General features: G+C 43.7%; 1 protein-coding gene across 1 annotated transcript; it reads right to left on the reverse strand.

Annotated features, from left to right (window-relative positions):
* Nucleotides 1-2144: 2144 nt before the first annotated feature.
* LOC307217193 (phospholipid scramblase 2-like) lies at nt 2145-27830 on the reverse strand. The gene is made up of 9 exons (XM_079978364.1): nt 27684-27830; nt 20380-20412; nt 19070-19219; nt 13622-13779; nt 12216-12258; nt 7596-7816; nt 6424-6585; nt 5858-6019; nt 2145-3643 (listed from the first exon to the last, which is right to left on the reverse strand). Exons 2-9 carry the CDS (start codon nt 20390-20392, stop codon nt 3584-3586), a joined length of 969 nt encoding a protein of 322 aa, XP_079834490.1. The 5' UTR covers nt 20393-20412; nt 27684-27830; the 3' UTR covers nt 2145-3583.
* Between the last annotated feature and the right edge of the window lie 24309 nt (nt 27831-52139).

Raw genomic sequence — 52139 nt, forward strand, 5'->3', positions numbered from 1 at the left:
TATCTATCATCTATCTATCTATCATCTATATCTATCTATCTATCTATCTATATCTATCATCTATCTATCTATCATCTATCTATCTATCTATCTATCTATCTATCATCTATCTATCTATCATCTATCTATCTATCTATCTATCTATCTATCATCTATCTATATCTATCATCTATCTATCTATCTATCTATCTATCATCTATCTATCTATCTATCATCTATCTATCTATCTATATCTATCATCTATCTATCTATCATCTATCTATCTATCTATATCATCTATCTATCTATCTATCTATCTATCTATCTATCTATCATCTATCTATCTATCATCTATCTATCTATCTATCTACCATCTATCTATCTATCTATCTATCTATCATCTATCTATCTATCTATCTATCTATCATCTATCTATATCTATCATCTATCTATCTATCTATCTATCTATCATCTATCTATCTATCTATCATCTATCTATCTATCTATCTATCTATCTATATCTATCATCTATCTATCTATCATCTATCTATCTATATCATCTATCTATCTATCATCTATCTATCTATCATCTATCTATCATCTATCTATCTATCTATCTATCTATCTATCATCTATCTATCTATCATCTATCTATCTATCTATATCATCTATCTATCTATCATCTATCTATCTATCATCTATCTATCATCTATCTATCTATCTATCTATCTATCTATCTATCTATCTATATCTATCTATCTATCTATCTATCTATCTATCTATCTATCATCTATCTATCATCTATCTATCTATCTATCTATCTATCTATCATCTATCTATCTATCATCTATCTATCTATCTATATCATCTATCTATCTATCATCTATCTATCTATCATCTATCTATCATCTATCTATCTATCTATCTATCTATCTATCTATCTATCTATCTATCTATCTATCTATCAATCATCTATCTATCTATCTATCTATCTAAAATAGCATCCCACCATGCAAGGAAACGGGAGAGCTTCGTCAGTCGGCTCTCCTCGTTTTGCTTGCCAGTCTTGCAAGGGGGTGGGAAGGGGGCCGATCCGCTCTCTGTGTAATACTAAGAGGTTTCTGCTTTTCGCCCAGCGTCTCCTCCCCAACTTTCTGGGAGGAGCGAACTTGCAGCTGGCAGCCAGAAAAGATGCCCGCCAGCGAGTTAAAAGACACGAAGAGCCCCTTCGCACCGTCTTGCCCGCTTCTCTCTGTTTCCCCTTCTTGGGGGGCGGAATCCGCTGGAGTTTCGCAGGCTGGAAAGACAATCGGGGGAAGTTGTGTAGAGAGCGGCCCTTGCTCTGCACGGCATGGGAAGGGGAGGAAAGGAGCGGATCGTGAAGGACGACAGCCAGAAGGACAATAGCCGGATGGAAAACAACAGCCAGAGATAAAACACGGCCAAGCCCGGGGCAGCACGGACGAAGCAAGGAAGGGCCGCCCCTGCGCCCTCTGCTGGCTCCATTTCTCCCCTTGCCTCTCGTCCACTTTACACCATTTCCAGACGCAACTTTCAAAGCGGTCGTCAGGCATCTAAAATTAGGACACCGGGGATTTGGCCCCTTCTTCCCAGGGTGGGCTGTAGACAGTTGCTCAGTGATGAGGGAAGCGACCTCTCTTGCTTGCTCAAGGGCACGTCGATGTTGTCAGGGCTGATGGCCAAGAGGCTTTTGCCTGAGCACGTGCAGAAATTAATCCCTTCTGCACACCCACCCAAGTATTTGCTTCAACCACAGACCATGACAGTTATGGGAAGTTATTGCACATTTTTTCGGTGGTTTCCTGGAAGGATCTCAGTGGTTAACCCCTGAGAATTTAAGAAAGACCTGCTGCATCCTGCCAAAGGCTCATCTAGTCCAGCCTCTTGTTCTCACAGTGCCAGCCAAATGCCATGGGGAAGCCCACAAACAGGACACGACTCCTCAGAAACAGGGTACCAGACTTGATGGAATGTTGGTTTGATGATGCCAATTGGTGCTTCCTTAAAGGTCTGCACTTAATGTGTAAAGATGCCCAAAGTGATCAGCAGTAAAGTTCTGGTCCATCTGCTCATGCCTAGAAAAGACCTGCCGAAATGCTTGATGTGTACAGTGATTACTTAAAAAAGAAGTACAAAGAGCCAGATTCCTTTTTATGTGTCTTTATAATTTAATTTTTCACACATACATATAAAGGCATACACGTTTTTTCTCCCTTCTCTTTTCGAAATTCAGGCAAAAGTACAACAGCATCATCTACTTCTGTGTGAGGTACAATCTGCAACCAATTGTTGCAGTATTGAGTGCTCCAGCCATATAGCTTTGCCTTCTGTCAGGATAATTCTTTCACTCCCCTCCCTACCCCAATACAGGCACTTGGCATTTTCTGACTAAGGAGCATAGTGCTTAAAAAAAGAAAAGAAATCAAATTGGGGGGGGGTTGTTCTCTTAGGGTCCCCCCCCCCTCATGATTTTTTCTATATCTGCAAACCTCTAATATCTCCCTCTCTTCTCCTTTTGTAGCCCCTCTTTGGCTATATAGGCACCATAACATATCAAAAGTTTGTTTTTGGAAGGAGCTATTTGCTACCCCTAAAACATTGGACCACTTAATAGAGTTTCTTACATGCATTCTGATTGATATTCAACAACAGTCATAACATAAGGTCAATGATTTTGCTGGGTCTGTTCCAAGTGAGACTTGGTTAAATAGCACCCTCTGATTGGTAAATCCATCTTTCCTTCACAGCCCCATTTCCCTCAGCAACTCATGTTCGCAGCACTATATGTTATGATTGCTGAGGGAATGCTCTGGTTTTTTCTGCAGCAAATACACAAGTTGTGGAAGCAAGGCATGTGTTTAAGTTCCAGGCACTGGTTCGTGGGTGCTGCATCTAAATTTCCAGATACAGGTTCATGAGTCCCAACGTTGGACTGGAGATTGTAGAAGCAATACATAAAATGTTTGCATTTGCACTGGGAACACCGAACAACAGCAGGGAAAACCCCAGGCACTTGGGAGGTATGGCATCAGCTCCTTAGTTACTAGGGAAGGGATGAAAACCCTTCAGATGTTGTCGATTCACAACTCCCAACAACACCAGTCAGCATGACCAATGATCAGGGATGATGGGAGTTGCAGTCCAGTATTCTTGGCTCAAAACAAAACAAAGGTTTAGCAGTATATTAGCCCTACTTACAAAGAACAGATACGAATCCCTGCCTTAATTAATAGCCACAACTTACAGATACTGCCCCTTTCCTCACACAAAATGCAGTTTATTCTCTGAGCACTGGCACATAGACAAGGAAGGATCTTGCACCAAAAGTATACATTTTTTATATATCAAAAACTAAAAAAATAAAATCAGTATATATTTCAAGAATTGAGCAGCCTCTAATAAATGGGACTATTCCAACATAGGTGTGAAAGCTGCAATCACAATACAAAAATAAGTAGTTTTAATGTGTGTGTGGTGGGGGAATCCTTCAAAGCAGGCTTGACAAGGATAGCCAGGCAAGACTAGAAGTGACATGAGGATGAGGGCTTTGTCAGAAGTATTTATAATCCAGAAATCTGCTCTGCTACCAGACCCCAGCTCGCTGCTGCCGATTTTGTCCAGAGTGTTCGAAAAACATGAAATCCTACAAAGGAGGGGGGGGGAGGGGATAGAGACCAAACAAAACAGACAGCAGTTAGGCAACTGCAAACCAATATTTAGACACTTTTCTACTTATTCCATTTTACAGAAGTTTTTGAAAATCAATGCCATTTTAATGGAGAAAGTCATTAGAAGAAATGGTTACTAATCAAGATAGACCTTTATTAGCTCCAAGATCAAAGAGATCCCAAATACTAGCCACTGGGGAATATAAGTGAGAGACAATGCTATTGCACTCATGTGCTGCTTATGAGCTTCACATAGGTGAGAACATAAACCTGGACAAGTTAGACCTTTGGTCTGATCCAATTGGGCTCTTTTTATGTTCATCATGTTCCTGCTTCCATGTTTGTAAAAATTGGCACTGTGTCATTAAGCTGCAATTTCGGTTACTTCCAGACAACCTGTCTGTTTGGCATTCATCCTGATTTGTTCACAGGGAGAATTTTTTTTTGGGGGGGGGAGCAGGTTTGTTGTGCAATAACTCCAAATCTACTTTAATTGCACAACCCAAATCTGCCAGTATGTGACTGAATCCCACTGAAAACAGCAACAACCTGGAAGTGACCTGAGTAGATTGAACAATCTGGTAGATTCCATCACCTTAAATATTTAATTTGATTTAGCATGGCTTTCCTTCCTTCATCTACCTCCTGGATGCATGCCACTCAGTGCTGCAGCAGTGAAAGCAATGACTTGTGCCAAAGCTAAAATTGCCAATAATCATTCCAAGAAGTGCCAGCAAATCTCTGCAGCTCTTTAATTAACATAATGCAGTTGGGAAGTTTACATGACTGTCCTTATCAGCCAAAAGGAACCAGAAAGTCCTACATGGCTCAAAGTGCCCTGTAAGGAGCATACATATGTACCGTATTTTTCCCTCTATAACACGCAGATTTTTTCTCCTAAAAAGGAAGGGGAAATGTCTGTGCGTGTTATAGAGTGAATGTGTGGTCCCTGGAGCCGAAAAATCAGGCAAAAATCAAATCGCGGCACTTCACGGAGAAGGGAAAACTGAAAAGAGGAAGCGGCTGCTTTCCTGTATTCTGCCTCAGGGTCTTACTGCTCACCCTCCTCTGTTTCGTTGCTGTGTTTGCTGAAACGGAACAAAGAGCAGGGAAAGCCCCTCCCCTCCAGGCAAGCAGAGGGGAATTCCTCTCTGTGCTCGGGTGCTGCTGGGGGAGAGAGAGAGGGGGGAAGTGAGAGAGAGGGGGGAGGGGGAGGGAGAGAGGGGGGAGGGAGAGAGAGAGGGGGAGGGAGGGAGGGGGAGGGGGAGAGAGAGAGAGAGAGAGAGAGAGAGAGAGAGAGAGATGGCTGGCTTGGGTAGGGGGAAACTTTTGCCTTTCTTTCCTCCCTCCCGTTAAATCCCTCTCCTGCATTCTTAGCCAGCTACCTCTCTGCACACCCCTCTCATGTCCCTTATTTGTTTTTCCTTCGCTCCCCACTTAAAATGTGGTTACAAAGCATAGATCCACATGGATCCTCAGGATCTTTGCATTGGGTCACCCCAAATTCACCATCAGATCACATAGCATGTCCATGGCTACAGCCTGCCCCCCCCCCAAAATCACGCACCCACTGTTGCCTGGGGCTGCAATGGTGCAAAAACGTGGTTAAAAAGCATGGATCCACATGGATCCTCAGGATCTTTGCATTGGGTCACCCCAAATTCACCATCAGATCACATAGCATGACCGTGGCTACAGCCTGCACCAAAAAAATCACGCACCCACTGTTGCCTGGGGCTGCAATGGTGCAAAAATGTGGTTACAAAGCATGGATCCACAGGGATTCTCAGGATCTTTGCACTGGGTCACCCCAAATTCACCATCAGATCACATAGCATGTCCATGGCTACAGCCTGCACCAAAAAAATCACGCACCCACTGTTGCCTGGGGCTGCAATGGTGCAAAAACGTGGTTACAAAGCATGGATCCACAGGAATTCTCAGGATTTTTGCATTGGGTCACCCCAAATTCACCATCAGATCACATGTCTGTGGCCACAGCATGAAGCCCAAAAATGATACATCCACTGTTTCATTCAGAATGTTTTTTCCCTTGTTTTCCTCCTCTAAAAACGATGTGCGTGTTATGGTCAGGTGCGTGTTATAGAGCGAAAAATACGGTATATAAAGTCCATTACATTAGACTCCAAAATTCCCAATGGCACAACATTTGAGACTATCAGACTCACTATGAGGAAGCAAGCCCCAATCATGACAGCTTTCATTTTAACATCGAGGTCTTGTGGGAACTGGATTCCAAAGTTGTCTGCATCTGTAAAGGCCTCCCTCACAAAGCCAGTCCACTGCTTGGAAATTCTTCCGACGTTGTTTTTCTCATCTCTTGACTTGACCTAGTTGTTGTTTTTAAAAAAGAGATCATTATAATTGGAAATTCAATACATTTTAAATCTTCACATTTGCAAAGTATTTAAAAGGCATGAGGCTAATGTCAGCATTTTATATAACTTGTTGAAGGGAGACAGAGTGTGCAGCCTCGCAGTGTTTTTGTTTTTTTGGTCTCCCGGCCAATGGTGGAGGCCAGACCTCACTTCTCTACAGCCTTAGGGTAAAAAATACAGAAAACAAGTTAACACTACAGGTTAACTTGCTTCTCCATGAACTGGCAACACCAGATTACAGATTACTAGATTTCTCCCAATGCTAAACAACAAGTAGACAGGATGGCTTGTGCCATGATGCAGGCCCCTGGCCAATGTGATAAAATTTCACAGGACACGGTCCTATTTTAACTTGCCTCAAAGTTAATATCTTCACAGCAGCTGCATACTATGCAGGGCCCGACGACTCTCAGTATTTCTTCTTGGGCTTCATTTTGGATAGCAAATTTAGGTAGACAGGGATCCCAGAGCTGTTTAATATAACCAACTGGTGTGCCTGGTGGGGCATGAACTTCCAGCTAAAAAAAACAAGGAACAAACAGAGCTGAGTCAGAAGGAGGTGCTTCAGTTTTTTTAAGCCAAGTCGCAAAATCTATGAAAAAGACATGTTCAAGCAAAGCAACTGCACTGGCTACCAATTAATGTCTGGGCTCCGCTCAAAGAGCTGGTTTTAACGTACAAAGGCTTATGTTGCTCAGAAACCCCAGTACCTCAAGGAACCCCTCTCCCCATAAAAACCACCCCAAACCCTGCAGCCTTTATTAGAGGCCCTTCTCTCTGTATCATCCAAGGGTGACTATAGGAGCATGGCCTTTTTCATTAGTGTCTCCTCCCTCCCAACCCAAACCCTGCCATATGTGGAATTCTTTCCCCAGGACAATATGTCTGGCTCCATAGTTTCCTGGTGCCAGGCAAAGACATTTTTTATTAACCCAAGTTTTTAGTGGTTAAGTTAGCCTCAAAGGTACATGACTTTTTAAATTTTCTGGGTTTTAAGTTATTTCATCTGTTCATTTTATATTTGTTGAGTTACTTCCACACGTTGTTGTTTTTTTGTACAAAGCAACTAACAAATGCAACTAATAATAAGGGTGAGAACTTAAGAAAGCACTTCCTTCTCACAGTGCATCACTAGCTACCAACTTTGAAGACATTAAAAGAAGATTGGACAAATTCATGGAAGAGAAGGGCTATCAGCGGCTACTAGTGGCAATGGCTGCCAGACGCCCTTTGCCTCTGAATTCCTGTTGCTGGGGATTTCAAATGTTGCACTCAGGTCTTGGATTTGGGGCTTTCCATGGTCACCTGGCTGGCCACTGTGTGAGCAGGATGGGCTACTGGCCTGAACCAGCAGGGATCTTCTTCTCACCTGAGGAAACTAGAGCTGGACAGGAAGCCAGTGTAAGAATTTAAGGAGGGGCATCTCACACGGTCAGAGAAATGAGAAAGCACCCCAAGTAAATATCCACATCTTGGTGGTTTTAAAATGAGACAAGCCAAAGGACTCAAGGAGTAAGAAGCCGTTTACCTCTTGCAAACAGCAAGGACAGCAACAACTGGAGCACCTGAGAGGTCGCCTGAGCTCAATGACTTCCTGACCCACGTTGTCAAGGATTTTCATTGTAAATGGCCGGGATGTTCCACAGCAGTTCAGCGTACAGCAGTCATTTTCCTCGGCTGCAAAGTACACCCTTTGCCCCATTGCATTTTTTATTTCATATTTGTTGGCCGTTTCAAAGCCTGTGAGTACTGAAAGAGAAGGAAGAGAAGTCCAGTTCTTTTGATCCGAATGCATTCCCCACTGAGCTACGGCCCCCTTCCCAATTCCAGCCCCATGTTGTGGGGCAGGAAAAACCTGAAGAACTTCATAATGTCACAACATTAGGCAAGTTCTACGAGGATTACAAAGATACCAGTTCTACTGGATGCAAAGCAGCCCTGTGTGGTGACAGCTGCATGTCACCACTTTGGCCCTCAAGAAGATCCTGTGAATTTCCCACCCCTGAAGACACAAAAGCTCAGTTTACAAGACTTATTCAGATTCAGTGAATGCAGTACTGGGAAGAGGGAGCAGAGGTGCATCCACTGGCCCTGGCTAAACAGTATGGTCAGCCAGACCTGTGTAAACAGCTTCTCTAAGTGCAGCAGGATGCCACCCAGAGCCACAGAGGTTTCCTGGGCACTCCCCACTGCTCAGTCTCCTATGTGGTAACTTCCTCATTCTTGTAATGCCTGAGGAGATCTTAAAACAATGAAATTTTTGTCCATTTGAACAAATCAAGTGTGAAACGTGTATTGGTGTGGACTTAAGTCTTTAACAGAAAGGGACTGACATTAAAGCAATAATTATTCCCACTCCCACCCCCACCCCCACCCCCCAAAAACCATACTGTTGGCTATTTCTGTGTAGCATAAGCCAGGGATGGGGAACTTAGGGCTCTGCAGATGTTGCTGGGCTGCAAGTCTCATAACTTACTGATGTTTCTGAGCACAATTCAAAGTGTCTTTAAAGCCCTAAACTGTCTTGGTCCTGTATACTTGAAGGAGTGTCTCCACCCCCATCATCCAGCCCAGACACTGAGGTCCAGCACTGAGGGCCTTCTGGTGGTCCCCTCACTGTGAGAAGTGAGGTTACAGGGAACAAGGCAGAGGGCCTTCTCGGTAGTGGCACCTGTCCTGTGGAATGCCCTCTCAGCAGATGTCAAGGCAATAAACAACTATTTTACTTTTAAAAGACAACTGAAGGCAGCCCTCTTTAGGGAAGTTTTTAATGTCTGATGCTGTATTGTTTTTAATATTCAGTTGGAAGCCGCCCAGAGTGGCTGGGGAAACCCAGCCAGATGGGTGGGGTATAAATAAATTATTATTATTACTGGTCATGCTGGGTCTGGTGGGAATTGGAATCCAACAACATCTTGCAGGAAGGGCACAGGTTAGCCACCCCTACAGTAAACTGTTCCCTGTCAGAATTATACCTTGATACATATAACCACCATAGCAATCAGGGATTCTTTAGCAGTGATTTCGGCCTGTTCTTGCTGCTGCTTGTCCACCAGGTTTCTCTTACGCACAGCAACCCAGGCCTTGTGGGCGGGGAGGGGGGGTTGCAGTGATTTTTAGGAAGTCATTAGTTTGCACCAGGCGTCCTATTGGGAAGACCCAGTTCTCTGAGTGCATGTTCTGGAAGTTGGGCAATAGGGGCAGTACAGGATTCCTTTTGGTGTACCGACCTCCCCGCTGCACCAAGGATTCCCTGCCCGAGCTGCTTCAGGTCGTGGCGGATGTTCTCCTGGAGACACCTAGTTTGGTTGTCCTAGGGGATTTTAATATCCATGCCGACACGACCTTACAAGGGGCCGCTCGGGACTTCATGGAAAGCATGGCCTCCATGGGGCTGTCCCTGAATAAGTTTGGCCCAACCCATAGCCGTGGACATGCCTTGGACCTGGTGTTTACCTCTACGGATGTTGGTGACCTGACACTAACTAAAAGTGAAACAAAAGAAGTGCCATGGTCAGATCACTTCCTGGTGCAACTGGACTTCTCCGCGACCCTTCCCCTCTGCAGGGAGGTGGGACCGATTCGGATGGTCCGCCCCCGCCACTTAATGGATCCAAATGGTTTCCAGAGAGTGGTAGGGGATGCTTTATCCCATGTTGATGGCCTTTCAGCTGATTCCCTGGTGGCCCGCTGGAATGTGGAGTTAACCAGGGCTATTGACTGTTTGGCTCCGAAGCGCCCTCTCCGATTGCATGGAGCCCGGAGAGCCCCGTGGTTTTCCACGGATCTGAGGGCAATGAAACAATCGTTGAGACGGCTAGAGCGCCGGTGGCGGATAACTCATTCTGAAGCTGACCGGACACAGGTTAGAGCTCAATGTCGAGCCTACCAAGTGGCGGTAGCGACGGCGAAGAAGACTTTCTTCACCGCCTCTATTGCATCTGCAGAAAACAGCAGCAGGAGACTTTTTCAGGTGGTCCGCAATTTAGCGGAACCACCTGCTACATCAGGGCCCAGTACGGGCCACATGATCTCCTGCAATGATTTTGCAAAGTTTTTTGCAGATAAAGTCGCTCAGATTCGGGAAGAGGTAGACGCCACCGTGGGAGCAGGGCCGGGGCGGGAGAGTGCTAGAGTCCTGTCTAGTCAAATTGCATGGGATCAATTCCAATCTGTTACCTCCGAGGATGTGGACAGGCTGCTTGGACGAGTGAAACCAACCACCTGTCTCCTTGATCCTTGCCCATCCTGGCTTATAAAAGCTAGCCGGGAAGGACTGGGCGATGGGCTTCGTGGGGTGGTGAATGCTTCCCTCCGTGAGGGAGCCTTCCCAGACCCGCTGAAAGAGGCGGTTATCAAACCACTTCTTAAAAAACCATCTTTAGATGCGGCCACGATGGCCAGCTATCGCCCAGTCTCAAATCTTCCATTCTTGGGCAAGGTGATTGAGCGAGTGGTTGCTGAACAACTCCAGGCACGCCTGGAAGAAGCGGACCATTTGGATCCCTTCCAGTCGGGATTCAGGCCTCATCATGGGACTGAAACTGCCTTGGTCGCACTGGTTGATGATCTCCGGCGGGCTAGGGACAAAGGTGAGAGCTGTTTCCTAGTTCTGCTGGATCTCTCAGCAGCGTTTGATACCATCGACCATAACATCCTTCTGGACCGTCTTGAGGGGCTGGGAGCTGGGGGCACTGTCCTACAGTGGTTCCGCTCCTTCCTCCTGGGCCGTGTTCAGAAAGTGGTGGTGGGGGATGAGTGTTCAGACGCCTGGGCTCTCACTTGTGGGGTGCCTCAGGGTTCTGTCCTCTCCCCCATGCTTTTCAACATTTACATGCAGCCGCTGGGAGAGATCATCAGGGGGTTTGGGCTGGGTGTTCATCAGTATGCGGATGATACCCAGCTCTACCTCTCTTTCAAATCAGAACCAGTGAAGGCGGTGAAGGTCCTGTGTGAGTGTCTGGAGGCGGTTGGAGGATGGATGGCGGCTAACAGATTGAGATTGAATCCTGACAAGACAGAAGTACTGTTTCTGGGGGACAGGAGGCGGGCAGGTGTGGAGGACTCCCTGGTCCTGAATGGGGTAACTGTGCCCCTGAAGGACCAGGTGCGCAGCCTGGGAGTCATTTTGGACTCACAGCTGTCCATGGAGGCACAGGTTAAATCCGTGTCCAGGGCAGCTGTGTACCAGCTCCATCTGGTACGCAGGCTGAGACCCTATCTGCCTGTGGACTGCCTCGCCAGAGTGGTGCATGCTCTGGTTATCTCCCGCTTGGATTACTGCAATGCACTCTACGTGGGGCTACCTTTGAAGGTGACCCGGAAACTACAACTAATCCAGAACGCAGCAGCCAGACTGGTGACAGGGAGCGGCCACCGAGACCATATAACACCGGTCTTGAAAGACCTACATTGGCTCCCAGTACGTTTCCGAGCACAATTCAAAGTGTTGGTGCTGACCTTTAAAGCCCTAAACGGCCTCGGTCCAGTATACCTGAAGGAGCGTCTCCACCCCCATCATTCTACCCGGACACTGAGGTCCAGCACCAAGGGCCTTCTGGCGGTTCCCTCACTGCGAGAAGCCAAGTTACAGGGAACCAGGCAGAGGGCCTTTTCGGTAGTGGCGCCCTCCTTGTGGAATGCCCTCCCACCAGATGTCAAAGAGAACAACAACTACCAGACTTTTAGAAGACATCTGAAGGCAGCCCTGTTCAGGGATGCTTTTAATGTTTGATGTATCATAGTATTTTAATATTCTTTTGGAAGCCGCCCAGAGTGGCTGGGGAGGCCCAGCCAGATGGGCGGGGTATAAATAATAAATTATTATTATTATTATTATTATTATTATTATTATTATTATTATTAGATGACCCTTGGGATCCCTTTTAACTCTACAATTCTATGACTCCTAATTGGCTATAAATTGCATTCTCTTTTATATACATGTATGTTTGGTTAATTACAAATTGAATTTCAGAAGTCACATGCTTTTAAAAACAGGTGTTTCTCCAGCAACACTGTAAAATAAAGTCCAACCATCCAATCCTCACCCTGTAGTAAACACACTAAACATCAACTTCAGTTGAGGCGTAATTATCTGAAATATCTTTCAATGCACGAACAATATTAAGTAGCATAAGATACGTACCTTCCAGGAGCTCAATCTGCTGATGAACTAATATCTGATCAATCTATGACAGGGATTAAAAAAAAACCAACATGTTAAAACTGTCAAATAATAATAAAATTACACAAGTAATTAATCTTGCAACCTGTTTACATTATTCACAAAACCCAAGGGACTGCTCTTTTAGATATTCCTTGCATTTCGAAACACATAAATTTAGAAGCCTCTTTAATGAAGAAAAGCAAAAACCAATCAATATAATTTGCTTCCTGGTAAATGTGTCAAAAGGGACGCAGGTGGCGCTGTGGGTTAAAGCCTCAGCGCCTAGGACTTGCCCATCGAAAGGTCGGCGGTTCGAATCCCTGCGGCGGGGTGCGCTCCCGCTGCTCGGTCCCAGCGCCTGCCAACCTAGCAGTTCGAAAGCACCTCCGGGTGCAAGTAGATAAATAGGGACCGCTTACCAGCGGGAAGGTAAACGGCGTTTCCGTGTGCGGCTCTGGCTCGCCAGAGCAGTGATGTCACGCTGGCCACGTGACCCGGAAGTGTCTCCGGACAGCGCTGGCCCCTGGCCTCTTAAGTGAGATGGGCGCACAACCCCAGAGTCTGTCAAGACTGGCCCGTATGGGCAGGGGTACCTTTACCTTTACCTTAAATGTGTCAAAATTTGTATCTGGAAAGTAACTATAGTTGCTTATAGATATAGAGCAAATATAATGCTGCTAAGAAATTTCACAAATCAGCAAATGGAATTCATAAGCACCTTCATGTAGTCAGATATGGTGAAAAGTCTCTAAATCAGGGCTGGTGGCCCTTTTATTTTGGGGAACTTAATTTCTGAACAACTGATTTTTGTGGGGTTTTGCTGTTGTTTGTTTGGAAAGGGCTTCCTTCACCCGTGGAGGGGCTTTTCTGAATCTGTGGGAGCTGCTTGAGCATGCTCCATGCGTGTGCAATGGAGAAAAAAGAATATGGGCAAGGAGGGAGGGACAGAGGGAGAGATACACTTGGGAAGAGAAGAAGGGGGTACATGTGCAAGCGAGAGTGTGGGGAGTTTTGCATGTGTGTGTGTGGTCTGTGTGAGAGAGAAATGTGGTGTGTACGTGAGGGGGAGAGATGTACACATGGCTGCATACATGTGAAGTACGTGTGCCTTTTGAGTCTCAAGTTTCATTTTTGCAAACTGCTGATTCTTCGGGTGACGAGCGATGGCAGTGGCAAATACCACCCCCAGTTAGGAAAAAATGCCCCTTTGTACCTCTTTGAATATATATTTCAACATTTAGGAGCAATTTCAATGGTTATTAAATGGATCCTGAATGCTTTTGCATCTCCCTATACGTGATAGGATCTATGGGGGAGAAAAAACCGTGTAGCATCACTGAAGCGTCGTATGCCTTCCTGAAGAAGCTGAACATAAAGAGAAGTACCTGGCTTAAATATTCCAATCCAGGAGGGCAATTGGGAATTGAAGGTGGTGCTGGCATCCACATAGCACCAGGAGGTCCATTGGGCTGGCCTGGAACTGGGGGAGCTCCATAAGCTTGCTGAACAGGCTGGAATCCGTAGGGTGGCTGTCCAGGAGCACCTTGGAAGGGGAATGCAAAACGACAAATTTTACCTTTTGTATTATAAAAAACTTTTTAAAAAAACAAACCCCTACACTAACAGATTTGGTGCAATAATTTACATAATTTGTGTAATGGGATATGGGGTTGCTTGTGCGTAAGCGCCGAACCGCTCCAAGCTGAGTAGTTGGCTTAAAACTTTCCCTGACCGGACAGCCCTGACTTTGTGGCTGTCTTAATCACTGGCAGAATCCGTCAGTGGGTGTTTCCTGAATTTCTTCCAACATAAAAGCTCCTTGACACCGAGTCTCCGCCTAGATTCCCTGCGCGAAAGCTTTCTGCGCAGAGTGGGCGTCCCAAGGGGAGGTCCTGAGCTCTCTGCACTGGTCTCGCTGGAAGCGTCCCTGAGCCTTCCCTCCGACGCCCCCCGACGCCTCTCCTTCCTCAGCGGAATGCATTTTTTTCCCCTGGCAAGAGCCACGTGTTGGGGCACACTGGACTCTCACAGTTCTGTGAGTAGGTGTCTACTCAGAAGCAAGACTCAGAAGCAGTCTGGGAGCAGGTAGTCCTGCAATGCTCTGGTCCCGCCATTTGTTGTTGAAGGCACATTTGTGGTATCTTATATTTTTACAACAGCTCTTTTGTGCAGAACCGCATTCACACAAGCCAGCTGTGCTTTATTATTTAAAAATTTAAATACAATTGGCCCTTGCTGGTACTGGAGGTGGGACAGAAAACAAAAGAGAGGAAAGGAAGCAGCAGCCTTTCATGAAAGTTACTCCAAATCAGGGGTCAGCAAACTTTTTCAGCAGGGGGCTGGTCCACTGTCCCTCAGACCTTGTGGGGACTATATATATTTTTTTGGGGGGGGGGAACGAATTCCTATGCCCCAAAAATAACACAGAGATGCATTTTAAATAAAAGGACACATTCTACTCATGTAAAAACACGCTGATTCCCAGACTGTCCACAGGCCGGATTGAGAAGGCGAATGGGCCGGATCTGGCCCCCAGGCCTTAGTTTGCCTGTCCATGCTCCAAATCCTTGCTGGGCTTGGAGTGATACAGCTTTTTAAGAAACAACCAAGCCCTGCACTTTTCTGCAAATCTGGTCTATAAAAAGAAACTTGTATTTCATACACACACAGAGGGAGGGAGGGAGGGTAAACAGATGCCTTCTTGCATGCCCCAAATGGATCTCAGGTTTCAGGAACATATGCTGGGAAGGAAGGTGTTAATGGAAGGGAGGGGACAGCAACACAGCCTGCAAATACATCCCATACATCCCTACTAGTGTGGATGGGAAACACCAAGGCATATTTATTATTACAATATTAATGTACCACTATTACATCAACATGGTTTACAACATTTAAAAGATAAGCCCCATAAAATAAAAGTGCAAAACAGGGTGGATAAAAATAAATGATTTTTTTTTAAAAAAAATCGGATTTCTTTTATTTAAATCAGATTTTTTTTATTTAAATCAGATTGTTTTGATTTAAATTGCATTTTTTTAAAACACACACACACACACACACACACACACACACATCCTTTTGGGGGAAAAATCTTTCTAAAGATAGTTTTCTATTTAGGTTACATTACAGTCCAAAGGCTATTCATCAGGAAATAAGGATTTGTTTTAAGTTTTTCATGTGTGCTAAAACTCAGTCTGTTGTTGTTTTTTAAAGATTTAACCACATCAGTTAACAAACATGGATACATATGCTATAATGTTATTGCTTTAGTTAAATAAATTGTTTAAATTGTTATTAAGGAAATGACTATTTTTCTTCTTCCAATAAAGTACAGCAGAAAAGTTGCCCAAATATAAACTTATTAAACCTCACAATAATTTAATAATTATCTGTCTATGTATTTCTAATAGTATAACCAAATCAGTAATTTTTGATATAACTGTAAAAACTGCTTTGAAAATTTATTATTCCAAAAACGAAATCTTCATCTGGTTGTAAATATTATGATTATACCAGCAAGAATGGGTCTTTCTGTAAAAAAATAATAATGATCTAAATCAAGTCTTACTGACTAGAGATTTAAATCGATTTGATTTAAATCAAATCCACCCTGGCACAAAACCTTTCTTAAAGTTTATAATGAAAATCAATCTAAAAGCAAAAAGTGCCTCGACTATGGACTTTGTGCAAGCAAAACATGCTATTGATGGCTGAACTATGGCCCTTACAACCCTGCCTGATCAGCAGTCTTTGCCCCATCCCACGCCCAACACACCGTACAACACCAGCATCATCCTTCGGTTTGCAAAAGGTGACCTTTCTGCAACTGCAATCATGGAAGCAATTGTGTACTGCCTTCCCAGCATGGCTTCTCAAGTTCAAATGATCTAACGGATGCGTAAGCTGGATGCACACATGTTCCAAGGGATAAACACATCCCTTTCATTGTTTTAATTTAAAGGCCTGCATCAGAAGGGACCATCATTCACATTAGCGTCATCTTGCATTACGCACTGTGCCAGCGGCAGTAATGGGATTCGGAAAAGCTATGTTAGAGGCAAAAGAGTACCTCTCCCACTGCTATTATTGCTGTTCTTACTTAAATAGCACTGCTGCACAGAGCCTGAACTTTGCAACTTAGCCATGTGAACCCACCTGAAATATTCTGATGGAGGGTAGTATGTAAATCAAATCACACAAACAAACAAATAAGAAATATGTTCAGACAGCATTGAATGGATTAAAGCAGCTTTAGATTTATTAAATTAGGTTAGCAAACATAAAGTCCATGTAGTTGAGGGGAAGAAGAAGAAGAAGAAGAAGAAGAAGAAGAAGAAGAAGAAGAAGAAGAAGAAGAAGAAGAAATTAGTCTGAAGATAAATTAAAAAATAGCCAGCCATGGTGTATGGACAGACTGAAAGACTTCAGGTGATAACATTACAACTCTATATGCCCAAGAACTGATTTTCTTATATGCTTCTGATTTTCCACTCTCTCTGTACAGTATTGGCAGAATATCTTAGAAGCCATGAGGTTCTACCATTCATTTGCATTCTCCTTTGTGGGCATTTTTATAAGCAAGAAATGGACAAAGGCGACAGCACTGAAAGAGATGTCCTTTAATTCAATCATAGTTTCAAAATTAAAAACAAAAGTCTCTTCTCTGACAATATAGAACATCTAGAACAATCAGCTTTGCTTTGATGAGACTGATGTTAAAGAACTACAGAACCATACAGATTGTGTCCTATATTAATAAGTGCAATTTGTATTTTCAGCTTCAACCACCAAAATGTCTTGTGGTTACCCCAGAGAGGTAAATTCAATGGGAATAGTTATCAAGTGTGTCTACAGATTTTAGGATTAGCTTGAACACAAGGAAGCTAATGATCTACTACTAGAGCCTGCACAGAGCATTTGCAGGGCACATGCAAACTGGAAAAATAGATGAACAATCTCTTTCCTTTTTTAAAAAAAGCACCTGCTGTTGCTTTGTATGCATGGCAAACACAAACCAACATACCCCTCACCAGTTTCCATTCAAAAGCGTAATGAGCCCATAATTTAGATTCATTTCAATACAGGAACATTTTGCTTCTGAGAGGAGGCTTCTTACAAATACAGGACTTTGGGCAGGATATATTTTCTGCTGGTGGAGAAATGCTTTTTGTTTCATTTTATGCATATGTAGTAACACTGTATGGAGACCCAGAACAGGTCCACCAAAAAAAATCCTGAACTGAGACCAAAACATGAAGCTGAACAGAATATGGATCTTTCTTCAAATGGTCTACATTTCTATGGTCAAGCTTTGCTTCTCCGTTACATCTGCAGATGAGGCAGTGGATCTGCTGGATCGTTGTTCTGCCTCAGTAATGACTTGCTGAGAGGTAAAGGTAAAAAGGTAAAGGTCCCCTGGATGGTTAAGTCCAGTCAAAGGCGACTATGGGGTTGTGGCGCTCATCTTGCTTTCAGGCCGAGGGAGCCGGCGTTTGTCCACAGACAGCTTTCCACATCATGTTAGCATGACTAAACTGCTTCTGGAGCAACGGGACAAAAGCCAGAATGCATGGAAATGCTGTTTACCTTCCCGCCGCAGTGGTACCTATTTATCTACTTGCACTTTGATGTGCTTTCGAACTGCTAGGTTGGCAGGAGCTAGGACAGAGCAACGGGAGCTCACACTGTCATGGGGATTCAAACTGCCAACCTTCTGATCTGCAAGGCTCGTGAGGCACTGTTCCCTTAACCAAATGGATGGAAGGTAGCCTGCTCTTGATAGGGTTATACTCCCTCTGAAAGAGCAGGTCCATAGTTTGCAGGTACTTCTGGGTCCATTGCTGTCGCCTGACACTCAGGTGACCTTGATGTTGCAGAGTGCTTCCCATCAGCTTTGGCCCTTATCTGGACAGGGATAGCCTAACACCTGCTGTCTATATTGTGGTCACCTCTAGGTTCGATTTCTGCAATACATTATACAAGGGGCTGCCTCTGAAGATGGTTCAGAAACTTCAGCTGGTGCAGCATTCAATAGCCAATTGCTCTCTGGGGCAATATGGTTTGAGCGCATAACACTAACCCTGGCCTGACTGCCAAACAGTTTCTGGGACCAATTCAAGGTGCTAGGTTTGACCTATAAAGCCAGCTCAGGACTGCAGTATTTCAAAGATCGCCTCTTCCCTTATCTTCTTCTTCTTTGGCAATCACTTGTAGCCGAGTAAGATTGTCTTCCATAAACAAGGTTTTAACAATGAGTCCGTAAGTGACTGTGGAGGCCAATTCTGGATCCACACGTCCTTCCACAGTGGGGACACTGGTTTCCGGGTGGGAGTTGATCACGGTGTGGATTTGCCAAGCGTGCCTTCCTCTTAGCATGTTTCTCCCTTGCATCCTGACCTGGACCCTATGATCAACATCTGAGGTGCCCCCCTCCACAAGAGGTCTTCAGAGTAGAAACACATGAATGGGCCTTTTGTGTGGTGCCTTTCCATTTGTGGAGTGCTCGCCTGGGAGGCTTGCCTCGCACCTTTGTGATATATCTTTAGGAGCACAGCAAAAACATTCCTCTTCTCCCAGGCCTTTGGCTTATGAAACAAATCTATGGCCTTTTAAACTGGAGGGTATTGTTTTGCCTGTTATGTCATGTACTTTTGATTGTGAACTGCCCTGTGGTCCTCATATGAAGGGTGGTATAGAAATTTATTCATTAGAATAAATATATAGATGCTTTTTTAATGTATAGAATTTACATACAGCGCATCAGTGCAAGTGATGTCGGGAAGTGTCGCAACAATGTAAAATACAAGTTTACGGGCATAATAACTGCTTACCTGGAAAACCAGGGGGATATTGGCCAGGCCCTGGGGCATACTGACCAGGCCCAGGGGGGTACTGAGGGTATCCATAAGGTGGCTGTGCTCCAGGGTACCCAGGAGCAGAACCAGGGTACCCAGGAGCTGGTGGGACAGGTGCAGATTTATCTGTTGGAAGAATGGAAAGACATTTCAAAGCCTGACTTCTTGAACACTCGCAAATATATATATCATTTAAATTTATGCAGAGAGCAGAAAACATAAAGGCAAAACATGACATTATACTGCTTGAGTTTCACTCCTTATTTAGGGATCAATCCTGTTTGCAAGATCTTCCAGGATTTAGTGGGGTTAGGATTCAGAGGAACTCTGGCTGAGATGGGAGGTTCCTGCCACCGTCAGGCTAAGATGGCTTAACTGCTTTATCTGCAGTTCAGCCAGATATGCCAATGTATCTCCCCCATCCTGGATCTTACACCCATGAAAAAAGGGTGTTCTGGGAGTGTGGTGGAGAGCAAGATCAGAGCAGGAGTGGGGGAGAGATTTAGGCCAGATCCCAAGTCCATTCAGCTTGACCACATGACCTGGAAGCCTGGCAAGAGCTTTTTCAAAGGCTTGTTTCCCCCTTGCCAGGCTTAGACCAACTAACATAATTTCAACACAATCCTAAAATGTATTTGGAATTAACATTTTCTTTTGTGGGTCTATAGGGCTATCCTGAATGTTTGTTTAATGGGCTGCTACTCTCGTTCCCCACTTTCCACGTATATTTTATGTTGCAAGATTCACTTTGTACATGATTTGGGGAAGGCAACCCAGTTTAGGAAAAATACTAAAGCAAAACAACAATATCTGAATAAAACAAATATTTGAACAATAAAGCAAAAAGAAAATAAATGAATATTCAATTGATTTTTGCGGCATTTTTCTAGAACATTTGATGAAAACCTTGGTAATGTTCATTCCAAATTATTTAAACTCCCAATGGAATAGTTAACCCATGTTTGAAGAGCTGAGCATACAATGTCTGAGTGGACTTCATTTTCTGCTTCCTGCAGCCACCAGGACACACCCACAATCTGCAACCCTTTGCAGCAAATGTTGAGGGCTCGTGGAGATGAAAGTGAAGTCTAGTTGTACTTCTACCTCACAAGAACATACCAGCCACAAAATTCCTGTTTCTGCAGGTGCCCTATTTTACTACCTCTGGTGTTCAACAAGAGCAGCCAAAATAGGTACACAGTAGGCAAATAGGCAAACAACGCTTTATTGATGGTCTGTGTCAAAAATGAACATTCGCAGAATTAAAGCAGAAAGATATTACTCACCCTGGGGTTCCATGAATCTTTGTATACTCGTTTCTGAGAAAACAAAATAGGATGGTTGCTGTTGTTTTCAAATAAAAAGCAACATTGCCATATCCTCCTCTCTCCCTCCTAATTTTGTATTATTCACTTTGGCATTACCAAAGTTATAAATCCCAGCTCCTCCCCATTCATGATTGGAGCCTGGCTCCTTAGCAAATATATTATTATAAATGTACTGAGTTTGCCTCAATGTGTCCACTTGTAAGAACAGTCACAGTAACCACTTCGTTTTTTGCCTGAACTAAAAGGCTCAAAATGATTTCACCAGTCCTGGTAGGAAGATGGTCTGACCTCACTGATTAAGAATATCAGAATAGGCCTGCTGGATCAGACCAGTGGCCCATCTAGTCCAGTATCCTGTTCTCACAGTGGCCCATAAGATGTCTGAGGAAGCTCAAATGCAGGGCTTGAGAGCAATTTGGTTGCTCTTTTCTGCATTACAAAATGCTTTTTGAGCAGCAAAGACAGGACTACCTATCATGTTCAAAATGTAGCTGTGCCATAGATTTATATGAAGGCAATACCATATTTATTACATTCAAAAAGCATTACACTTTTTGAAAACGAAATGGTTCTTTCCTAACAATTCCTAGCATGGAATTTGCCTTTTACATCATTACCGCACATCAAGTCGACATGTCCATTCAGCTATTTATCATGGCCTCTTTTCTGGCTACTCACAACCTAGCAAAAATAGGCTTCCCCTTAGGACTTTTGTCTTGGAGGTGGGGAGGATGGAGGCACCAGGGATTGCCCCCCTCCCCAGAACTGGAGGAGGAAAGAAAAGTGGTACTTCTTCCTCTACACATTCTTTGAACATATGAAGGGGCTCCTGTCAAAAACCTTTCTGGAAACAGTTAAATAATGGGTTGGATCCAAAGTTTCTGTGGGTAGAGCTCTACTCATTGGGAACTGCTACCAGAGAGCAGGGAAGATATTCCAGTCCTTTTTTTGAATGGCAGGAGTTCTTCTGCAAATGGAAGGGCAAGTTGGGATCCAATCAAATATTTACTAAGCCTTTGGACCGCAATACCACTCCTCTCCTCATAGGAACCGACCCAGACCCTGAAAACATAATCTGAGGCTCTTCTTCAGGTACCTACCCCACAAGAGATTTAGGGGGTGTCAACACAAAAACAGACCTTTTCTGTGGAGGCTTTCGGTTTGAGGAGTACTCTCCCCAAGTAGGCTCGCCCGGTGCCATCATTACACACACACACACACACACATATATAGGTGCCAGGCGAAAATGTTTCTCTTCAACCAGGCGTTTGGCTGATTAACATTCTATGGCCTTTTAAATGTTTCTGTTGGATGAGATTTATTGAGTTGTTTTGCTTTTGCTTTATTATGTATTTTGTGTTTTCATTTTGTGTTTTTATGTTGTGAACTGCCCTGTGATTTTTAGATGAAGGGCTGCATACAAAGTGATTAAAAAAAATAAAATAAAGCGAAAAACCAACCACAGTGGTGCCTCGCAAGATAAAATTAATTCATTCTGCGAGTTTTTTCGTCTTGCGATTTTTTTGTCTTGCGAAGCACGGACTTTGGAAAAGCTTCAAAAATCACCAAAGTCTTCAAAAACCTCAAAAAAGGCTACCACACCGCGTGCTATGAGTTGCTCCTCAAAGTGAATGCACGGTTTTAAGAAAAAGGAAACAAACTTGCAAGACAAAGGAAACAAACTTGCAAGACGTTTCCGTCTTGCGAAGCAAGCCCATAGGGAAATCCGTCTTGCGAAGCAACTCAAAAAACGAAAAACTCTTTCGTTTTGCGAGTTTTTCGTCTTTCGAGGCATTCGTCTTGCAAGGTACCACTGCACATGAATAAGATTGATGACACTCTCAATACCTCCAAAAGGTTGGCAAGGAAGGACTTCCCTTTGCAGAAATCACATGGATACTTCCTTGTTCTTAGTAAGTCTGTCTTTAACAATGCTTTACACCAATCTATCCAGAACAGATACTGGGCTATCTGGGTTCTAATATTGTACAAGCCCCTTTAAAAAAACCTGTATCATGTTGGCTTTTTCCAGTCTCCATTAAGGAAGCTGATTTTAGTGATAAGTTATATATTTTGCATTTGATATTTGAGGTATTTAAAGACCTACAGATGTAGGGACCTTAGTAGCTTATTAAACTTAAATATGTTGATCAGCCCTAGAACTTCATATACTGTCCACTATTTGACTTCAACCTTTAAAAAACAAACAAACAAAATCCACTTTAACCCTCCAAGAAATCACCACAGGAATCTTTATAATTTCTTTATTTTAAAGCACAGGCACTTTAAAATAAGCTCAGCCACTTCATCATTCTGGACCCCACCAGTTTCAATATCCCAACTCCTCCAGGTCTTTCCAGTACATGGCATAAAAAATGCTGAAGGTGCAAATGCCTGAATTCAAATGAAAACCAAATACTTCTGTACAAGAAAGAACAGATTCAGATGTCAAAGGGGAAAGATGAAAATCAATGACAACAAAAATGCTCCTCCCTCTGGAGGAGAGAAACAGAGAACTTGGACCCTAGGAAGTGATATACAATATTAGTTCTATTGAATATTTGCACTGATTCTTTTACCGTGCAACTCAATGCGTGCCTACACAGAAGCAAGTCCCATCTTGTTCAATGGGTTTTACTCATTGTATCAGATGATATAGGTTTACAACCAAACACAAATCTACCAGGTCATTTTTCTCTTAATCAAAAGCTGCAGTGCAACAGATGCCCCTAAGCACACAGAAACATTTATTTACTTTGGGAGGCCCTTTTATAGTCCAGAGATTACCATCAATCTTCCTGCTTTTGTGTTTGTTCAAGGCCAAGTTCTATATTGGCAAACTTTCCATCAAGATCTACTGTGGTTTCATGAAAACCGACTTTCAAGTGAATTTCATGGTATGGAAGTTTTCCCTCTTAGCCCACAAAGAAATTTCCTGTTTTAAAGCCTGCCTGGAACTCCCAAATCCACAATTGGGTCATACCTTTAATATCACGAAATAGTTCTGGAGAACACAAATTTTGTTACATTTTGATTGGCCCTAATAAATGTTTGGACCAACTTTGAAGTGTTTTCTTATGGACAAACCTTTGCTTTTTATGTATGAGATTATGTTCAGCAGCAATTCTGAAAGAAGTAGAATTGCAGTCTTCATACTCCTTACTTAACATGTAGTTTCACCAAATGGTCTGCCATGTTTAGTATATTCAAGTACAGTTTATTCAGACAATAATTACAAACTGAATTTACTTTATACAATTTTTAAATCTTCCGTTACAAATGGAGATACATGCTGCTGAACTGGGAGGAAGAATAGATGTCATCTGGCAGGTGTATGACCAAGGTACCTAGAGAGCCTTTGCAATACAGTGGTACCTCAGGTTAAGTACTTAATTCGTTCCAGAGGTCCGTTCTTAACCTGAAACTGTTCTTAACCTGAAGCACCACTTTAGCTAATGGGGCCTCCCGCTGCTGCTGTGCCACTGGAGCCCGATTTCTGTTCTTATCCTGAAGCAAAGTTCTTAACCTGAAGCACTATTTCTGGGTTAGCAGTGTGTGTAACCTGAAGCATATGTAACCTGAGGTACCAGTGTACAGGAATAAACTGCACCCCCTCCTAGAAAAAGCCCTCACAACACAAAAATGGTGGCTGGTACCATTAGGACTGTAGGGCAGAAGGCAAGGAGACAAGCAATAGATGGAGGCAGGGTCAGTGACAGGCAAACCTTACTGGTTGCAAGTAAGATGGTAGGCAAGTGAAGGCTTGCTTGAAGGCAGACAGAGATGGGTGGGGCAGTGCCCCCATTTGCCCTAATGGACCAGCTTCCACTGCCCAATACACCTGCCAGCTTTTCCTGCCCCATAGCCAGAACGGCAGACAGGCATGCTTGTATGCTGTGGCTGGAAGACGCACATCCAAGCACCAGTGCTCCATCCCGTCACTCAACCTGATGCTGCTGCAGGGCTGTGTTGACGGTCACTGATGGAAGGTGCTAGCAGCATCCAAGACAATGTGGTCCCCAAGGCAGAGAGCCTGGCCAGGGGAGGAGGTATTTGAGAATGCTGATGACTAACAAGTTTCAGCAAAGTATCCCGCAATGAGGTGTCACCTACTCACAGAAACAGGATGAAAAGAAAAAGCCACAAATTTGTAGATCCCCCCAAACTGCAACAGCTTCCTCATTCAACAAAATGGCAAAACAAATCCTAACGGGATCCACCTTAAAAAAAATAAGCTCCATGGATTCCAGTGGGAAAGGGTTAAGAATGTGCTTGGCATTCCTACTGGTTTCCCTAGGACTTGAAATGTGCTTGCATTTACTTGGGTCCTGCCCAGACACTGTGGGAAGCAGCTGGCAGGATTGCAGTTACCCAATGTCCATCAGGAGATCTAAATGATGCAATATTAATTAGTACTGAATCGACTTGTAAACCCAGGACTCGATCAGTTCTTGTTTGTTACCATATTCTTCATTTCTTTGTTACTATGATGAACTCATTTTTTTTTTAATTTGTTGGCTGCCTTGTGCGCTCTGATTTTTAGCACAATCCCAAGTAAGTTTATTATAATGATCTTTTAAAACGTTGGAAAACACACAAGCAAGTCTGCTATCCTGAGCCTGCTCTTACTGAGTAAGTACCACTGAAGTTAATGGGACTTTGCAATCTGATATCCAAAAGAGTTTGTTTTTTTTTCCTGGCAGGGCTGGGCAGAGGCACCAAAGGGGGTTTAGAGTACAGACTTTGTTTTGAGCTTTCTTCAAAAAAGAAGTTCCCACTTGCACATGGATGCCTAAAACTGACTTCCAACTTTTCTCCAGGCTACAAAACACTGGGCATTTATTGATCATGCAATCTAAGATTATATATCAGTGAAGGTGGGGGGGGGGGATCTGCCTAATTTGTTCTGTTTTGCTCTAGAAAACCAAAGCAGAACAAAAGTGTGACTAACATGATCTAGATTACACGAAGTTTAGAAATTGCGTCACCTTTTTCTTTGTACAATGTAGGAAATACTTTCTGTTAGTTTTCCTTCCTTTTACTTAAATGACAGAAAGCATTTCCTACATTGTACAATGAACCAAGGAACACTGATGCAAGATAAAGGTCAAAAGGTGAAAGGGAGTATTTTTCCAGTTCTTTTTTGAACTCTTCAGCCTTCCCCACGCTTTGCTGGCATCAATTACGTCAGTGCTACTAAGGCAACTCTCATCTAGACTGCATTTAGGGAGGGAGGGAGGGAGATTTCAAGCACAACAACAAGGCTGACCACATCAGCCTGATTCTACGAACACAAGCTATCATGATGCTGATTTTGCTGTAGGGCTGTTGCAGCTACAAAATCTGTAATATTCACCAACTAGAAAAACCCTACAACTGTGGTAATAGTAATAGTAATTTATTATTTGTACCCCGCCCATCTGGCTGGGTTTCCCCAGCCACTCTTGGAGGCTTCCAACAAAGATTAAAAATACATTAAAATGTCACACATTAAAAACTTCCCTGAAGACCGCCTTCAGAGGTCTTCTAAATGTCAGGTAGTTGTTTATCTCTTTGACATCTGCTGGGAGGGTGTACCACAGGACGGGTGCCACTACCGAGAAGGCCCTCTGCCTGGTTCCCTGTAGCTTAGCTTCTCGCAGTGAGGGAACCACCAGAAGGCCCTCGGCGCTGGACCTCAGTGTCTGGGCAGAAATCAGCAAGTAGCTGACTTAGATCCTAAGGTTAGTTAACTTTGCAAGTCCATGGCAGACAAGTTTCCTACTTTCCCAACTTCCCTGTGCCCTCGTGAAACGCTCAAAGGATAGGAGAACCCTCCTGCACAAGACAGGGCTAATAAGCAGAGAATGTGCACTGATGAAGTGGTATAGAAAAATTATGAATACTGTCCAATTTGGAAGGCATCTCACAACCTCTTATGACTTGTCAAGATTTTCCACCCCGACTTCTTCATGTTCAGCGCAATGTCTGAAAGATATTTGTTCCTATCTGCATACAGGTGTCAAAGCTTCTCCAAAAAGCCCCCATGCAGGAGTGGGATTGGTGTGCACCACATGTGCCGCCACTACCCACTATTGAGGTGAACAGGTCAAGGGCAGAGCAGGATCGTACTCACCGCCCACCCCCTCCTGATCTTAGCAATTTCAACAGAAGTTCTGAAAGCGGTTTCAATGCATTTGAAGGTGTAGAGGTGGGATGAGGAACCTGTAGCCCTCCAGCTGTTGATAGACTGCAACTCCCATTAGCCCCAACCAGCATGACCAATGGTGAGGGATAACACAAAGGTGGTAGTTAGACTCCAGACTTAGGTTCAAATCCACACAGCCACGAAACTCTCTGGGTTACCTTGGGCCAATCACTGCTTCTCAGCCTAGCCTACCTTGCAAGGTTGTTTTCTTTCTTTCTTTCTTTTAGCCAGAACTCAGTTCCGGCACCTCTCAGGTGGGTGCCATTGCCATTTTAAGAGAGCAAAGGAGGTGTTCATACTGAGTACCAACACCTCTTTTTCTAGAAAAATAGCACTGGTTGTTGTGATGATAAAATGGAGGGTGAACCATTTACATTTTGAACCATGAGATCTTTGGAAGAAAGGCGAAGGAATACATCAATACAGCTGCAGTTGAGACGGACACAGGTCACAGGTGGAGACTTGCAAAGGCAGCCAAAATGAAAGATGGCAGCGGGAAGGGGAGTGTTACATAGAATCATAGCATTGTAGTGTTGGAAGGGATCCCGCGAGTCATCTGGTCCAACTCCTTGTCCAATATGAGGCTCGAACCCTCGACCCTGAAATTAAGATCCTCATAGCGGTGCTATCAGGGCAGAACGCCCTCCCCCCCGTCCCGTCAAAAACAGCACTACCTAGCCTCACAGGAACAAACATCTTTACCGAGGGAAGGGAAGAAATACACATCCCTGTCGAACGAGAGGCCCATTTGAAGCAGGAAGAAACAAGGACGACAGAAAGAGGACCATTGAGACCAGAGCTCCAAAACGACCTCCGCCAAGAACGCGGAGAGCAAGCCCGTCGGAAACGAAAGCGAAACCACAGTGGGAGCTACGCAGCTCCCGTCTCCCCGCAGTTTTCCCCTAGAACAATTCCCCCGGTTTAGCCGCAGCCGCACACCTGTGGGGCTGGCCGCCCACGAGTCAACAGCACCCGAGGATGGGTCTTTTCTTAAGCGGCCGTAATTCTCCCTGCCTTCCCCGCGCTCCTGTCTTTATTCAGCCCGCGTCTCTAACGCAGGAAGCGCCTGACTTACCTGGATTAGCAGCCTCGCGTGCCGGACGCGTCCCTTCGCAGCTGATCGCCTCGCGCTGTTGCTTAACAAATCGCCTCCCAGCCGCTCTGGACTGGCAGGGCGGACCAGGGGGTGGGGATAAAAGCGAGAGCGGGGGTCCGGGAAGGGAGCGGCGACGTCAGCAGCGGCGAGAGCAAAGCCAGCAGCCTCTGGCGAGGAGGAAGTGGAACCGCAACCCCGGCCGACGCCCACAAGTGGGGGAAATTGTACCTGGGAGCGCCTCTGCTCAGAACGCCTTCACTTGCCCGCCCGCCTCCGGGGGCTAAGCGGGGTTCACATGTAAAGGAACTGAAAACTAGGTTGTGCCTTGCAATGGCTATGGAGAGGGAGCCACGTGCCACGAGGTCTGGGGGCTTGGCTTTTTATTTTCCATGCCAAATACGCGCCTTCGGAATGGAGATTTCCCCCAGCCGCTAGGTTTGTAAATAAAGAGTGATTTGTATACGTAGTTTGCTCCTACCTTTTTGAGGGGTGGGGTATTTTTATGTGATCTTCAGATGAAGAGCAGCAGCATGTAAGTGAAAAGTGAAGTGAATAGAACAAGAGAGGACCATAAGGAGAGAGAAACCAAAAACAAAACAGTTGGCTAGAGAGATGGCTGTTGTTTTTTTTCTAAAATAAAGTATTTTTCAACAGAAAAGCTTCTGTAAAATCATTTCCAGAATAATACTTGTGCAGTTACAACACCAGTACAAAGACATAATGAAACACAGACGTCAACAAACAAATACTGTAGCATCCAACCTTAATATATACTCCGTAAAGGTAAAGGGACCCCTGACCATTAGGTCCAGTTGCAGACGACTCTGGGGTTGCGGCGCTCATCTCGCTTTATTGGCTGAGGGAGCCGGCGTACAGCTTCCGGGTCATGTGGCCAGCATGACTAAGCTGCTTCTGGCGAACCAGAGCAGCACACAGAAACGCCGTTTACCTTCCCACCAGAGTGGTACCTATTTATCTACTTGCACTTTTGATGTGCTTTTGAACTGCTAGGCTGGCAGGAGCAGGGACCGAGCAACAGGTGTTCACCCCGCTGCGGGGATTCGAACCGCCGACCTTCTGATCAGCAAGCCCTAGACTCTGTGGTTTAACCCACAGCGCCACTCGCATCCCTACATACTCAGTACAGATGTTAATTTAAACAGGGTTGGATCATCCATTACAATAAACTGTTTTCAAAAATGTATACTTTCCTGATATTGTTTGTATGATGTAGTATTATAGCTTTGTAATTGGGTGTGCCAATTGCCAAAATAAGTGCAGTTCAGATATTGAGTGCTTAAGCAGGGTGTACTGTGTATATGATGATGACATAACCACAGTATTTGTATAATGCATCTGTTCTATTGAGTTTTGTGTACCTTACTGCCAGCTTTTATTACTTTGGCCAATGTTTTCCTTTTTGTTCACATATGAACAAAATGTTCATTTTCTGTAGGAAGCTGCCAGCATAATTTACACTTGGGTAACTTACAGTATGTGTGGGGCTACCTGCATCTGGCAGGGTGAAAACAAGCCTACAACAGGGGTTGTTTGTTTGCTTTATTTGTCACATTTATATTCCACTTTTTCCTCCAAGGAGCTCAACAAGGTACACATGGTTCTCCTCATTTGTTCCTAACGTATGGTATCCCAAGGACTGTAATAAGTGAGTTTCTTTACAGCTCAGGGAAGCTAACCTGAGGTTGCCATTTTTAGTGGCACCCCCAAATTCTTTGTAATGTGTTTCATATATGTATGCAATGTAGGATTAAATATACTTCTTGGAAGAACACTTCATTTTGTTATTTTCTTAAATCATTTTTCTCATGTTTAACTCTGTTTCTCTCTCTCTCTCCCCTCCCCCGCCATTTTTGTGTTATGCATCCAATACAAGCAATAATCTGAAAAGGAAGATTGGGAAAGAATGTAGCAGTCTAAGTGGTCAGCCAAGATACAGAAATGATGTAAAAAGTCTGTACTATTGTGGGCTCAATTTTTATCCAGAGTGCTCAATATGCGGCTGGTTACCTTCAGCTCTAACTGTTAAGTTCCATCAGTATACAGCTTATTTCCTTATACCTGTGTAATCTGATGAAACCTGAATATTCATTCATGCCCGTACAGGTGTGGGTTATAGGATACATTTATTAAATAGTTAGTTACAGATTCCTGGAAGGACTCTTCACACAGACCTGCAGCAGGGTTTCTTCTCATTTATGGGAAGAAAGGAAGGCAGGGAATCTAAAGACAAGGTGTCCAGTTATGTACTGACAAAGACAGGCATAGGCAAATTCAGCCCTCCAGATGTTATGAGACTACAATTCCCATCATCCCTGACCATTGGTCCTGTTAGCTAGGGATGATGTGAGTTGTCATCCCAAAACATCTGGAGGGCCGAGTTTACCTATGCCTGGACAAAGAGAAGAAATACATCACACAAAAAATAGGGCAAAGATGACACTGTTTTGCATAAAAATTACACGTGCTACTTTATATGTATATCTAATGTACTGTATATTGGATAGATAATATTGCCAGAAATCATATATTGACAAAAATGGCATGGGTGTCAGCACAAAGTGGCTGCCATGGGTGGCAAAAGAAGAGGTGTCAGTACTCCATATCAGCAAGTACTGCAATAACCCCCTCTCTCCCCTCTCATTCTCTCTCTCTTTGTCCCCACAGCAAGGAAGGTCCATAACCAAGTGACTTTGTGGGGCTGCTCAGAGCAATAGTCAACTAAAGGAGTTGTGCTAGCTCAGCAAATTTAAGTTGTGCAATTTGACTTTCCCACCTTCTCCTCTCCCCAATCTGCTCTGGAGGGTTGGGGGAACAGACAGAGCAGGTTTCAGGGACAGGTGGGGAGAGGAGACAACAGGAAAATAACATTGTGCAGCTAAAGCGTTGCACTAGCGTAACTTTAGTTGAATGCTGCTCTCACTTTGCTGCCCCGATGCAAACTGCTGGTGGGCATCTTCAGGTCCCCCAAATTCCCTTCTTAGGTTGCTTCATCCTTAATGTGGAATAGGACCAAGGCAGTCCTTCAAACAGAGGACTCTCCTCTGTAAAATAGGACATACGGTCATCCTATCTCAAGACTCAGCTGCTCTCAAGAGGGACAATACACACCTCATTCACTGTTCCAGAACACATCATAACACCGAACACCATGTACAGAAGGGCCTTAATGATACTGCCAAGCTTAGCAGTAAGAAGGATGGTGAATGGAATGGAATGAAAATGAAAAGGCACAGATGTGCAGTATTTTGAACCTTCATTGAGCAAGGCATTCAGTGAATGGATACATGAATACAGATGCCCGTTTTCAGACTTTTGGATTTGCATCAGTGGGGCACAGGAATATCAGGGACAGGGCAGTCCTGTTTCTGCCTCTACACGTTTGCTCTTCATGGAGGGGAATATTGGAATGAGATTTTGTCTTTGTTCTGCTATCTGCTCAGGGAAGATGTGTACATCATTTGAATTCCTCAATGAGAGTATGTAAAAAGGTCAGAGGCTATCCAGGTTGTTTCTAGTAACTAATGTCTGGAAAATTTGGCCGATATGAGGTAACCTTGAAGTAAAATGTTTTCACCTGGCAGGTTCTGCACACTGATGTTGTCAACTGACCAGAAATGCAAAAAAAATCAGCCTGCCCTCCTTCCCCTCTGGCTTTAACAATTTGCTATGCAAAACAAATAAACCAAAACAGGAAGGAGAGGCTTTGCATGCATTTTCTACAAAGAAAGTATTATAATTTGCTGTTTAAAAGCACAGGAAGAGGAGCATTAAAAACAACAAAAAAGAGTGATCTGCAATAGAGATCTACCTACCAGTACAGATTTGAGGCTATGCCCATGTTTACATAAGGGATGTGGGTGGCGCTGTGGTCTAAACCACTGAGCCTAGGGCTTGCTGATTGGAAGGTAGGCGGTTCGAATCCCCACGACAGGGTGAGCTTCTGTTGTTCGGTCCCAGCTCCTGCCAACCTAGCAGTTCGAAAGCAAGTGCAAGTAGATAAATAGGTAAACAGCGTTTCCATGTGCTGCTCTGGCTTCACCAGAAGCGGCTTAGTCATGCTGGCCACATGACTCAGAAAAACTGTCTGCGGACAAATGTTAGCTCCTTCAGCCAGTAAAGCAAGATGAGCGCTGCAACCCCAGAGTCGTTCGCGACTGGACTTAACAGTCAGGGGTCCTTTACCTTTACCATGGTTACATAGCGAAAACCACACCACCTATACATGAGAGAGGGAGATCAATCTGAAGGGGGAAAATAAATGCTAAGAGGTCCCATAAGTACAGGAAGTGCCCTACTTCAGGAATTTGGATGGCGGACGGAATAGATATGACGGAGACAGCTGACTCACCCCTCCACACACCCATGCTATGTTCACACAAATATTGAATGCCTGAAGAGTACTGGAAAGGAGAAAGAATATTGACAGCTCAGTAGAAAGAGGAATTGAACATATTTGTTGTAGCAGAGCAACAGCTAAATGCTTATAAAGGTGGAGAAATAGGCATCTCATTGCCTCCATAGGTCACTTCCTGGTTTCACAACACGAGTATTCACACATAGCATTTAACAGTCTGTGCATCCATATACCTGTATATTCATACAGTTATTCACATGTAAAGTTCAACAAGTGTGTATCTGTGCACAATAGTTGTACAGATGAACATGTGCCACATTCTTTTGCACCAACACTTGTAGTTGTGTAGAGATAGCTTGTACTTGCATCCATGTTTGAAGAGCTACAGAGTATGTATCTTTCAGTATACTCAGAGATGGAAGAGACAGCTGCCCATATACATCACTGGAGACATTGAAGCATTTAAAGGAGCTGTGGCTGAGCCCAAGTTTATCCCCCTTCCCATTCCCCAAAACTCAAAAGTAAAAACAAAACAAGACAAAAATAGGTGGATGAGGACAGAATGCTGTTGTGTGGTGCATGTGGTTGGTGGAGATGGTGAATGGAATGGAGCACTGGAATCCTGAACAAATAGTACTTTCATATTCAAATGGCTATCTCAGTTCTTCCGATTGGTTGTTGTCACTAGAGCCACTCATAGACAAGAGGGAGGTATCAACAGGGCTTAGGGGAGGGAAGGAAGTCCACCATTAAAATAATAATAATAATAATAATAATAATAATAATAATAATAATAATTTATTATTTATACCCCGCCCATCTGGCTGAGTTTCCCCAGCCACTCTGGGCGGCTCCCAATCAGTGTTAAAAACAATACAGCATTACATATTAAAAACTTCCCTGAACAGGGCTGCCTTAAGATGTCTTCTGAATGTCAGGTAATTCTTTATCTCTTTGACATCTGATGGGAGGGCGTTCCACAGGTCGGGCGCCACTACCGAGAAGGCCCTCTGCCTGGTTCCCTGTAGCCTCACTTCTCGCAATGAGGGAACCGCCAGAAGGCCCTCGGCGCTGGATCTCAGTGTCCGGGCTGAATGATGGGGGTGGAGATGCTCCTTCAGGTATACAGGACCGAGGCCGTTTAGGGCTTTAAAGGTCAGCACCAACACTTTGAATCGTGCTCGGAAAGCCCACGAGTACCCCCCCAAAATAGCCTAATAAAGACTGTGTGTGTTCTTTGGTGCAAGAATACTATCTGCTGGATGGGGGTGTGGGGTTGGACATGGAAAATTGCAAATTGGGAAGAGAGAATGAAACAGTGTTGCTGGATTCCTGAACTTCACATGGTAACATTTTGCTGCACGTTCCACCTGTCTGTATTTCTGCTGTCAGCTGCCATTTCCCTCTCCCGCCTTCCCCATTTTTGTTCATGTTGGTTGCTGGATCAAACTCTTGGGCTGAAAAACACAAGGCTATTGCCAACTTCTGTTTGCATCAGTGTCCCTGTAACACAGGACCACAACAACAATATTCTCAGAAAGTGAATCCTCCCCCTTTCTTTTCATCAAGTTTTCACCTGTTTGCATTGCACCTGCTGACACTCAGCTCTGTTTCACCTTGATGTCTGAACCAGGTGTGGCAGTGGAAGTGCTGAACAGGTGCCAGGAAGCTGGGCAAAGGTGAAGAAACTAACATTCAAACAGGAGTGCTATTGAAAGCTGTTTCAATAGAACAGCGACAGTAAACAACACCCTGCTCTAGACTGGGTTGTATTCTCCCTTAAAGAGTGGTTAGATTGGGGTCTTACATTAGATGCTCAGGTCAGGGTGGTAACTGCTGCACAAGGTAATGGTGTACTCAATGGTGTAACGTTGGAAAATGTTGATCACTTCTCCTACCTAGGCAGTTAACTTTCCACAAGGGCCAACACTGATGCCAAAATCCAGCACTGCCTGAGCTCTGCGAGTGCGGCTTTCTCCCAACTGAAGTGCAAAGTGTTTGAGGACATTTGCAGGGAAATCAAAATGCTTGCTTACAAAGCTATTGTACTGCCAACCTTACTATATGCTTGTGAAACATGGACCACTTATAAACGCCATCTCCAGCTTCTCGAAAGATTCCATCAATGGTGTCTCCGAAAATTTTTACACATCACTTGGGAAGACAGGCGAACTAATATCAGTGTACTGGAAGAAGCAAAGATCACCAGTATTGAAGCAATGATTCTTCAACATCAACTTCGTTGGACTGGTCATGTTGTGCTGATGCCCGATGATCTTCTTCCAAAGCAACTACTCTATTCCGAACTTAAAAATGGAAAGCGTAATGCTGGTGGTCAACAAAAGAGGTTTAAAGACTGTCTCAAGGCAAATCTTAAAAAATGTAGTATACACACTGACAACTGGGAAACACTGACCTGCGAGCACTCCAGTTGGAGAACAGCCTTTACCAAAGGTGTAATGGGCTTTGAAGACACTCGAACTCAGGACGCAAGGGAGAAACATGCTAAGAGGAAGGCACGCTTGGCAAATCCACACCGTGATCAACTCCCTCCTGGAAACCAATGTCCCCACTGCGGAAGGATGTGTGGAATTGGCCTCCACAGTCACTTACAGACTGACTGTTAAAACCGTGTTTATGGAAGGCAATCTTACTCAACTACGAGTGATCGCTGAAGACACCACCCCCCATACAGAAATAGGGCGGAATTTTAGGGCAGAGATCCAGAGCCCCACTCAGCAGAATATGTAAGAGGGCCTGAAAATGCAGCAAGTTTGGCTTACCACATTTTGAAGGAAGTGAAGTAACGCACATTAACATCATAAGACCATAAGCATAGCCCTGCTGGATCAGTCCATCCTGTTCTCACAAAGGACAACCAGGTGCCCATGGGAATCCTGCAAAGACCTTAGTGCAACAGGATTCTCCCTCCCTGCAATTTCTAGCAACTTGTCTATCCAGCAGCATCTAAAGAGGGACATTCTCATTCAAATAAGACACACGATACAGCAGCGGCCAGAGTTTTGATAAGTCTATGCTATTTTGATATTGTCTCTCAAGTTCAAAGAGATCTGCACTGGTTAACAGTTCATTTCATGTGAACGAAACCTGCTACAGTTCCCACTTCTACTACACAACCACTACAAATTCAGGAACCCTGTCCTCTCTTTCACCCAGCCACCTTAGCTCCAGATCTAGTAAAGAATTCATTCTTAAATCCAAGTTAGTCCATTAAATCTGCATCCCTAATCACAACTACTAGAGGGTAAGTCCCATTGAATGCTGTGGGGCTTACGTCTGAGGACAAATGCTTAGTTATGCCATAAAGCTGACTCACAGGATGTAATGGCAGTGTGCCCATTTGTGCTTAGTTAAATACCCACACCTGTAGAAGGAGGAAGATAAAAGAAGAAACTTAACTTGCATCATTGTGACTGGAAGTCAAGAACCTCATAAAAAACAGGATATTGCTAAAATTGAGCAATTGAAAATTTACCAAAGTCACTCTAGGTATTCTGTGTCTTTTTTAAAAAAAAAGAAAGGCTGACATTGAATCAGTGTAGCTATTATGCATATAGGTGTTTTTCATTCAGGCTTGGGGTAGGAGAAACACCACCTGATATATTAAGCACTACTAAAGGCAGGTAGACTCTTGAAAGAAAAGAATAGGTAGCAGCTTTATTAAAAAGATAGGGAGGAGAACACACTGCAGGAAGCTAGAGAGTGCCTTGCCACAGAAGTGGGTCATGATGAACTAGACTGGAAGAAGCCAAAGGGAGAAGTTCGTGATTCTCCATGGTTTCAGATGCCTAGACAGAACCGAAGTGCTTCATCAAATGAAATTTAAATCATTGTGCTGCTGTTTTCCAGCAGACTTGTCTCCTCTTTTTTTTTTTTTAATAATATTTTATTGAGATTTTTAAATACCAATGCAAAATTAATAAACAATGTAACATATTTCATAACATAGTTTCATAACTTCTTTGGACTCCCTCACATCTCCCACTCCCACTTACATCATTATAAATTTTTGCCAGCAATTTATCAACTTGTTTGCGTTCTTATGTCCCGCTCATTTAAATATAATTAATAATTCTCCAAAAAATTTATATTTTCCTCAATCTCACTTATCATCCTAATTCCAACTATTTTAGTGGTGCTCAATTGTTTGTGATCTAGCATCCTTATTAACATTCAACCAAATTACAATATTTTTGTAGGTAAATCTTGAATTTCTTCCAATCTTCTTCAACCCTCTCCTCTCCCAGGTCTCGGATTCTGCCGGTCATCTCAGCCAGTTCCATATAGTCTATCAGTTGCATCTGCCATTCTTCCAGTGTGGGTAGATCTTGGGTTTTCCAATATTTAGCGATGAGTATCCTTGCTGCCGTTGTTGCATACAAGAAAAAAGTTCTGTCCTTCTTTATCACCCTCTGGCCGACAATACCCAGAAGAAAGGCCTCTGGTTTCTTAAGGAAGGTATACTTAAATACCTTTTTCAATTCATTATATATCATTTCCCAGAAAGCCTTCACTTTAGGGCACGTCCACCAGAGGTGAAAGAATGTTCCTTCATTTTCTTTACATTTCCAACATTTATTATCAGACAGGTGGTATATTTTGGCAAGTTTAACTGGGGTCATGTACCATCTATATATCATTTTCATTGCATTTTCCTTCAAAGCGTTACAAGCAGTGAAGTTCAACCCAGTGGTCCACAACCTTTCCCAGTCATCAAACATGATATTATACCCAATATCCTGTGCCCACTTTATCATAGCCGATTTAACTGTTTCGTCTTGTGTGTTCCATTTTAACAGCAAGTTATACATTCTTGAAAGTACCTTAGTCTTAGGTTCTAACAGTTCTGTTTCCAATTTCGATTTCTCCACCTGGAACCCTAACTTTTTGTCATTTTTAAAAACTTCTTTAATCTGAGCGTAGTGTAACCAGTCTCGCACTTTATCCTTTAGTTTCTCCAAACTCTGCAATTTCCAATTGTCTCCATCTTTTTCTAATATTTCCCAATATTTTGGCCATTTGGCCTCCATATTGGGTCTTTTTCGGGCCTTAGCTTCCAGAGGTGAAAGCCACCTTGGAGTTTTGTTTTCCAATAAGTCTTTATATTTTGTCCAGACATTAAACACTGCTTTTCTGACAATATGGTTCTTAAAGGCCTTATTGATCTTAACCTTGTCATACCATAAGTATGCATGCCAACCAAAAGCGTTATTGAAACCTTCCAAGTCCAATACGTCAGTGTCTTCGAGAAGTAGCCAATCTTTTAGCCAGCAGAAAGCTGCGGCTTCATAATACAACTTTAGGTCTGGCAGGGCAAAGCCCCCTCTTTCTTTCACATCAGTTAATATCTTAAACTTAATTCTGGGCTTTTTGCCCTGCCAGACAAACTTAGAGATGTCTCTCTGCCACTTCCGGAAGCACTCCGTCTTGTCCACAATCTGCAGTGTTTGGAACAAAAACAACATTTTTGGCAATACATTCATCTTGATAGCAGCAATTCGGCCTAACAAGGAAAGTTTCAATTTTGTCCAACTATCTAAGTCTCTCTTAATTTCTGACCAACATTTTTCATAGTTATCCTTAAATAGACTCAGATTTTTTGCTGTTATGTTTACCCCTAGGCACTTTACTTTTTTAACCACTTTTAATTCTGTCTCTCTCTGAAACCGTTCTGACTCTGTAACTGTCAATTTTTTTTCCAACACCTTAGTTTTCTGTTTGTTTAATTTAAAACCCGCCACCCGACTAAAGTCTTGAATCAATTGTAATACTCTTTTCATACTAGTTTCTGGCTCCTGCAGGGTCAAAACTAGGTCATCTGCAAAAGCTTTAAGTTTGTATTGTTTCGCTCCGACCTGAATTCCTTCCACCAACCGGTCCTCTCTAATCATATTCAAGAGCACCTCCAGGACCGAAATAAAAAGCAAAGGGGAAATGGGGCAGCCTTGTCGTGTTCCTTTTTCAATTTTAAACTCTTCTGTAACCACATTGTTAACTATCAATTTGGCCTTTTGTTCTGAATATATTGCATCAATCCCATTCTCAAAACCCCGTCCCACTCCCATTTCTTTTAAATTTCCCTTCATAAATTTCCAGGAAATATTATCAAAGGCCTTCTCCGCATCTATAAAAATTAATACTGCTTTTGTATTTATGTCTGTTTGCAGAAGTTCCAAAATGTCAATAATATTCCTTGTATTGGCAAACAAATGTCTACCTGGGAGAAAGCCTGCCTGGTCCTTGTGGATTACTTCATTTAGAACTTTTTTAAGTCTACTTGCCAAAATGTCTGCAAATATTTTGTAATCCACATTTAAAAGAGAGATGGGACGATAGTTCTTAAGTTGTGTCTTTTCAGCTTCCGATTTTGGTATCAATGTGATAAAGGCTTCCTTCCACGATTCCGGCGCCCTCTTCCCTTCCATAATTTCATTGCTAACCTCCATCAATGGTTGTATCAAGTAGTCTTTTAATGTCTTATAATACTTGGAGGTCAACCCATCTGGCCCTGGAGATTTGCCCAGTTGCATGTTCTGAATGGCTTGTTCAATCTCTTGTCGTGTTATTTTACAGTTCAGGATTAATCTATTTTCTTGTGACAATTTTGGTAGTCCATTTTTTTCCAAAAATTGTTTAATCTCAACCTCATCTTGCGGCCCTTGAGTGTATAATTTTTTGAAGTATCTCTGGAAGCACTTTCTAATGTCTGCCGGGTTCTGAATGTTTCTTCCTTCAATCTCTAGATTTGTAACTGTATTTAGTTTTTGTCTCCTCTTCAACTGCCAAGCTAGCAGTTTTCCACAATTATTCGCCGATTCAAAAGTTTTTTGTTTCATTAATTTAACCTTCCACTCTATTTCCTGATTTATCAATTTAGAATATTGAGCTTGATAAAGTTTAATTTCTCTCAGAATCGGCTGTGACTTCGGATTTGATCTTAACTTCTTCTCTAATTTTTTGATTTTTTCCAAGATCTTATCTTTTCTCTCATTTTGTATCTTTTTCTTTACAGCATTCTGTTGTATCAATAACCCCCTCATCACAGCCTTACTTGCATCCCAGATAATTCTTTTTTCCACCGTAGTGTTCATGTTTATCTCGAAGTAATCCTTCAAGGCTTTTTGGGCCTTCTTAATAATCTCCTGATCTCTAAACAAGTTGTCATTCATCTTCCATCTAAAGGAACCGGTTGGTAATAGTGTCATATCCATCTTTACTGCGTTATGGTCGGAGCAGGTCTTTGGGCAGATTTCCACCTTTCTGGCCTTGGGTGCCAGACCTCTAGATATCCATATTTGGTCGATTCTTGTCCAGGTCAGCTGGGCTTCAGAGAAAAATGTTCCCTCTCTTCCCAAGGGGTTCTTTGTTCTCCAGATGTCAATCAGATCCATATTGTCTGTCATTTCAAAAAAAGTCTTTGGTAGTCTGCCGTCTTTTGTGACGTTTTGGCTTTGTGACTTATCCATGTTAGTTGATACGACCCCATTCATATCTCCCATCATAATGATGTTGTTGTAATCCAGATAATCCAACATAGTCTCATGCAACTTCTTATAAAATTCCGATTTCCCCTCATTGGGTGCATAAATTCCTAATATCAAAAGCTTCTCTCCTTGATGCTGTATCTCAATTGCCAAAATTCTTCCATGTTCATCTTTGAATAAAAATTTAGGTGACAGGCTCTCTTTTGCATATATCACCACACCTCTCTTCTTTACTCTGTCTGAAGATATAAATTCCTGGCCAAGTCTTTTATTTATTAACACTTTTCTATGGAGCCTAGTCACGTGTGTTTCTTGTAAACAAATAATGTCCAATTGTTCTTTTTTTAATATATGTAATATTTTCCTCCTTTTTTCCGGGATGTTACAGCCATTTATATTCCAACTGAAAAGTTGCAGAGACATCCTGAATAAATCTGGTTAATTTCCTGGGGGTGGTATCTTATTCACTGGATCTTCCGGTTCCGAAGGTGCAGGTACCGCCGGTGCTCCAGGCCCAGGAGGTAATTCAATTCCTTTTTGAAGGTCCTCTCCGTGTGCAATCAGAAATTTGTCTCTATCTTCCAATGTTCTGATTTTGACCTTCTTCCCTCTGAAGGTAAAGGATAATCCTTGAGGAAATTCCCACCTGAAGATAATTGAGTTGCTCCTCAACAGTCTGACCAATTCCAAGTAGGCAGATCTAAGATCCAACAGTTGTTTAGGAATGTCTTTATAAATTTCAATTCTTTTGTCCAAAATGTTCAGTGACTTTTCGTAGTGTAGGCCCAAAATCTTATCCCTTTCCTCCTTTGATCTCAATGTTATCAAACAATCTCTGGGCTTCTCTTTCTTTGCCAGTCTTCCAAGCCTGAAAGCTGATACAATTTTAAAGTCCTTTTCCTCTAAATTCCAAAACTTGGAAAATTCTTTAGTCAAAAACTCAGCTAAGTTGCCTTCTTCCGCTTCTGGTATCGACCTTATCCTTAGGTTACTCTCCCTATTCCGCAGTTCTATCATAGAGAGATAGGTCTGGTGTTCACCTACTTGTTTGCAAAGTGGTCTTACCTCTTGTTCTAAATTTCCAAGTCTTTGGCTAGTATCCTCAGGCAATTTCCGATTTTCTACTGTGGCCTCCGTCAGTTCTCCAATTGCTTGTACGTTCTGTGATACTTGACCAGTTAATCTATTTAGGCATTCTGTGTTTTGGTCAATTTTAGCTGTTTGTTCATCAGCTTTCTTATCCAAAGATTCCACTCTCTTATCCAACGATTCCAATTTTTCATAAATTTTCTCTAATATAGAAGCAGTTGCTCCTGAGGCCATATCTTCCAGTTGTAATTGCACAATTTCTCCCTCCCCTGCTTGTGGCAGAGAAGCAGCTTCTTCCTCTGAAGGCAGAGTAGGTACAGATGATCTACGTGTCTGTGAGGCTGAGGTTAAAGTTGTTAAAGTTGTTTGTCTGGTTTTTGGTCCCTTTTTTCTTGCGCCACTCATTCCAGAGTTATCTAAAAGTCAAGGTCAAGCTGAGTTGTTCCCATGAGAAAGCAACAGCCCACATATTAACAATCAAACAGGAGGCCGGGAAAAGGAAAGTAAAATGATGTCACTGCTATAAATCCCAAATCCTCTAGGGGGAGCTTAAAATGTCTTTAGGAAAGAGATCAGTTCTGATAAAATTACTAGAGTCAAGTTTAAAATCCAGGAACCTTCAATAACAAGTTTTAAGCAGAGTTAATATTGGCAGTCACAATTGTTTCAGACAGTGCATGCTGGTATTCCAAATGTTACTTCAAAGTAGCAAGTCCAAACTCCCTCAGATTGTTGCAATTTTTAATTCAAAGTGTCCAAATCTGCAAACTGACAGCTCAGTTGCTCAGGCAGCTCCAACACCTGGGTTTCTTACTCAAATTATATTTCCAATAGAAGAAAGGTATCACAATGCAGATAAAGAGCATAAAATCAAATGCTTAAAGTCCTTGTTTGCTTACAGGAAAATTCAATGGGTGCTCAGATCAATTAAATTAAAAATTTCTTTCTTTGCCTCCACTCCTCCAGCTCTTTGCTTTGAAGTTCAATGACAGCGGAAGACGGACTTCCTGTTTTTACGTCGCTCCGCTTTCAGCCAAATTCAGTAGTTTTTAGTCTCAGATTTTATAAAATCCTTCTTTACTCACGGGTTGTTGCTTTTCCGAATCAGAAGTTTTCAGGAAGGGAGGTCAGCGCTCACCAGCAGCAGCAGCGCGGCTTCACTCCGCGGATCGCGAAACGACTCACAGCGCCGCTACCCCCTCCATGTTCCGGAGCCCCTTACGGGGTTCCTTCAGCTCTTTGGGGGTCGCTTCTGGCGCCCACCGAGTCTCAAGACCACAGGCTCTTGCTGCCTGTGGGTTTCCAAAGTGGGTCTCCGCTTCGCCGTAGCGGACGACCCAATTCCGCGGAGCTTCCTCCTCACTAGTGGAAGAGGACCGCCATTACCGTTCGCGCCGCCTCCGGAAGTCAGACTTGTCTCCTCTAAAGCCACTTTTTTTTCAACTGTAGAAATCATTATCCCAAGAAGTACTGATGGCTTAAACAATGGATTTTAGGAAAATTCATGGACGAGAAATATATATTTGGCCATGTTAGCCAAATATGGAGGGCACCAGGTTGGGGAAGGCAGCTGCTTTAGACCTAACCCTTTCAACCTTGGTTTTCACTCTTTCTCTGCCTGCATCATTCCTGTCAATAGTACACAGTGTTCCCTTTCTAAGCCCTCTATGTGGTTTTGTTCTGATTTCACATTGGTTCTTCTTTTTGACCAGCCAAAATGACAACATTCCATTGCCTCACAGAAGGTAAATTCCAAACTGAAAAGGATCATTCTAAGTACAAGCACAGTAGACCACAGAAACAAAACTGGGCCTTTAGTGAGCGGAAGATACAGAGTAAACCCAAATAATGAACAGGCATAATTACTCATATGCTTTGGTATTTTCCATTTTTGTCACAGTTTCCTCTTTCATGCACTTTTGTAATCTGCTTGCCTCTCCAGAATGAAGCAACAAATTATGTGACAGCAGTGATAAAGCTGTGTCCTTGACACTGTGAGGCAATGCCATGTTTGCATTCTTACCAGGAAATGTGCTCTTCAACTTGGTGAGACATGCATTCAAGTAACAGCACTTAGGGCTGAGCTATAGAAATGGAGGCAGTGAGAGATTTTACTTTCTTGGGCTCCATGATCACTGCAGATGGTGACAGCAGTCACGAAATTAAAAGACGCCTGCTCCTTGGGAGAAAGGTGATGGCAAAACTAGACAGCATCTTAAAAAGCAGAGACATCACCTTACCAACAAAGGTCCATATAGTTAAAGCCATGGTTTTCCCAGTAGTGATGTATGGAAGTGAGAGCTGGACCATAAAGAAGGCTGATCGCCGAAGAATTTATGCTTTTGAATTATGGTGCTGGAGGAGACTCTTGAGAGTTCCATGGACTGCAAGAAGATCAAACGCATCCATTCTTGAGGAAATTTGCCCTGAGTGGTCACTGGAAGGACAGATCATGAAGCTGAGGCTCCAATACTTTGGCCACCTCATGAGAAGAGAAGACTCCCTGGAAAAGACCCTGATGTTGAGAAAGATAGAGGGCACAAGGAGAAGGGGAGGACAGAGGACAAGATGGTTGGACAGTGTCATCGAAGCCACAAACATGAGTCTGACCAAACTGCGGGAGGCAGTGGAAGACAGGAGTGCCTGGCGTGCTCTGGTCCATGGGGTCACGAAAAGTCGGATACGACTAAACGACTAAACAACAACAACAACAAATAGATTTATACCTGCCTTGTTATAGAAGGATTGTGTTCAGTCTGTTTCACTTTCCTTCTGCAGTGCACAGTACCTTATTAGTCCAACTCCTACCACCATCCCTGATCATCTCCTCCAGTATCCTGTTCTCACAGAGGCCAACCTGATGCCTTTGGGAAACCCAAGCACAAAACCACAAAGCCACCCCTCCTGTAGTTTCTAGACACGGCTGTTCAGAAGCATTACCGCCTCTGACCTTGCTTTCATAGGTCTCACTTCCTTTCTGCAGTCAGTATAAAGAGAACCTTATTTGTTCAGATCCCACTATTGCCCCATTCAAGCAAGTTTCTCAAGCTTTGTAAGCAATAGAAATGAGACTGTAAGACCATATTAAAGGTAAAGGACCCCTGACAGTTAAGTCCAGTCACGAACAACTCTGGGGTTGCGGCGCTCATCTCGCTTTACTGGCCGAGGGAGCCAACGTTTGTCCGCAGACAGTTTTTCGGGGTCATGTGACCAGCATGACTATGCTGTTTCTGGTGAAACCAGAGCAGGGCATGAAATGCCGTTTACCTTCCTGCTGGAGTGGTACCTATTTATCTACTTGCACTTTGATGTGCTTTTGAACTGCTAGGTTGGCAGGAGCTGGGACCGAGCAACGGGAGCTCACCCCGTTGTGGGGATTCGAACTGCCGACCTTCTGATTGGCAAGCCCTAGGCTCAGTGGTTTAGACCACAGCCTATCTAGACCACAAGAGGCCAAAGAGAGGTGAATATGCAACCCGCAAGCAACAACGCTTCTTTCAAAGGGCCTTCAGCTCTCTGGGGGTCTGTGGTTGCGTACACATTGCCATTTACTGTGGCTCTAGTGTGCTCCCACTGCTCGTGTTTGCAGCTGTGTACACATGATGTTAGCCACAATCCATATGGATCCTGTAGGTTTTTGAGAAATACTGCTGTTTGATGCATGTTCCCTCAAATCAGCTTCTATCTGATTTGAAATTGTAAGCCACATTCACTTTGCAGTTAAGCTGAGGTATGTACATTTAAGAAAGCCATTGCACGTGTTCAGATAGTGAATGTGTAGACAACAGCTTCACGAATAGGAGTTTGGGGAGTTGCAGGCTTGCAGAAACCAAGCAGGCAATGCACATCGGGTGCAGACATCCATGCACCCTATCTGGAGTGGACAAGGACAGCATGGGCCTCTTCCATTTCAACCTGGCTGCAGAAAAGCAGCTTATCAGCTGTGCTCAAGGGCTCCAGCATGGAACCACACCTGCAGCTGTCCCTGGAACATACAGCTCCCTTATCTTACAAGGTGCAACAAAAACACGCAAAGAACTGAGAGGGAAATGTAACGTCAGCAGCATCACGTTGAGCTTTTATAGTGGCTATCAACCTATTAAGAGTAATGTGACCTTGATGCAACTCTGAGTCACAATGAGCATTATTTATTCTTCTACCACAACTCATGTTTCATAGAATCATAGAATTGTAAAGTTGGAAGCGACCCAGAGGAATCTAGTCCAAGCCCCCCTGCCATGCAGGGATCTCAATTAGATCATACATGACAGATGGCCATCCAACCTCTTCTTAAAAACCTCCAAGGAAGGAGAGTCTCATGGGAGCCTGTTCCGCTGTTGAACAGCTCTTACTGTCAGAAAGTTCTTCCTGGTGTTTAGTTGGCATCTCTGTTCTTGTAACTTCATGTCCTAACCTCCAGAGGTGGCCAGCTGCAGGGACAGTGATGTTGTTGGGCCCTATGGCAGTGGCAGTCAGCTCAGCTGTTGCCCTAGTATACTGCATGCTGGCACCAGGCCTGAGATGGACCTTTGGTCTGAGCCAGTACAGCCCATTATACAACTTTACAATCTCTTCCATGTAGGTGTGTACTGATAAAAGAACATTTAGTCACAAGGGGAAGTCAGGTTCTTGAAGGCCCAAACCAATGAAATTCTTTTCTTCCTCAAAGTTCTTAACCGTGTGTAGGAGGGAAACTGTCCGTCCCATGGGGACCAAGGACAGTGGCCATTACTTGTGCAGCAAACCAGAGGGATATATCACAGAAGACCTGCCAGGAGAGCCAATGTGGTGTAGTGGTTAAGAGCAGTGGACTCGTAATCTGGTGAACTGGGTTCAATTCCCCGCTCCTCCACATGCAGCTGCTGGGTGACCATGGGCTAGTCAGACTTCTTTGAAGTCTCTCAGCCCCACTCACCTCACAGAGTGTTTGTTGTGGGGGAGGAAGGGAAAGGAGATTGTTAGCCGCTTTGAGACTCCTTTGGGTAGTGATAAAGCGGGATATGAAATCCAAAACTCATAAAACGAAATCAAAAGATGGCTGGGTCTCTGACAGCCATCACTTCCAGACCAACGCTGTTTGGGGTGGGATACCTTTAATGAATAATTATTTACCAGCAAATTCAGGCTGCACAATTAAAGTTGACTTGCTGCTCTTGTGCAAGAAACCTACTTCCCCTGCAAAAATCAGACATTTGAGGGGTTCTCGCCCAGATAGCTTTTATTGAATTTTAAATTATAAAGAGAGAACAGGACTTACAGGAAAAAAGAAAGAGGTGGGGGGAATCATATACAGCCCTGGTTGTTGGGAGAGAGACAGGATGTGTGACCCAGTAGATTATCCTCAGTCTCTCAGAAGCTTTTGACCCCCTTGATCATGTTTGGAATAACTCAAGAGGGATGGGAGCTGGAGACATGTTATTACAGTGGTTCTACTAATGGGAGGGTTGTCATCAAAAAGTAGTAGATTGTTGCTGGGCCCTGTGGCTTTTAAGTTGTTGGGTCCTACAAGGGTCTATTCTATCTCCTATGTCATTGTCAGTGAAGCTCAGATGTTGACAGGAGGAGAAGAAGCAAGCACAGAGAGAGAACAGTTAACAGCAGAAAGCAGAGAGGAGGGGGAGAGCAGCTGTAATCTGAGCTCTGTTGAAGGGGACAGACAGATGTTGAGAACTAGTGGGCAAGATGTTGGAATGCAGGAAATACACTCTGCCAAATCTTGTAGGATTTCAAAAGTGGCAGAGACGATGAGTCGAGAAGCTCCGTCTTAGTTTGTTGTTTTAGCAATAAATCTGAAATAATTAACAGCCAGAGCCATCTCGCGTTTGTGGGAGAGACCAAGCCGTAACAACCATTCAACATGTTTATCTGAGCATTTATCCAGATTTGCTTGCCCACAGCCTATGTGAAAGCTGTATGGTCCCCATTCTTTAGTGAGCCTTCATTCTGATCTGTTTGTGGGGATGTGATACAACCAACAGCATCCATCTGGATTTGCCTGTGCAGAGGTTGTACAACTTCCTGCCGTTCAATTGTTTACCCCACACCTTTTTTTAGCCTGGGAAGTTTATGCCCTGCTGGGCAGATTAAGGGTGAGACAGGAGCACACCACCACACATGGAAGCCTGACTGGGAAGAGATAGCCAACTCGGCTTTGCCAGAGACCCATCTATTAAAATGCCAGGATCCAAAGCCAGCAAAGGTACACAGACTATAAATTTCCCCACCTGCCCTATTTCTGTTCTTTATGCTGCAAATCAGGTTAGAAAAACAGCATGTACACGGCAACTAGTGGAAGTTCCAATAAAATTACCAGCAGATTCCAAAAGGATCAACCATCAATTATCATCGGTATCAGTATTATAATAAAAACAACCATTACAGAAAAACAGAGTGCCCTCTAGACCAGGCACAGGCAAACTCCTGCCCTCCAGATGTTTGGGACTACAGTTCCCATCATCCCCGACCACTGGTCCTGTTACCTAGGGATGATGGGAATTGTAGTCTGAAACATCTGTAGGGCCGGAGTTTGCCTATGCCTGCTCTAGACTAAACTTTGCCCACCCCACCCCCGTGCCACTTCTGACAAAGAACAATGAAACAGAAGGCAAAAGTTATGTCTTCTCTAGAGTCTTTTGCAAAATGCTCCATGACTGCCCCAAACACCTTTTTGGGGGTGGGATTTGAGCAGCAGAGGAGCCCCACTTGCAAGGAAAGACTCCAACACAACCCAGGCTGGGTGGTTCACTCCAGGGAGAGTATGAGGAATGAGAAGGAGGGAGGGAGAGAGACGGAGAAGGAAAAGGAGAACTAGAAAGGGAAGAGATGAAGAAAGGAATGAGTGGAAAGTGCACACATAGGAAGGAGGAATGGAGAGTGGCTACATTTGGAAGCAAACAAAACTTGCAAAATGCACTCATATAGCATTTCAACTGCTTCTCTGGTGGAAATTTTTGGAGCCATGCCCCTGCCATTCCCAGTGGAGAGGTTCTTCCATTTACTGGCTATTAACCTGGTGATGGGGGTTTCCCCTTCTTTTCTCTGTCTCTCCCCCCCCCCCAGTCATGGGACTTTGCTCCCATGATTAGTCATCTGTTTGCACTACAAACCACTCCCCCTTAGAGCATGGAAAAATAAAACCTGTGGTCTCCCATAGGTTGCTGGATTACAACTCCTGTCATCCATGACCATTGCCTGGGGTGGGAGGAAGTGGTGTCCAATAAAATCTATGTTGCGCTCCCTCCTTTAAATAATACCACCCACTACTGGGTATATAATAAGTCCCCTTTCCAAGTTTTAATCTGGCAATCCTAGAGGACACTGCAATAATGGGAATTGGCTTCATGAGACGCATCCTCAGTAAACAAATATGCAGAAAGAATTGTTTGCAGCAGGGCCAGCAAATTTTTTCAGCTGTGGGCCGAGTCCACTGTCCCTCAGACCTTGTGGGGGGGCCGGACTATATTTTTTGGGGGGAAATGAATGAGGAGGCTCAAAAGTAGCACAGTGAAGGCCCTTTTGAATAGAAGGCAAAGGTATGAAAAGTTATGGGGGGGGGAGTTTCCTTAAATTTAACATTATATTTTAAGCTCGGTGCGAAGCAGGAGAATGAGCTAAAACACTGTGTCTTTTCCACAGCCTATTCAAACTTCAAGAATATACACAACAAATTATGTAAATCTTCCAGCCCAATGACAGCCCACCCCATCCTGTTTTCAATTGCTGGGTGGATCTGGTATCCACAGTTTGTTGGAAATGTGTGGAAGTATTCCTGTTTAATACTCTCGCACTGCCACCTCGTGGTGCCTTTAAGCTATTTCTCATGTTTTACATTCATTTGGCACTTCAAAGCTTTCATTCAAGGCCACTTACAGTCTACTCCAAGGCCACTACACACGTCTACTCAGTTGGTAAATAACCCAGTGAGATAAATGATGCATACTCCCAGGTAAGTGAATGCCTAGGATTGCAGCCTAGATATGTTTTGTAACACAGCCTTGGGCAGTTCCAGACTGTTTACCATTTTCGAGTGGGGTTCAGTCAGATACCAGCAAATTCAGGTCCCACATTTATAGTGAATTGGGAGACCTTGTGCAGCAGACCCACTTCCTTCCAAAAGACTGAGCTTTGCATGGTAATGGAAGTAACGGGGGGGGGGATGACTGGAAATTGTGGGGTGACACATGCTTCGATACGTCATCTAACTCCCCTCCCCTCAAAGTGGATGTGCATGAAACAGTCCAAACCATCTAATCTCCCTGAAAACAAATTAGGATGAATGCTCAGTGAGCAGGTCAACTGGACATTTATTTCCCTTTGCGAACCAGCCCTGGCCGGTCAGCTGAAACACTTTTTTCTTTAAGGTAAAAAGGGACCCCTGACCATTAGGTCCAGTCCTGGCCAACTCTGGGGTTGCGGCGCTCATCTCGCTTTATTGGCCGAGGGAGCCGGTGTACAGCTTCCTCGTCATGTGGCCAGCATGACTAAGCCGCTACTGGCGAACGAGAGCAGTGCACGGAAACGCCGTTTACCTTCCCACCGGAGTGGTACCTATTTATCTACTTGTACTTTGATGTGCTTTCGAACTGCTAGGTTGGCAGGAGCTGGGACCGAGCAATGGGAGCTCACCCCGTCACGGGGATTCGAACCGCCAACCTTCTGATCAGCAAGTCCTAGGCTCTGTGGTTTAACCCACAGCACCACCCGCGTCCCTGTACTGCAGGGATAACTATAGAAACCGCAGGGCCTCCAGTTACCCGGTCCATATTTCCATAGTGTCCATGGAGGGATGAATTGTTTAGCCATCTTCAGAGGAAAAGCAGCCAGCTACAGTACACAGTGCACTTTGTGGCTGAACTGGGAGGTTCCTGGTTAAGCCAGGCTATGCTGTCATACCTCCCTCATTCTGCATCTTAAGCTGGCATAAGTCCTGAAAAAGGGGCTGGACTCTGGCTCCTCTCACCCTGACCCTTGGCCATACTGTCTGAGGCTGATGGGAATTGCAGCCCAACAACATCTAGGGGGCCACAGGTTCCCCCATCCCTGATCTATAGCAGTCATAAGCTATCACAGCTCTATTTGTTCATTTGTTGGTTCTCCCCTTTCTCTACCTTTCTGTCCTGCTCTCCTCTTCTTTGTGACTGTTGCTGTGTTGCAGAAGTACGTGCAACTAGTTGGCTCTGGAGAAGGACTTTCATCAGCTATCGTAGCAAATGTTCTGTGCCTAAGCATTGCCTTAGGAAAAGGTTAGGGTCACTTGGCTAACTGTTGGCTGGATCTCCTTTTCTTCAGCAAACAGTGAAATTGCGCAAAGGTCAGGTATACACAATGATAACTGATGAACGAGCAAGAGCTTTTCAGACACTCCAAAACCTGTGCCAAATTTTCAGTATAAAGCAGCGACAAAACAATTTCACATTTTCCCGCCAGCTTTGTATGAATTCGGGACCCCATATTAATAAGAACCAAATTTAGGTTGACACTGGGTTTTTGCTGCTGTTTCTTAACGCTGCTAGCAGAGATCCAAGTGTACAGACATAGACAATATTGCAGTCATGAAGGTAAGCTGCCGCCTGGTGGTCATGCTCAGAAATGCATACCACACTGTTAGATAAACATATGGTTATAGCTTTGAACCTTTGGGTTGTTTCTGTGTGTTTATTTGCAAGGACAATTCTCTGTCATGTTTTCAGAAGTCATTGTGAAATAAATAAATGCCTTGACTATTTTAAGGCTTTCCCCCTGAATTTTGTTGAAAATGTCAGTCATACTGTTTCTAGCTGCACTTTAGTTTTTGAGGTGATGAGAGAAGAATTACTTGGCATGCAAACCATGTCCGATAGTTTTTATACATATTTAAAATCTTCTGAGGCCTTTATCTGGGTAGTCTCTTTATCAGCAGTGTGCTATTTAGTCTTGGCTTGGGGGAGAAATTTGGTGTAGTTCGCCTTTGTGAAACAAAATGGGAAGTGAAATTCAGCCTTTGAAATTCGTACAGATGTGAATTTTGTAATGTACTTCGCCAGTCAAGTAATGCATCCAGAAATGCATATATATACAAAAGTATACATAAAAATGCACATATCATTGAAAATACCATACAAAATACATTACATTAGAGATGTGCAAAAATGTGTGTATTAGGGAAGTTCCCTGCCAATATATATGTATCTGTGGATGTATGTCATATGAGGAGAAATTTTCACTGAAATGATTTTCAGGAGCAATTTTTTTAAAAAAAAGAAAAATCAAATTGATGCAGAAATGTGGAGAACTGAACAAGATTGGAAAAATGAGAGACTGAGAGAAACCATAACTGACCAATTTGCCCATCCCTAATTCAATCACAAGGGAGAGGGTTGTTGTTGTTTTTAAAAGTACTCAAGCCTCATATATAGAAGACCTCCCCTCAGATCACCTGGGGTTCAATCTTCCTGGAGCCAGGCATTCCCCCCCCCCTTACCCAGGCATTTTTGTTTTCGTTTTAAACTCTGCTTGTATTTTCAGAGAGGAAATAAATGCCTACGGGGAGCCCACAAGAAGGATGTGAGGGCAAAATCCCTCTCGCACCATCACTGTCCACTTACTGGTAATTCAGAGGTCTGCTGTCTACATAATACAGTTTAGAATTTGGTCACTTGTTATCACTATATATCTCTGTTCTTCAAACTCCCTTTCTGAGGAAGTTCATGCCGAGGAATCTAGCCTGCATCTTCCACAATGGAAGGAATTCACCCAACCAGATGGGCGGGGTATAAATAATAAATTATTATTATCATCAGTCCTTTTTTTTGGGGGGGGGAATGCACCGGTATGCATACACCTAAACATTTTGTGAATCTAATGGGAGAAGAAACTAAAAAAAATAAAATTTTATTCTCTAGCACAGTGAATTGTCAGTTCTGTTGCTACCCCCAATGGCAGCCTCATTTCCTGTCACGGTGTTTCCTGAGTCTTAGATGGAAGCGAGCGTTGAGTGAGAGTACCCCTAAACATTTTTTAAAAGGAAAAAAGCACTGGTGGTTATTGTTATATTATTATCACTCAGCTTTTCTACAATCTCCTTATTTTCCTTTAGCAAAACTTTAATGCCTTTGCCATAGTCACTGGAAGAAAATCTGTAAAGCCCAGCTAGCCATTAACCATAGCTAACCTCTTTCATAATGAGGGAAGAGCTTCCTCCCTAACTTCAGAGGGCCTAATCCAGCCATAAATATCACGCACAGGTAGCCCATGAATGCAAGTGGAAGCTTATTTCAGACTCCCAGCTTTAAAATCAATCACAGCCATATGCATTTCAAAGGATTTGGCTTGGTATGTTCTGATACATCACCTGTTGCAGGAAACAGACAATTGCCATCAGTGAGCCCATAAATTTTAACTATGTTGTTTAAGTACCTCTTAAATCTGAACAATTAACACCATCACCCACAAGCGTCCCTTCAGACATCTCTCTTTAGCTTCCCCAGT

The sequence above is a fragment of the Podarcis cretensis genome, assembly GCF_951804945.1.
Source record: "Podarcis cretensis genome assembly, chromosome: 5".
Lineage (NCBI taxonomy): Eukaryota > Metazoa > Chordata > Lepidosauria > Squamata > Lacertidae > Podarcis > Podarcis cretensis.

Bases quoted from the DNA above. Each gene is read 5' to 3' on its own strand.
- LOC307217193 (XM_079978364.1), bottom strand. The intron at 12,259-13,621 runs GTACTTCTCTTT...TCCCTGTCATAG, and splicing joins GATTGGAATATTTAAGCCAG to ATTGATCAGATATTAGTTCA. The intron at 7,817-12,215 runs GTACGTATCTTA...CTTCTCTTTCAG, and splicing joins GCAGATTGAGCTCCTGGAAG to TACTCACAGGCTTTGAAACG.